The 64,950-nt window shown below is 28.8% G+C and overlaps 4 protein-coding genes and 1 pseudogene across 9 annotated transcripts; 2 read left to right on the top strand and 3 right to left on the bottom strand.

Moving 5' to 3' along the window:
* Nucleotides 1-546: 546 nt before the first annotated feature.
* LOC114170585 (cytosolic sulfotransferase 15 pseudogene) lies at nt 547-1,716 on the bottom strand (annotated as a pseudogene).
* An 18,747-nt stretch (nt 1,717-20,463) lies between these two features.
* Nucleotides 20,464-22,439, top strand: LOC114169753 (uncharacterized protein At5g39865-like). 2 transcript variants are annotated; one of them, XM_028055039.2, is made up of 2 exons: nt 20,464-20,729; nt 20,878-22,439. In XM_028055039.2, exon 2 carries the CDS (start codon nt 20,883-20,885, stop codon nt 21,678-21,680), a length of 798 nt encoding a protein of 265 aa, XP_027910840.1. In that variant the 5' UTR covers nt 20,464-20,729; nt 20,878-20,882; the 3' UTR covers nt 21,681-22,439. The 2 variants fall into 2 exon arrangements, with proteins under 2 accessions (XP_027910840.1, XP_027910841.1); XM_028055040.2 differs by having other exon boundaries at nt 20,482-20,729; nt 20,873-22,439.
* A 4,447-nt stretch (nt 22,440-26,886) lies between these two features.
* Nucleotides 26,887-32,044, bottom strand: LOC114170649 (Calcium-dependent ARF-type GTPase activating protein family). Its single transcript, XM_028056172.2, has 10 exons — nt 31,778-32,044; nt 31,627-31,684; nt 31,338-31,457; nt 30,374-30,458; nt 29,988-30,063; nt 29,604-29,767; nt 29,260-29,497; nt 28,783-28,899; nt 28,600-28,695; nt 26,887-27,475 (listed from the first exon to the last, which is right to left on the bottom strand). The coding sequence occupies exons 3-10, from the start codon at nt 31,378-31,380 to the stop codon at nt 27,194-27,196; spliced, it is 1,101 nt and encodes a 366-aa protein (XP_027911973.2). The 5' UTR covers nt 31,381-31,457; nt 31,627-31,684; nt 31,778-32,044; the 3' UTR covers nt 26,887-27,193.
* An 849-nt stretch (nt 32,045-32,893) lies between these two features.
* On the top strand, nt 32,894-37,009 carry LOC114168761 (uridine 5'-monophosphate synthase-like). 4 transcript variants are annotated; one of them, XM_028053681.2, is made up of 7 exons: nt 32,894-33,072; nt 34,308-35,127; nt 35,373-35,456; nt 35,646-35,728; nt 35,816-35,903; nt 35,985-36,239; nt 36,656-37,009. In XM_028053681.2, the coding sequence occupies exons 2-7, from the start codon at nt 34,360-34,362 to the stop codon at nt 36,782-36,784; spliced, it is 1,407 nt and encodes a 468-aa protein (XP_027909482.2). In that variant the 5' UTR covers nt 32,894-33,072; nt 34,308-34,359; the 3' UTR covers nt 36,785-37,009. The 4 variants fall into 4 exon arrangements, with proteins under 4 accessions (XP_027909482.2, XP_027909483.2, XP_027909486.2 ...); XM_028053682.2 differs by having other exon boundaries at nt 32,905-33,031; XM_028053685.2 differs by having other exon boundaries at nt 32,929-33,178.
* Nucleotides 37,010-37,498: 489 nt separating this feature from the next.
* On the bottom strand, nt 37,499-42,791 carry LOC114169668 (E3 ubiquitin-protein ligase DIS1). 2 transcript variants are annotated; one of them, XM_028054918.2, is made up of 4 exons: nt 42,568-42,791; nt 39,269-39,501; nt 38,411-38,797; nt 37,499-38,038 (listed from the first exon to the last, which is right to left on the bottom strand). In XM_028054918.2, the coding sequence occupies exons 2-4, from the start codon at nt 39,473-39,475 to the stop codon at nt 37,718-37,720; spliced, it is 915 nt and encodes a 304-aa protein (XP_027910719.1). In that variant the 5' UTR covers nt 39,476-39,501; nt 42,568-42,791; the 3' UTR covers nt 37,499-37,717. The 2 variants fall into 2 exon arrangements, with proteins under 2 accessions (XP_027910719.1, XP_027910720.1); XM_028054919.2 differs by lacking the exon at nt 42,568-42,791 and adding an exon at nt 40,673-42,498.
* Nucleotides 42,792-64,950: the final 22,159 nt, after the last annotated feature.

Below are 64,950 nucleotides of genomic sequence, written 5' to 3'. Positions count from 1 at the left end.
TTTAGCTCATTTTCTCATTCAAGAGTTTTTATCTTTGGAACCAATAGACCTACCACTCTTCAAACGTGTCTTTGGATTTAACCGGCCTACCACGCTTCAGGCGTGTTATGAATTAATATCAAATATAATCGGAGGATTAACAGTTGATATATATGATTTGATTACCCTTTCTGTTAGTAAGAACATTTGGTAATCGATTGACTAATTTTGTAAATGAATTATCCTTTAAACTTTCAATTCATATTCTTTTGTACGAGGATCAAGATAAGATAATGATAATTCATTCCAACCAATATTCTTTTCCAATTGTAACATTTGATACACACTCAGTGATATACAATCCACTTACTCATATATTTCTTTATTTTCTACAAAGATAATATCACTAGTTACTTCTTTTTGGCTTGATAAATAATTATATCAGTTAAAAACTCCAACTAGAGAATGAAGTTTGCAAAAGATAAACCTTATAGAATTCAACATAAGTAGAGACATGAAACAATAAAACCTTTATTTAACATAACATCCATTGAAATGAACATGTATGCTAACAATAACCATTTGCTTCTACAACTTATTATGAAAAACCTCAACTTTATTTAGCAAAAGGAAAAGCTACAATACGATTTGTAATAGACATTGAAACTACAATTAATAGTTTTTCCTTTGTGTAGGAGGTAACCCTAAACTAGTCAACAATTTTAAGAAATATTTTTAAATGATAAACCTAAATCACTGAGTTTTTCCGCCACAATTTTGGATAGTTTTTCAACCATTGGTGGGGAAAAATAGTTCACCCAATCTCCTTTTTCTCCTTTTCTAAAAAAGTTCTTTTTCTCAATGCGTCCTCTACCAACCACTCCAGATTTATTCACTTCCAAGTCCTTCATCTTCTCAAAACTGCAAAGCTTGATTATGCTTTCAACCTTTCCATTCTTCTCCTCTTCTTCAGTGAAAAGACAACCTAAAAACTCTCCAATTTTCCTGACATGAAAACCTGTGTTGTCCTTAAGATCCTCGTACTTCAAGAACATAACTTTGTTTGGTTTGGCCACACTTTCATTCCAAAAACCTAACATGTGACTCCACCATGGACCATAATCCACTATCCCATTACAGTACATCTCAAAAGCTTCCTCTTTTGTTACTGCAGGTAAAGAAATTGGCCTAACTTTGTTGAAGTAAGTCCATGCAGAAACAAAATTGTCAAAAGGGTTTCTACAGATGTAGATTATCTTGCAATCAGAGTCCTTGATTGAGACGGGGAGAGAAGGGAACGGAGTGTGAGTGCCAAATATTCTTGGCTCAAGAATTTGGTTTTGAATATCATGATCAACACCCCCAAAGGTAAATTCCAGAAAAGGTACAAGTTCATGAGGGTTGGAAGTGAGCAATGGATGATTCTCAAAGGATGAGAAACTTTGGTGACTGGAAATGGCAAAAGCTAAGGCTTTCATCCAGATTGTTCCTGATTTTGGAAAACTTGCAACAATAACATCATTGTCTTTTGCCTGAAAGTGTTGTTGAAAACGATGAATTGCTTCAATGTGAATTTTTGGGCACCAGAAGTTTTGGAATAGGTATAAGGGATAAGGTTGTGCCCAAGAGTTCTCTTTTTGAAGGGAGAGTGTGAGGTTTTCTCCCTCATTTTCTTGTTGCACATTTGTTGAAGCCATTGGAGTATAGCTAGAATGTGAAATAAAGTTTTGAAGTGGTTTTTGGATGAGACTTAATTGGGTCACTACCAATAGGCTTTTATAGATCAAACAATGGTTCTTGATAAAAATAAGTGTGACTAAATTGGTATTTTAAAATTGATATTTGCCCAAATTAAATTTCATATAATTTTTTTGGTAGCAAAAACCTTGATAGCTAATGTTTAGTTACCAATTTTCTTTGGTAACAAAAACCTTGGTAGCTAATGTTTAGTTACCAATTTCCTTTGGTAGCTAAAACATTAATAACTAAATTTAGAAACCAATTATAATTTTTTATTCATAATAGTGATTATTTTAGTAACCAATAATTTTTTATTTTTGTAAATTAGTCACTAAAACTAGTTGCTAATGATGCATTTTCCTGTAGTGACAATAAATCTTTTCAGATATTTGCATTTATTGCGAGAATGTAGTTCGTCTCAACAAGTAAATGAACTCTCTCAAATGCTTTTAAATTTATTTGAAACAAACAACCTATGTGCTTGCACATATATGTATGCATTCGAGCGTTTGTAAATGATGTGATGGGTGTGCTAAATTAAAAAAAATGAATTGATAAAAATAAATGATTACTAATTTCCCTTAAATGTGATATAAATTTAAATTTAAGTAGTGAAAATTTTATTAAAATGAAATTGAATTTCTTAAATGTAATGAAGAAATATTTAAAATGGAAAGATATAAAAATAAAAATAAAAATAAAAAGTTTTGGAATAAATTTCAAATTATCCTCTAAAATAATTTGTTTTATATTATTATTTAAATTAGTGTTAATATTTATTATTGTTATTATTAATATTAATTGTAATTTTAATTAATAATACTGTAGTTATTGTTATTAATATCATATTAATTGTTATCATTATTGCTTTTAGTTTTATTATTATTATATTATACATAAAAAACATATTATATATATATATATATATAATTAGATGCTAAATTGGTCATTAATTGATTAGAGACAAATTTAGAAATCAATTTCCTTTATAACAGAAACATTTGTAGATACTATTTAGTGACCGCTTTTCTTTTGTGACTAAAATCTTGATAGCTAAATTTATAAACCAATTATAATATCTTATGTATAATATTGACTATTTTAATGACCAATAATTTTTTAGTTTGTAAACTAGTCACTGAAATTGGTTGTTAAAGAAACATTTTCTTACAGTGACATTAAATTTTCCCAAATATGTGCATTTATTGCGAGAACGTAATTTAATTTCAGCAAATAAATCATCTCTCACAATGCTTTCAAATTTATTGAAACAAATTTCAAATCATTCTCTAGAATAATTTATTTTATATTATTAATTAAATTAGTGTTAATGCTCATTATGATAACATTAATTGTAATTTTAACTATTAATACTATAATTATTGTTATTAATATTATACTAATTACTATCATTATGGCTATTAAATTTAGGGTTAAATATATTTTTGATCCCTTAAGTGAAATTTGGAATTAGTGCCTGATCGAAACTTTTGACCAATTTAGTCCTTCATTTTTATAAATACGTGAATTTAGTTTTTTTAATCAAATTTTGTTAAGTTTATTAGAAGTTTCAAACGCGTTTTATGATAATATTTGAGTTAACATTTAAGCGAAAATGGGTCAAATGATGTAAACAATTCAAATACTATAATGAGATGCGCTTGAAACGTTAGATAAACTTAATAAAATCTTGTTTAAATGACTAAATCCATACATAAATTGGTCAAAAGTTTCGAAGAGGGACCAATTCCATATTCCACTACAACTTGAGGGACAAAAAACAAATTTAACCCTTAAATTTATTATGATTATATTATTTATAAGTTAAAATACTCCATTAGTTCATATTTTTGTTCAAAAATCTGAATTAGGTCCTAATATTTTTTTTAGTCTCAATTAGGTCCATATTTTTTAAAATGCGTAACAATTAGGTTCATTATGTTAGTATGGTGGTAACTATGTTAAAGATGTGTCACGTGTCAATTCCTCATTATTTTGATTTTGATTTTATTTTATTATTTTTCTTATTTTTTTTAATTATTCATGTCACGTGTCACGTCAATATTGTGTCACGTGTCAAGTCAGTAAGGAGACACGTGTCAAGTCAATGTTTGAATCTCAATTTGGTCCATATATTTGTTATTTTGATTATATTTCAGTCATTTTTTTTTAATTTTAAATTTCATCCTTTCCAAATTGAGACCAAATTTAACTTCTATATAAAGTTTATAATGATATTTTTATTAAACATTTTAATAATATTAAGTTTATTTAAATTTTTATTTTACATTAAACTTTACTTATATTTTGTTTTAAAATTTTAAAATATTTATTTTAACTTGTTACAAATTTGTTTTAAATAATTTATATACAAATGTTATAGTTGGCTTAAAAATAACAATTTTATAAATTTAAATATAAAATTTTAAAACAATTTTGTAAAAAGTTAAAATAAATATATTTAAAATTTTAAAATAAATGGACTGAGATGTAATCAAAATAACAAATATATGGATCAAATTGAGATTCAGACAATGACTTGACACGTGTCATATTGACTGACTTGACACGTGGCACAATATTGACATGACACGTGACATGAATAATTTAAAAAAAATTCAAAAAAATTGGAGCTGACACATGGCACATTCTTAACACCGTTATCACCATACTAACGGAATGGACCTAATTATTACGCATATTCAAAAATATGGACATAACACATGGCACATTCTTAACACTGTTATCACCATACTAACGAAATGGACCTAATTGTTACACATATTAAAAAATATGGACATAATTGAGACTAAAAAAAATCTTAAGACCTAATTATGATTTTTGAACAAAAACGTGGACCAATAGAGTATTTTAACCTTATTTACATTATCACTCCAACAAAAATCGCTTTAGGCAATGACACAATTGTGAGTTAAACTACAAAAACAATGAGCTAAAGTTTAGACAATAATTTTTTAGGTGTAGTCTAGGTAAGTGTAGCTATAAGTAATAGACTACGATTTTTAGTACTGCAACAATTTTAAAATTGTTGCTTAAAATTCTCATAAAAGTCCACGATTTCGATGTACATGTCTTTTCAAACTTCACATTTTCAACACTGTGAGCTCTTTTGACGTTTACGGTCTAAAATTAAAGGGAGGGAAGAAATTCAAAAACAATTTACGTTTTTTGAACTAAATTTTGCATTTTGAACTAAGTTTTGCATTTTCAAAATATATTTTCCTTTTCAAAATATTTATAAATTGTTATAAAAAAAATTATAAGAAATTATAAAAAATTTATTTTCAAAATATTTTGGATAAAACAATTTTTTTAAAAAATTATATAAAATACTTAAAAATTTTATAATTTTGTAAGACATAATTATTTACGAAGGATTGATTTATTAATTAAAATTCTTAGGAGGAAGACAAAAGAAATTGAATTTCTTAAATGTAATGAAGAAATATTTAAAATGGAAAGATATAAAAATAAACATAATAAAAAAAAATTTGAAATAAATTTCAAATCATTCTCTAAAATAATTTGTTTTATATTATTATTTAAATTATTGTTAATATTTATTATTGTTATTATTAATATTAATTGTAATTTGAATTATTAATACTGTATTTATTGTTATTAATATTATATTAATTATCATCATTATTGCTATTAGTTTTATTATTATTATATTATTTATATTATACATAAAAAGCATTATATATATATATAATTTGAATTATTAATACTGTAGTTATTGTTATTAATATTATATTAATTATCATCATTATTGCTATTAGTTTTATTATTATTATATTATTATTTATATTATACATAAAAAATATTATATATACAGAGATAAATTTAGAAATCAATTGTCTAAATAGGAATTTTGATAGATAGGATATAATGGCCGATTATTTTTGTAACTAAAATTTTGGTAATTAAATTTATAAATTAATTATAATCTTTTATGTATAATAATAATTATTTTAATGATTAATAATTTTTTGTTTTATAAACTAGTTACTGAAATTTATTGTTAATAAAATATTTTTTCAATAACACTCAACTTTTTTAAATATGTGCATTTATTGCGAGAATGTAATTTAATTTCAGCAAATAAATCATCTCTCACGATACTTTTAAATACTTTTAAATTTATTGAAACAAATTTCAAATTATTCTCTAAAACAATTTATTTTATATTATTATTTAAATTGGTGTTAATGTTCATTATTATAACATTAATTGTAATTTTAACTATTAATACTATAATTATTATTATTAACATTATACTAATTATTATCATTATTAATTTTATTTTTAATATGTTATTTATATTATACATAATAAAAAACTAGAGAATTCTATCTATCTATATATATAAAAGTGTTATGAATTAATGGTCGTCCATTGATTTATACAATTACTCATATGATTGATAATCATATTATTCATTACTCTTTATGATGTAATATTTTGTATTTACTATTTGATTTTATATCCTTTCTGGGTTACCATATTGTACCTATAAATAGGACTCGTCCTATCAATAATAAGACACACATACAAACAGAAGTTGCTCCCTACTCTCTCATTCTCTATTCTTCCTCTCCTTTGTCTCTCTTATTACCTTTATTTTATAACACGTTATCAGCACGAGGGTTATCCAACTGAGCGTGAAGGCATATTTTTTTTTTCTCCCCAAGAACAACGCTCTATATTCCTTAACCGAGGTTCTTTCTAATCTTTTTCTCATTCACAAACTTTATCTCATTTTTTTTTTTGTGTAATGATAATTGTTTGATTTATTTTTCTCTGTCATATTATTATTATTTGATTTTAATAATTTCATACATGAAATTTGATTATATTAATATTTTATGTGCTAGTTTTAAACACGCGAAACGTTGCAAAATTCTCTGTCATAATATTTTTATTATGACGATGATTATTATTAATATTATTATTTTGATGATGATGATTATTATTAATATTATTATTTTATGTGTTAGTTTTAAACACGCGAAACGTTGCAAAATTTGGATTTGTGACCCTTGATATTGTAAGGAAGAATTCCTTATATTGGATTTTAAATGTTGAAATATATTTAGATGCAATGGATATTGGGATACCATTAAATAAAGAAATAAAGCAACTAATTTGCTCATAACAAAAATATTGTGAAAAGAGACTTCACAAATATTGTGAATTTATTTCATGCCTATGCATGGCTGGCTGGACAAAGCAATAAAGCTTTTGATGAAAAATCATGAGATCCGCCTAATCTGCTCCATTCCCAGAAGTGAATGGAGCAATCAATATTATGAATTGATTTCATGCCTTCTTGTGGCTGAACAAAATAATGAGCTCTTGATGAAAAATCATGAGGCCCAACCAACTGGTTCTGCTCCATTCCCAGAAGTGAATGCAGCAACATCTGATCCATATAATCATGGACGAGGTCAAGACCATAATAATAATCGTGGTCGTAATTTTGGCCGTGGTCGTAGCCATGGTCGTGGTCGTGGTCGTGCTATTAATCATGGTCGTGGACATGGTTATAAAGGAAATTTCAAAGAGAAACTTCATCAACAGAAGTGGAACAAGAATGCGAAAAAGGAAAAAGAAAGGGGTGAAAATAATGGCAAAAAGGCTGAAAATATATGTTACCGTTGTGGTAGTAAAGGTCATTGGACCCGTGCCTGTTATACACCAAAGCATCTTGTTGAACTCTACCAAGAATCACTTAAAAAGAAGAATGTAGAAACACACTTTGCTTATGAAGATGGTGATTCTGATTATGGTCATATGGATACTACTCATCTTGATATTGGTGATTTCTTTTCTAAACCCGATGGAAGCATTGATCACCTTATTGGTGATGGGAGTGTTAGAAAATAGTTTTATTTTATGATTAATTTTTAAGACAATGTTTTATATTTAATTCATGTTGCTTTTATATGTACAAGTTTTTATGTTTTTATGAATAAAATCCTCTATTTTATTTTATTTTATTTTATTTTTTTTTTCTTTCTCTCCTCTTACAAAGTAATCTCTAATATTGATATTTATGTTTATATGAAGAATGAATATTGGCATTAACACCAATGATGAGGATCTGTGCCTTGCTGATAGTGCAACAACTCATACAATTCTCAAGAGTAATAAATTTTTCTCTACTTTGGTAATGCGAGAAGTCAATGTTAGTACTATTTCTGGTACTACAAATATAATTGAAGGCTCTGGAAGAGCTACAGTACTTCTGCCAAGAGGTACAAGATTGCATATTAAAAATGCATTTTATTCTCCTAAGTCCAATAGAAACTTATTAAGTTTCAAGGATATTCGTCTAAATGGATATCATATTGAGACAAATAATGAAGGAGATGTTGAATATCTTTATATCACTCAAATTGAGTCAAATAAAAAATGTGTATTGGAGAAATTATCAGCCTTCTCTTATGGCTTGTACTACACATATATTAATGCGATTGAGACGCATGTTATTGTAAGCCAGAAGCTTACAAATAAGAATGAATTTCTTGTTTGGCATGATCGGTTGGGTCATCCTGGATATATCATGATGCGAAAAATAGCTGAAAACTCATGTGGACATCCACTTAAAAGTCAAAAGCTTCTTCAGTCCAATGATTTCTCATGTACTGCATGTTCGCAGGGAAAATTGATAATAAGACCATCACCAGAAAAAATTAGAAATGAGTCAATCTCATTTTTAGAACGAATACAAGGTGATATTTGTGGTCCAATACACCCACCATGTGGATCATTTAGATATTTCATGGTATTAATTGATGCGTCCACTAGATGGTCACATATTTGTTTACTATCAACTCGAAATCAAGCATTTGCTAAGTTATTAGCACAATTGATCAAGTTAAGAGCCCACTTCCCAGATTATCCAATTAAGAAAATTCGTCTTGATAATGCTGGTGAATTTACATCTCATGCTTTTAATGAGTATTGTATGTCAATTGGAATTGAAGTTGAACATCCAGTAGCACATGTTCATACTCAAAATGGACTTGCAGAATCATTGATAAAACGTCTAAAATTGATTGCACGACCTTTACTTATGAAAGCTAATCTTCCAATGACTACTTGGGGATATGCAATTCTGCATGCTGCAGTATTGATTCGCATCAGACCAACAAGTTATCACAAATACTCTCCTTTACAGTTGGTTTTTGGTCAACAACCAAATATTTCTCATTTAAGAATTTTTGGGTGTGTTGTATATGTCCCAATTTCCCCACCAAAAAGGACTATGATGGGTCCTCAAAGACGTTTGGGAATATATGTTGGATATGATTCTCCATCGATAATAAAATATCTTGAACCATCAACAGGTGACTTATTTACAGCTCGATTTGCTGATAGTCATTTTGATGAATCAATTTTTCCAACATTAGGGGGAGAAAGAAAGAAACTGGAAAAAGATATTGGTTGGAATGAATTATCATTATCTCATCTTGATCCTCGTACAAAAGAGTGTGAACTAGAAGTTCAACGGATAATTCATTTACAAAAATTGGCCAACCAATTACCAGATGCTTTTACTGACACAAAAAGGGTAACTAAGTCGCATATACCCGCTGCTAATACTCCAATCAGAATTGATATTCCTGTTGGACAATCTAACATAGCAAATGAATCTCAAACACGCCTAAAGCGTGGTAGGCCTTTGGGTTCCAAAGATAAAAATCCTCGTGTGAGAAAAAGGGAAAAAAGGCAAGATGGCCTAATCGAGGGGGTAAAAGTCCCAAAAGATTCTTTTGACATAATCAATGATTCGGTTCCAGAAGAACCTCAGGTACCTGAAATTGTTGAAAATGATGAGATCTCAATAAATTATGTCATGAATCATAAAATATGGAATCGAAATAAAGTCAATATTGACGAGGTTTTTGCATATAATGTAGCAAAGGATGTCATAAGTGACAATGATGATCAAGAACCAATGACAATTGAAGATTGTCGGCAAAGAAATGATTGGCCAAAATGGAAAGATGCAATCCAAGCAGAATTAGATTCGCTTGCTAAACGAAAGGTTTTTGGACCTGTAGTTCGCACACCTGAGGGTGTAAAACCTATTGGGTACAGATGGGTTTTTGTACAAAAACGAAATGAGAATGGTGAAATTGTTAGATACAAAGCACGGTTAGTTGCTCAAGGTTTTTCACAAAGACCTGGTATTGATTTTGAGGAGACATATTCTCCAGTATTGGATGCAACAACATTTAGATATTTAATTAGCCTTGTTGCACAAGAAGGTTTGAATTTGCACCTCATGGATGTTGTTACAGCCTATTTGTATGGCTCTTTGGAAAATGATATTTATATGAAACTCCCTGAAGGATTTAATGTGCCCAACAAAGCAAATTCTAAAAAGGATTATTCAATAAAATTGAATAAGTCCCTTTATCGATTGAAACAATCAGGACGTATGTGGTATAACCGTCTAAGTGAGTACTTATTAAAGGAAGGGTATAAAAATGACCCTATTTGTCCTTGTATTTATATGAAAAGATCCGAGAATGAATTTGCCATAATTGCTGTTTATGTAGATGACATAAACATAGTTGGAACTCCTAATGAGCTCACAAAGGCAATTGATTGTTTAAAGAAAGAATTTGAGATGAAGGATCTTGGAAGGACAAAGTTTTGTTTGGGATTACAAATTGAGTATTTAAACAAAGGTGTTCTTGTACATCAAGAAGCTTATATAACGAAAGTGCTTAAAAAGTTCTATATGGACAAATCACATTCTTTTATCAATGGACACCCAAGGGGGAGTGTTATGAATTAATGGTCGTCCATTGATTTATACAATTACTCATATGATTGATAATCATATTATTCATTACTCTTTATGATGTAATATTTTGTATTTACTATTTGATTTTATATCCTTTCTGGGTTACCATATTGTACCTATAAATAGGACTCGTCCTATCAGTAATAAGACACACATACAAACAGAAGTTGCTCCCTACTCTCTCATTCTCTATTCTTCCTCTCCTTTGTCTCTCTTATTACCTTTATTTTATAACAAAAAGAAATTAATTGATAAAGGATAATTTTTGTTTTTCCATGTATAGCACAGTAAATCTTCGCATTTATGCGAAGATGCAGTTTCGTTTCAATATATCTTTGAATTTATGCCAAAATATAATTTCATTTTAGCAGAGCAAAATTTATTGAAACAAACAACTTATGCACTTGCACACCAGAGTTAAGAATAGGATCCATGATACAAACAAAGCCTAAAAGTTTATTTTTCAATTCATATTTTAGGGTAATTATTTACTCGATTAATACAAATGGTTATTGGAAATTAATAATTATATTAAACATTTTACTAATTTAGTACTATATTTTCAAACACATTAAATTGGCCTATTTTATGTATATTTTATATACCATTTTTTTTAAAATGTGTTACGATACATGTATTCCGCTTCACTTCATAAAGTAATGATATTTTTAATATATAATTAAGAAACATGTCTGAATTCTACAACCCAAACATGGACATTTTAAGACTTACAACACTTTTAATTATTACTAAAAAATATATATATTTTTTATTATATTTTTTATTTTCTTTTAACAAATATTTATAAACTTTGTTATAAAAAAAATTATAAAAAATTTATTTTACGAAATATTTTGTGTTAAACAATTTTGCAAAAAATATTATATAAAATACTTGTAAATTTAATATTTTTTTAAAAAATAAGTATTTACGAAAGATTGACCTGCCAATTAAAATATTTAGAAAAAAGACAAAAAGAAAATTCTTAAATTTCTTTTTACAAATTTACAATAAAAGTCTTATATAATATAAAATGGAGAATGCTAACCCGTGTCTTAGGACACTGATTAATGAATAATAAATGTGCTTTGATATCATATTTTTACATTGAAAACTGAAATAATTAAATACAGTGATTAAAATAGTATAAATGTACATAATAAATTTTATAAAGACAAAAATATCCTTTTAAATTTTTAGACAATAACTTACTGTTATAAAAAAGGACTTCAGAATTTTTAAGATTTTTATTAAAAAGAAAAAAAAAATCAATTAAGTCTCAAATTAACACTTTAATTATTCTTTTTTTTGTAATATTTTTAGATATTTAACATTAATTTTTTTGTTGATTTTTTTGTTAATTTATACTTTCTTATATTGTTTTTTTTAATTTAAATTTTTAATACTTTTTTGTTGATTTTTCTGTTAATTTAAACTTTTTTATACTTAATTACATTTAATTTTTAGCAATATTAAAATATAGTTATTTTATTATTTAATTAGTTTTTAACTTTTATTTTTAAACATTAAATAAAATATTAAATACACATGTACAATATTTATGAGCATTTATGTTTTTTTTTAAAAAATAAAGTTATATTAATGATTATTATGTCAGATTTTATTTTATATTATACTTATCTATATATTTTGTAGGATCTATTGTACATTAATTATTCTTAATCAGTGTCTTAAGGTAGGATTTATTGTACATTAATTATTCTTAATCAGTATCTTAAGGTACCGGTTATCAAGACCCATAAAATATTAGAAATTACTTTGAAAATTTTCCTTTTTATCAATTGAGGATGCAGGAAAAGAAAAACGATGATATTTTGCATTGTACATGAGCAAGAACGTGAGGATCTTTGACCTGTCAAAAACTTTGTGACAGAAGAAGAGTGATGATGAAGACCCTACAAAAAATGGTATCCAGAAATTCACGTGATAAGTTACCAATTATGATCTGAATTTGGGTCACTTTTCCTTTTTTAGATAAGAGGGGCATCATATTTTTCATCAAACAAACTCCATTTTCATCAAATTATGTCATGTCTGGTGCACAACACAACTGGCACCAACTTGGGAAACTTTTGCCAACCTCATAATGTTTCTGCAATTCAACACAACCACACACACATAATCGTTCCAAACCAATTTCCTTTTTAGGTTTTGTAAGTGGCAATTCATTGTTTAAAGCTTAAAATCCCACGAGGTGAAGTGAAATGAAATCCCACCACATGAAATGAAATCCCACCATTCACACTTCGTAATATAACATAACATGCTTTCACAAATCTCTCATCTTTTCACTTTTCCACTCACACGTGTGGCTGGTGAGAACCTCACAGGACAATGTTTATATAATCCTTAAATTTGGATGGCAAATTAGAATTTTATTTTATTTTCTAAACTTTGATATATTTTGATTTCAAAACTTTAAAAATGAAAGGATGTAATGTTGTTAATTCAACAATGTTAATCTTTTTTACGCGTTAAATAATGTTTTAGACTGGTATTTGACTCAAGATGTGTCGATCGGTTAAAATAACTCAAATGACTATATGAAATGTCATTTCACAAATAAAAGAATTTTGATTGTTATTGGATTAAGAGGACTATATCTATTTATTTTTAAAGTTTGGACCAAATTGTATCAAAATTTAAAAGATAAATAAATTCTAAATTCGCGCGAAATGTTTAAAAACTAAAATCATATATACTTGGTAAACATTAAAATAGATAATATTCATATCATCTTAATGCTGTCATTTTTAATTGGTTTAATGTGTTATTAATACATATGAAGATTGATTATAAATGTGGAGATATACATTAAATAGTCTATATCATAAATTATTTCAAGTTATCATCAAGAATAATAATAATTTATTTTAAGTTATTAATGATAATACCAATAAATTATATTTTTTAATTTTAAATAACATTTTTAATCTTATTTTAATATCATTTCTTTTTACATTGAAGGTAAAATGGTAATCATACTATTTATCCTATTAAAAATTATAACTTATTAAATTTTATCAATCACATCATACACAAACTTTCATCAACTTTGTACTTATATCCACTCAAATCATACCATTTTTTCCTTAATCCAAACAACCTCATCTTTACCTACAAATCAACTCAAATTAACGCAAATTCACTCCTCCAAATCCACACCTCAATCCAAACACAACATAAAAGACCCATTGTCTACAATTTAAAGCCCAATTTACATTATTTTAATTTGGAATCTTTTTCATGAATTGACTTGTCTCTTTGTTGTAAGATCGACTATTTTTTTTTTGTTTTTTTATTCCAAGAAAATGTACGTACCTCTGGGCTTAGTCGGTTAAGAATGATACATTTTATAATAGGTAAGGAGATAAATAAGTAGGCCATCAAAGAAGTGAAGAAAATGAGAAAATTAGGCCTTCTTTAAAAAAAAAAGGAGAAACGAACAAACACAATAACCTTTGTAAAAAAGGACAACATTGTCTAATGTACATATAATTCAACTCATTCTAAAAATAATGTGTCACCAAGTTGTGAGAACCCAACAAAATCTTTCGAAAAATCTTTTTTCTTTTATGTAAATCCTAACTCTCAAGAACATTCCTTCCATTTTTAAAGTTCTGACTTAGCTTTCATCCTTTTGAAGATCAAAGACTGTATAAGTGTTTTTCTTAATAAGTACTATGAAAGTTCCCGATCAAATTTTTTTTATTTAGGTAAGTCAATTTTTTCCTTCCTTTGAACGTCAATCTAATCCGTGTGCATGCAAATTCTCTTGGTTGCATATACCCAAACTGAGTTGATATCGTCTTATACATTGAATGGTGTGATCCAATCATCAATCATCAAATGGATGTTTCTTAGTATAGATAGAAGATCTTGAGTTGTGCATTGTGTAGGACGTACTAAAGCCATTATAGGAGGTCATCAAATAGGTGTGATTTGTGTTTATAATTATATGAATAAAAATTTGGGATACATGTATTCCAATTCTGGAAATATTAGACTTAATGTGTTTGTGATTTGCTAATTGGAGATATGTAGAACTGTTTGGAGGATAATTTGCTTAAGAAAAGTTTAAATGTTAGACTCGTTGGAATGCGAAAGAGGAAAGAAAGTATGTTTTGGATTGTTGAATCATGTAAATAGAAATGGTATTGAAAGGGTGGGTTATGACTGGAATTTTGCCTGTAAATAGATTACAATTGAATATATATGATGAAATGGAATCTCCATGTTAGACCTGCAACATAACAAGAATCATTTAATGTTTTTTGTTCTTTTGAGCGGATTAAGAATGAATTTTATGCCATTAATGATATATGTAATTGGTATACAGTATTTTTAGTGTGTGAGAATGCATTTAAATTGATGATTGTTAGAAAATATAGGATTTTGTGAACTTTGTTAGGATTGATATTGTGAGGTTTGAGTCCAGGTAGTATTTTCAAGGAAAAAATACTACTATTGTATGTGTGTCAAAGTGTACTGATAAGTGATTTCACGAGTGAGACTATCCTGACTCTCTTGCATAGACAAAGATATATAGGTGGTGAGAGTCAAAAGAGGTTTCACAAAACAGATAATATGATAAGAAAGATGATCATACTTAGGGAGCCATTGGTGAAGAACTTAAGATCCTGGATGTGATTATAATATGGGTAATTTGGAAGTAAGTGTGACAGGTGCAGAGTCTCACGAGTCTATTTAATACACTAGTCTTTCCTCCGGAAGCAGAGTCTTGAGTTATTTGTTGGTAGTGTTGTTAGATGATATGAGGATTGTGGATTGATTTGGAGCCAGTTGGACTGAGTCATATGTGTTGATTTATTATTTGAGTTGTTCGGTTGATAAATGTTGTTAAATTAGATAAAGTCATAACATGGGTTGAATTGGATTGTTTGAGTTAGTTTTGATCCAACACTGAGATGGAACATTTGATGAAATATTTGTTTGAGCCATGAGGGCCGATTTGAGTTTAAGATAATAAGTTTGAATTATTTTAGCTATGTTTAGAATTTGATTTTTTTTTCTTAAACACCTTTTTATAAATACATTAGCTTACCCTTTCTTATTTTATGTTTGATTGGTTTTATCTTTTTGTAATGATCCTATGATAATATGTGAGTATATAAAGGTACAAATAATTGTAATAGCACATGATCATAGAAAGGTTAGTTGAAGCCTAGGAAATAGTTAAACTAAGTAACAATGTGTTATTAATCTTGAAAAGTGTGCAAATGATCAAATTACAAAAAAAATCGTAAAATTTATTAGGATGTTACACAAGTCATCATTATCTAAGTGCCATTTATATTAATCTAATAAAAGGGACCGTATTAACTGTATTTTAAAAAATATAAAAACTTAATTAATTAAAAAATATAAAAAAATCACAAACCTAAATATAAAAGTCAAATTATTATTTTAAACTTATATTAAAAACAAAAATTTTATAACTACAAAATATATTTCATTAAATATTTATTATTGTGTAAAAAAATATAATTAATAATTATGATAAAACAATATAAGTATCACGACTTCATCCTTGTAACTTTTTACATAACCATTCATATCATCTTCAACACTATATTTTATATATATAAACTTTTATGGATCTAATATTTGTGATGTTTGAACAACCTATTTGCACATTATAACTACAATGACCTCAATCATTAATGAACTTTCTCTAATTTCTACCTTATTTCATAATTTAACTAGAAAATGTAGTCTCTAAACATTACCCAAACACACATACATGTTGTTTATATGGGGAAGATTGCTAAAACAAATTATGACAAATACGATAAATGAACACAAACCTCCATAACTCACAATCATGCAAGATTTCTATCTTTTGACCAAACATCTTTTTGTAAGGTTTGTATCAACCTCTCACCCACCTACTCTCACTCTTCTATCTCTTCTTTATCACACCTAACTTCCAAGAGGGAAAGACTGTCTTTGACTTTTTTTTTAAAAAAAAAGTAGTGCATGTGACATGTTTTACGTATTTAAAGAAAAAAAATCACAAAAAAAAAACAATTTTAAATAAAAAAATTATATCTAAGATATACTTTTTTTTTTCTATTTTATCTTTTATAGTATAATTATTAATTGATTTAAAAAATATAATTATTAACTCTTTTTTAAAAATAATTTTTATTTTAAAATATTTTGTATAAAATTGTTTATACAAAGTATTTTATTTATTATATTTGTAGTTTTATTTTTACTATTTTAATTATTTTTTTCTTAAAAATTAATTATGTAAATACATAAGTGTAAAACAACAAATTAATTAAGCTTTGCTATCATTTTATCGTACATGACATAGTGTGTGCTCAAATTATTTTTGGCTACTTATGTGGAAAAAGTAAACTCAGAAAACCGATATAAAATCGTAATCACAATACAAACTCTTTTATATTTCGATTTATTTCATTATTTCATTGTAGGGTTATTTCTTACACAAAATGTTGCTTAAAACTAAACAATGCTGTTAGACAAAAATCTGAGACCGTAACAAATCAGTGATATGGTTTATCTAAACAGCGTCGTTTTGAAAAAAAAAATTGTTTTTTATGACAGAAAATTAATGGGAAAAATATGTTAAATACTTAAGAATGGTTCTCAGAAGCAACGGTTCCGTGATTGTGGTGACAAGAAAAAGCCTAAAAGCATGCTTTTGTTGAAAAGAAGAAGAGGTTTAGCCACACAAGTCACCACTCTCCAATTTATATTCCATCATATTTATTATTATTATTATTATTATACTAATAAATTAATAAAAATATTATATTTTATATTTTATAATAAAAAAGTAATCGATACAATTACAAATAGTTATACTAATTGTTCCTTTCTATCGGAGAAGATATATAATAAATCAAGGTATTTAATAGACCAAAGAATCAGGTGAGAATTCAAATCAGAAAATACGTCTCTACATAACTGAAGTCATTGCAAGAAGCTAGAAGAATGTCTTTCTAGGACCGACGTCAATGAGGATAACTGGTTGATAGTTCAAGATTTACGAGAAGATCACTCTAAGACCGACTCTTTATAAGAAATTAGGATTGAAGAGATGTTGCACGTGAAAATAGAACTTTAGATTATATAAAGTGATTATTTTGGTTAAAAAAATATTTAAAAGAAGATACATTAATCATTATTTAGAAAAATATTCTAGTTATTATTTAGAAAAATATTTTAGATTATCTCTAAGCATTATTATAATATTTGTAATTGATTTATCTTTTATAAATAAGTATAAATAAAAATGTTACTTCCATAAACAAATTTATTTTGATTTAAGAAAGTCATTAACTAAAGTTAAAAAATATATTTTTTTTTATTTTTGATTGATGGTTATTTTACATTTTTTTTACCGAAACAATAATCATCATCCATTTTCTTACCAGATAAATGTCATATATTTTTTTCAAAAACAGGAACGTCAACACCAAATAGTTGTATAACAAAATAAAATTATATAGATCCTTGAAAATTTATTTATTCTTTATATGTGAATATTTCATCGATATTTAATATACAATATGATGTATTAGCTTTTGTTAATGCATAAATAGATAGTTTTTTTTTTTAAATTGATTTACATAAATTTTCCTAACAAAACTTATAAATTAACACAAATGAATTTACATGTTTTCCGATATTTCATTTGAATCAAAGTCGGTTACGTTCCAATGTCTCCTATGCCCATATTATCTGTCTTGTAATAATTATTATTAAAAATTAATCATATTTTCATTTTTTGAAGTTAAATAAATATCATGTGTATTAACTAACTTCTAACCCTGCCCGTGTTATTAAATATAAGATAATATTAATACTTATATGTCAATATTGAACCAAAGTTACTTGTTTTATAAAATGAAAAACTAATCATACTATGAAATGTTTATAGAAGCTAAAATTACACAAAACAAAACTTTATTGAATCTTTAAGTTGTATATGCATAATTTTTCTTTATTTTGACTGAATTTAATCTTAAACCTAACATACTTATTTAATGCATACTAAAAATAGATTGATTAATTAAAATATAATTTTAAAATATAGACATATAGATTAAAAAATTATAATAAGTTTTTAGATTGAGATCATAGAACAATAATAAAAAACTAAAGTTGTAGATAAGATTTAGATAGAAATACTTTTTCTTTTATTATCAATGTATGGATAAATATCACTGGAACAAGCCTGTGTTGTTCAATTTATTTTATTGCAATTATTATTTATCACTGTCAGGTTTTGGAAAACTCTGGAGGAATTGAGAGAAAGAAAATTAAGAAGGTGAATTAAAGAAAAAGGATACCAAATTTAAATTGTTAGATAAAACTAATTGGAAATATATAATTTATTTTTAAAATATTAAAATGTTGATTTAAATACAAAGGTAAGAGATATTGCTTCTATTATAGTATCATGAAAATTGAAATGACAAAATTACTACTCCGTGTAACGTTTAAACCATAAGATTATTATTCCACCAGAAGTAACCTACTTCAAAAATATTAATAACATAAATTTTTTTCTATTAACATTTAATACAATTTCGTATTTAAATTTAATATCAAGTTAACTGATTAATCCAATTCACCTATTAATTAAAAAAAAGCTTTAAGGATAGTTATTAAAATTTAATAAATAATTTAAATTAAAAAAAAATTGGTATAGGTGTATTTTAGTATAGGTCCTGATTGGAAGGAATTTTTGTTAGAAAGGAAAAAAGATTAAAATTTGTAATAATATGATGCACAGATAAGATACGTGTATGGAATATTACACGTATATAATACATCAATACGTTTATTTTCAAAATAATAAGATACAATATATGAATATTGAAAAATATATGAGAACTCTTAAAAATATAATAAACATATGATCATTTTTGTGTGAATCAAAATTAAAACTATATATACTAAAGTTGTCAAGATAAAAATATAAATTATTGTTATTATAGAAGTATTATTTAAAAAAAACTCTTAAATAATGATCAATTTTATTAACAAAAAATATGTTAGAGACAAATTTAGAGATTAATTATTTTGGTAGCTAAAACCTGATAGCTAATTTTAATGACCAATTTAGAAACCAATTCTAATTTTTTGGAACTAGTTTAGTTGTCAATTTGATCACTATATAATGAGTAATTATTTTGTCACTAAAATTGATTATTATTCAAATATTTACTTGTAGTGTACTACGGTTTTATAAATTAAATATATCATTGGTAGATATCAGTAAAGTATCCTAAGGTATCAGGCACGATACATGTTGGATACAGATACATGATTAGATACTTCATTGATAAGTATCGATAAAATAAAGTATCATACACGATACATGTCGAATACATATACATGACCCAAGTTGAAGTATCGATGATGGATCATAGATGAGATATAATTTGTAAGAATTTTCAAAAGAATCAACACTTTCTATTTTTTTTTTCTCAACTAATAATGAGCTAACTACAATAAATTTTAGTAATCTCTTAATTTTTTAAAATGTCTTTTCTTTTTCTATCCAGAAACTGCAAATTATAACCATTATTCAAACTGGAATTGAAGTTAGAGTCTTTTGGGAAAAATATTATTACTAAATAATTAATTAAGCATTAACCGCTGAAATTAATATTGTTTTAAATGCCTCTTTAGTTTGGTCTCTCACCATACCTAACTGCAAAAGGTAAATTAAGCACCAAACCAGCTTTTAGCACCTATCTCACGATTACTCCAAAAGCGCTTTTGGATTTTTATCTCTCTATATATCCAAACGCACCATAGATTAAAAATTATACAATTTTTTTTTCTTCAACTAAGTTTTTTTTGCTTTACAAAAAGTACAAATTCTTGGCTTCATACATTGGTCTTTCTCTAAAGTTCAAAGTTTTAAACAAAAGAAAACCCAACCTTCTCTCTCCTCACAAAAACCTTTCTCTGCAAAACCAAAAAGCAGAAAACAAAACACCTCCAACGACAACACGCAACGCACAAAACGACTAACCAACACCAAAACGCAAACACTCTCCTCAAAACGACAATCCCCACAAAACAACACAACCACCGTCCTCCACCGTCCTTCGTCTTTCCTTTTTCTCATAAGGTATCTTCATCATTCACAAATGAAAATTAAAAAAAAAAAAGAATTTTTTGTTATTATTATTATTATTGTTTTTGTTATTTAAATGTTTTAAATTCCGATGAACCTTGAAAAACTGAACCTTTCTATGTTGGGTGTTGCGAAAGAACAGTGTCGATGGCAGAGTTTGGAAACAACGCGAATACGACGTCGTCTAGATTCTCCTTCTTCAACCGATCCTTGACGACGCTTCGGAAGGAAAAGCCGTCGCAGAAGCCGCCGCAGTTGGAGCGATCGCTGACGAAGTTAGGAGGATCCCCTCGAGGCGGCGGGAGCGTCGTGAAGAGGCTCTGCACCTTCTTTGAGCCGGCGAAACCTTCATCTCCGGAACATCAACAGCGCCACCACAAGCTTAAACCCTCGAAATCCATCGAAGCATCAGAATCCTCCATCAATTCTCCGACGAAATCGATTGATTCCTCGCCGGCGATTCGGTTGCCGGGGACGGAGGATCGGATCGTGTTGTATTTCACCAGCTTGCGCGGTATTAGGAGGACCTACGAGGATTGCTACGCGGTGAGGATGATATTTCGAGGATTTAGGGTTTGGGTTGACGAGCGTGATATTTCGATGGACGCGAATTACAGAAAGGAGTTGATGAGCGTGTTGGGGGAGAATGGGAAGAGGAAGGGACAGGTGGCGCTTCCTCAGGTGTTCATCAGGGGGCGGCACGTGGGGAGTGCCGACATCATCAAGTACATGTACGAGGTGGGGGAGCTCGGGAAGGTTCTGGAAGGGTTGCCAAGGACAAAGGGTGGGTTTGTGTGCGAGAGTTGTGGAGATGTGAGGTTTGCACCTTGTGGGAATTGCAGTGGGAGTAGGAAGGTGTTTGATGAGGATGAAGGGGTGTTGAAGAGGTGTTTGGAGTGTAATGAGAATGGGTTGATAAGGTGTCCTAATTGTTGTTCTTCTTGAAGTTTGATGAAAAAGAGAAATTTGAAACCTTGTTGGTGTGTGTAGTTGTTGTTGGCATAGAACTTAGATGCAGTTCTTTACGTGTTTCTGGTGTTGTTATCTAATCAGGATTAGAGTTTTACATGGACGGTACAAGTTTTGCATTCTGGGTTTGTCATTTTGAAGCTTCAGTTTTAGGTTTTTTGGCACTTTGTCCAATCAGAATTGGAGAGGTTTGCATTGAAGATTAGATCAACGAAGACTGTTATAGTGAAGCTCCAATTTGACCTGTTTTTGGTGTTGTTATCTAATCAGAATGGAAGTTTCATGGGTGGAATAATGGATTGCATGAAGGATGTTAAACTCAGATTTTGATTGGAGGATGATGACATGAGAGCATTTGAGGAACTGTGTTTAGGTTTTGTGGTAGTTTGTTGCATATGTAGGATTCTCAAGTTTAGGCGTGTGAAGGTGTTTGGGGGGAAAGTGTTTGGTTAAGGTTATGTGGTGATGATTCAAAGCACTCTTTGAATTTTTTTTCCATGGGTGTTTTTTTTGTTATCTGTCATGAGCTGATGATGGTTTCTTTGTTCAGCTCCTTGAACTGCATTTTGTTCAAGAGTGTGATTTTTATCTTCCACACAGGAAAACAAATACCAGATGGGTTTGTATGATGTCTGTTATATTGTACTTCATTCACAGTCCTGAGGAGTTTTTTCTCCTCGACACAATGTAAATATTTAGTAATATCAAAAGGGTTTGCAAATATTCACCATTAAAGTTTGTATTTGTTTCTATATGACACTTTTTCTTAGTGCTTTGTTTCTTTGTGGTTTCTCATACATCTTTCTCTAATCTTTATAATGCATTTTTTCTATGTGTAGGATGCTTTTTATCATGTGATCTTTCATGGTTTTTTATTGTTATTTTAATAAAATCTTCATATATGATATCTAGCATCAACTTATTTAAAGCTTTAATATTCAATCAAGTTATTTTTCACATTCAACAAATTGAATTGGGATCCTCCCCCACATCACAATTTTGAAGGCTTTGTCTTCTTTTCAAGGCACCCTTTGGGTTTCCAATGAGAATCCTCTCCTATTGAATATGATTTTAACTTTGGGCAACTACAAAACTAGAGAAAGATTCATGGGAATGGATTCTAGTGTTTGTTTGCATTGTTTTTTGGGTCAAAACTTCCATCTTTAACAAAGAGGGAAAAAAAAGTTTGTAGGATTAGTACAAGACAAGGAAACAAAGCTAGACCATTCATTCTTGAAGACAAAGTAATGGAGAAAGGAAAAGATTCTTGCTTTGGTTATTTTAAGAACTGCAAGCATCAATGCATATTAATTTTAATAATGAATCCGTGACGGTACACCAAAAATAGTTTTGGTGTGGGAAAGTTAAAACCTAAAACTTTATTATACATAATGTTTAAACTCATTAGTAGATTGATTTTTAATGAGTTGCATTAAGAGTCTCCCTAAGGCCTAAGGTTTAATTAGGGTGATGATACTCAGATATGTCATTTTCAGCAAAAGATTATTAACACGGTTAACAGTATTAATATTTAAAATGATTTACAAAATTAAGTATTGATATTTATATCAAAATTTAATGATAAAAGTCAAAAATTAAGTTAACAGTTTTAGTAATTTTTTGTCTGAATAAAATTTCAATTAAGACACTTTTTCAAAAGTCGGAACTAGATTGACACATTTTTAAAAACGGATATCAAACTGACATATATAAATGAAAATGGATATCATTTTAAACCTCTGCTTAAAGTATTTGTAAAATAGGAAAAAAATTAAAGTTTTTTTATGAGTTAAATTAGTTTAAGAACAATTTTTTTATGCAATAGCAGAATGAATTACACTAAATTTATGCGGTTGGCACTTGAACTTGGTGCTTCTACTGTTCCTTTAACTTGCACAACAACCAAATCTAAATGTCAAAGTGTAAGTTATACAACAAACAAATTCAGAAATAAAAAAAAAAATAATAAGAAAACAATAAAATATTTTTACTTTTATTTTTTCTTCTTCATGTTGGTGCGTTTTATATTACATTTAGAATTCAAAAATTAAAATGTTTTTGGTATAAAAATGAAAAAGGATAAAATTGAGTTTTAAGATGAAACTTCTAAAATTAAATCAATCAAACAAATAGGAATTAACTTCTCAAAGGAGAACTGCATCCTCCTTTTCAACATATGCCTTCGAAATAGGAATTTATAAAAGTAAAAACTCAAAATCGACTTAAACCAACAAAACTAAGATAATAAGAAATGACTTGAACCAACCAAAACTTAATTTACACCATCAAAGTCCAAAAGAAAATGATTTTTAAAATTTTTGCTTAGCCAAAATGAAGCTTGCTTGATTAACGTGCAAAACATTAAGCCAAAAAGTTCATAAATTTTAGTGTTTGAGTGAGGGCGTAGCAAAGTTATTAGCTTGAGTGTTGGATAAGAAAATATATTAAAACTTGATTGAAATTTATAACACACAAAAATTTATATATTATAGTGAGGTAAACTGTAAATTATAATATTGTTATAGTGAATAATGTCATGTAAATTGATATTAGTTCACATTTTAGAGTGTGCTTGAGAGGGCATTGAAAAATTGATTTTAGAAGAATTAATTATCTGAATACCGAAACTAATAATATTAACTTCTGTGAAATTTTTAGTTCAAAATTAAAAACATGATTTTATGTTGAAAAAATAATTACACATGTGATGTTTTATATGTTATTTTTAAATGAATGTTATTTTTATATGTGATGTTTTATTTTAATAGAGGCTTATGTAGTATATTTGTCTAAAGTCATGAAGTTTGATTTTTAAATCGGGATAAACAACAAATACACTTAAACCAACATCATAATCATTGGCATGATAAACACCATGATTAAGATCAATGAGCAAAAACTATCACCAACACCAACATGAACACCCGGTAAATTTTCAAAAATTTTCAAAATTTTTGGCTCACTTTAGGTACAAATTCCATGAATAGTTTAGTGGTATATTTTATGATGAATTTGTGAAATTGAATGATTCTAATGTTAAATAAAACTAAATTGATTTACATGAGTTACGAGATAAATCTTATTTTGATACCGAATGATGAAATCTTATATAGATATAATTTAGGTTTGAAAAATCATGCTATGACTTTTATGACTCTCATCTTTTATTTTCTAATTTGATTTGTGAATCATTGATTCTTAAAAAAAAAATTGTAATACATTAATCAATAATTAACACTAAATAAGTCAGAAAATAAAAGATAAAAGTCAAAAAATAGAATTCATAGTATCATTTTCGTTTAGGTTCAATAACAAATCATAGCTATAATAAATAAACATAATCAAAAGAAAAATAGACAACTTTAAAGTATAATTTGTTATTTCTTATAATTCTTTATAACATTTTTATTTTTTCATTTTTAATCCAAGTATTTATCATAACAAAATTTTGGAAAAAAAAAATATAGTTAACCTATTTTTTAAACATTTTGCGCATATTTCTCCATCATCAAAAATGTTCAACAACAAAGATATATACTCTTAATACAGAAAATAATTGGTTGACAAATTTAAATACTAATTTATTTTATTAAATATTAAGATCTAGAGTTTTTTTAGAGAGCTTCACCGTAAACAATTATAGAAAACAAGTTTTTCTGTGTGTAATTTTTTAAATTGTAATTTTCATATTTATAAATTTTTTTAATCAATAAAAAATGACCCTTTTCTAAAAATATTTAAAAAAGAAATTGTCCTAATATATTTTCAATTTATTAATATTAAAAATGTTGAAGTGATGATTCATTTCCGTCAAACGTAAGTTTTTCAAAATGCCAAATTTTCCATCGAACATTCAATTTGCATTAAAATCGTGTTTTGATATCAAAACTTAACTATATTGATAACACACTTTTCATTATACTTTTTTTTAAGCGTGTGAAGGGAAATGGTGTAACATTTTTTTTAATGTTTAATTATATTTTATAAGTAAGTTTTCATTTAACTTTATACTTTTTTAACTCGCATATTTTAACGATTTGTCAGATATATAAAAGCTGGTTAATAAATCATAAAAGCATTTTATAAAGTCATTTTATTTGTTTATATTTTTTCAACAGGTCAATACGTTTGTGATGTTAAAATATAGAAAAATAACTTGAATAATAAATGTGTAGTTATTGGTTGAGTTAAATATATACATATTTCCTGTATTTTGATGTGAATTTGAAGTTCTATATTTTTGTTTCTAAAATTTAAAATTATAAAAATAAATGTATATAGTCTTCTTTTTTATGATTATATTATTTTTTATCTTAAAATTTGAAAATAGAATTACATTAAAATATGAAGCATAGAAAAAATTCAATTTTGTATCAAAATTTAAAAACTAAAAACATTAAATATTCATTATTTATGCTACACATAATTGATAAACCATGTTTTCAAAATTAAATTAAGTACTTAACACAGTTCCCGTTTATTTTATTTTGTTTTAAACAATTTTGTTTTCTATTGAAGTTGTCCGTTCTTAAATATAATTCTGTTTCTTTTCATTTTTTAATTTAAAAATTAAGAAATTATTAATGATTCTTTTGTTAATGACATCTTTATCCTTACATGATTTTTACAGACTTTTTACAACTTTTATATTTTCTAAAAGTATATTCAGCATGTATTAAGACACTTTTAATTGTACACTCAGCAAATATTATACAAAAATATAATTCAAACATAATTTCCAAACATATGCTTAGATTAATTTTTAATCATTCTGCATTTATGATTTCAGAATATCTTATATCATTATGGAATAACCATTCTAAACAGTCTAAAATAAAAGTACTATTTAATTAAAATTATTTTTAAAATACAATTTATTTCACACCTTGTAGTAGTTTTCTCTTGAATCAAAATTAAGAATGTGACAATATTGCATTAAATTTTATTTTCTTAAATACATATCAGAATGAAATTTAAGTTATTTACGTCGTTTTGACAAGTTCACTTCATATATCAGCCTGATTGTTTAATGAATTGTTTAGTAAATCCAAAAAAATTAACGTCATGGCTTAAAAGTCTTATATCAATTTATTTTTAAAATTTAAAAATTAAAATATATTAAAATTTAAGATAGAAAAGAATTCTAACTTCACAAAGTGCTAAAAATATAAGAATTTGCATGGATCAGAAAACAAAAGTCTTAAGAGTTATCAATGTTATCACAATAAATCATAATTAGCAAATTAAGGAAACTTCTTAAGATGCTAATACAGCAACAAAGGTCTTCTTATCTCAGTATGTGATGATGAATCAGAGACATTGAACTCTGTGAAAAGACAGAAACTTTGATAGTGAAGTAATGGCATCATGTCATGGAATAATGTACAACAGAGAAGGAGACAGGAGAATCTACACACATACAAATTCCTATGATTTGTGCTCTCTAAAACCAGTTTCAAGATGAGTTTTGATCCTTAACTTTTATCCAGCTATTGAGTAAGAGGAACACACTCAAGCTCAAGCTCAAGTTCACCTCTCTCAATGTTCTGAAGTCTCACTGAGATCTCCTGTTTGATCTTGCCTTCATCAAGGGATATGATACCATCTCTAACAAGGGTGTTGTCCTTGCTTGCCACAAATTTACCAAGTTGCATGGACTCATTGATGTTGGATTTCTCATAGGCCTTTGCAGCTATAACTAGAGGTTGAATGTCTATTTCAGCCTCTCCCATGAAATCATCAGTTGAAAATGTATCCTTGTCATACACAAGCTGCACATACATACATACAACACACCAACATGCAGCAACATTGTCAGAAGTAGAAAGAAAACCACAATGGTTTCTGATGTAAATGTAATGCATGGATGGTGACATGACATGACATGACATGACAGCAAGATAAGTAGAGTGATAGACATCAGATATGTAGAATTTTGAAAGAGAAAACTTGAACTGGTGTCAAATGAAAGTTGTATAGTTACCCTGATTTAAGAATGTTAAAAGAAAGAATGAAAATTACCAAGAAAGGATATATGAACAAGAAAGAAAGAAAAGAAGAATGCTAGTCACACAAAATTTGATCATACATTAGAATCTGACTAATTTTCATGTGAATTAGCCTAACAAAATTTTAATAGGTTCATTCTTGGTAGGTGATATGCAGCAAATCATTTAAACTGAATGTAAGAAAATGGTTCAGTTCATAGTAATATAAGGTTCTTAATTATTAGTTTCAAGTATAGAATTATAAGGCAGTCATTTTCGTCTCCCTCCTCCACCTTTGTTCCTCTTTTGAGACATCACAGTATTTTTTTAAAATTGGAATTTGACTGTAAACATGGACACGAAAATTTGTCTGTATTCTAAACTTTGATACATTTTGGTCTTCAAATTTTACAAATAAATGACTATAGTCCTTCTAACTCAATAACGTTATTTTTCTAGACTTATTAAACGACGTTCTAAGCTGACATTTAAGTTGGGTCATATCAAATGGTAAACGCCAACCTAAAACGCGTTTGACACATAAAAAAGAATTAGGAAGATTATATCTATTTATTTTTAAAGTTAGGGAACCAAATTATATTAAAGTTTATAATAGGGACAAATTCCAACTTCCCATCTAACTTTAAGAACTAAAAACATATTTAAATCTTGTAGTAATCCTTTGAAGCTTTGTTCCAAGTTCAAGGGGAAATGAGAAAGAACGGATATTTTGCAGGAACTAAACTGATCAGTTACAAAAATAAGTGTATCTGAAGCCTCAAGATATACTCTGCATTGATTAGATTGTTACTGTTTCACTAGTACAAGTATGATTATGGTACAAAGGACACAAACACAAACAGCAACCATTTATGATTAGCAGAAAGTGAGAAAATAAAAGAACTTACCACTTTTAGAGGAGGAATGTTCTCGGGAATTGAAAGCATTAGACTTTCATTCCACACTGGATTCAAATTGTTCTTTATGACTCGTGTTTTTACTGACTGCAACAACAAATATAACAAGTATTTCACAATTTTTTTCTCCTTTCCATCTATATTTTAAACAAGCTCACAGATAAAGATGCTCACTTGGTGTCCCAAAGAAAGGATGACATAAGGGTCACTAGTCATCACGTCTCGAACAGCTAGGTGAGTGCCTCTAACCACATTAACCTTAATCAACCCAACAAATTCAACCATACCTGCCTATAACAGTAAATGGGAGCAACAAGATTAAGTATTTAGAAAAAGAGAAGTTCCAACATTTCAGAAACTATCATTTTCCTTTTCTCTTTTCAGAACAAGACACAGAAAAGTATTCTTCATATTTTAATAATTCTTGATTCTCATATGGTTCTGAAGTTAAGAGCACATAAGGTAAATATGTGTTAAAACCCAATGTTGCAGTTCCCAAAAACTGAATCTTGTATAGGATGTACTTTTTATCATATGACAGACTAACAAACATAAATTGAGAGAAATAGTGTTTTATCAGAACAGTTTTTCCTCTCATATATACATTAATAATACAAGCATATTTAGATTCTTCTTTTCAGGAAATATTACCAATGATGTACTTTTCTTTGACTTGTGCTCAGAATCTTTTCTTCCCCAACTATTTCGGAATGCATTCCCAATTCGACTTCTGCCTGGAAATCTTTCAGATGGTTTTTTGTCTATAATAGAATGATAGTATGAAGAGCTGCACTGAGCAAGTGATACACTTCTTCCTTGAGATGATGGGACAATGGGGCCTGCCCCATTGTCATCACACCCCATAAACTGTTGCAGCTCATATTTTCTCCTGAAAAAGGAAAATCAAATGGGCCATTTCTGAATAAGAATGGTGTAATTCCTCAAAAAAAAAAAAACAGAGAAAAAAAGAAGAAAACTTTCTTCATTTCAGTTACCGAATATATTCAGAGCGCTCTTCAATGGAAGAATGTGGTTTTGGTTTTCTCATGTTACTTGGGATGCAAGCTTCATACTTCTTGTTTAATAGTGTATTTCCTCCTAATTTTGCTAATGCATCAACTTGTTCATCTGTCCATTCATCTAGCTTCAATGATAGAACCTATAATAGTTTCAAACAATGTTAGAATTTCATTTTGCAGTGTTGCAGCTATGCATGCACAATGGAACCCCCCTCTCATGTTTCTAAGAGAGCTGCAAATAATGAATATGCAATTTTAACATAACTATGTATGCATATTATGTTCATTGTGAATCCCAACCTCATAAAGATAAATGAATGTTACTGAGAAGTTATTTTAAAAGCTTTGTTAGAAACATACCTTTGATATGTGGACTCCTAGACTTCTATGTATGCCAGAACACTTGATGCAAATAAATACTCCAAGACTCGAAGATCTGATGTTTAACAAATTCATCACACAGAAACAAGTACGAATAGTATAATGAGCTAATAATTTTATGATATGACTAACTTTTCACTGAACTATGAATACACCATTGCATTGTCTAAGCTTATAAGCTCCAAATCATTTGGTACATATGTTCTAATTTTTTGAGCCTATTCATTTGAAATAGTTCTGCAAATCCACCATATTTCTGATTGGTGCACAATTCTTGTTTTTCTTTGGAAAGACACTGAAGCAACACTAGTTCAAGATCAACACCAGGAGACTACATTCCTATGAAAGGTCAGGCAAATACTTACACCCATTTTGGCTCTGGAGTTCCGCAATCAGCACAAAACTTGTTCCCACCATGATGCATCAGATTTGTTAGCCTTCTCTGGGGACCTAGTGATTGGTAAATTATAATGAAGAGGAATAAGATAAAAGCATAACTAATCAAGTAAAGAGGCATGAGGGGTTAAGTTTCATTAATTTAAGCTGAACTAATCTTCTTTTGTCAGAAATTCTCTGATCATATTAAGTAATTCATGATTCTGCATTATATTGTCAGAAATTCTGCAGTTATGTAATTCACTATATGCATTTGTTAGGAACTCAGAAATCTTTCACTCAATCCCACAGAAACATCAAAATCACTTGTTGTAAGGTTTGATCCTAATGAAACTTGAAAGTTTTTAAGGATGGACTTAGTCTCGATGGTCAAGAAGAACCAATATAAAAACAACTTATCATTCTCACCATCATTGTCACCACTACCATCATCTCATTATTATTTTATTGTCATCATCACCACCACCATCAACATCATTATCGCTATCACCTCTTTTTTATCATTGTCACAATCATCATTAGCTAATGTTTAGCTTGTTCTTATCTTATCATTCTCTAAATCCTTGAATCATATTATATCTAATCACCAATGATTACTTAGACTACTTAACATCTTTTTGTGTTCAAAACCCTCTGGTATCTTATGTTTATTTGCAAGAAGACATGTTTTGAAAAAATACCTGTCTCCATGCTTTGTTTAGGTGTAATGACATGGTACAAATCATAACATCTTAAGTATCTGCTATATCCTCAGAAAATCAGAATGATTCAACATGTGGTCGTCGTGAAAGATTTTTCCCAACACGGGGGAAAGAGAAAATTAAACGAAATGATTCAATGGAGCTGATAAATCTATTCTTCTGGTGCACAAAATCAATCATTCTATTATTGTGTTTCGCTGGGTGAGGAAGAAAAAAGGGATTAAAAACTTACATATTACTTCTTTTGTATCAGAATTTTCATCCTGCATAGACATATCTGGCCTTCAATATTTGAAACCCAAAGGAAAATGTGCTGCTACAATCTGTCACCAGCCATATGGCAGTTTTTTCTCTGCATGCAAATTCATGGCATAGCACATATTAAATCTGTTCAGGTTCAACATAGGATGTGCAAACCCAAATGAATAAACATAAATGGTGGCAAAGAGATCACAAATTGCAATGCCATAGCCATTGAGGGAATAAAAAGAGAGAACTATTGAATATAAATTCTTACATACCAGAATGTATCTTTCCGCTCTTAAATTTTCAGCATTAAGAAGAAGCTAAGGACAATTCCTGCATCGCAACAAACCAAAATGGGTTCAAAAACAAATGGCTAAATCAAACATATGTCTCATATTCAATTGATGGGGTTGTGAAATAACACACCCTCGAGTCTGAAAATGTATGTTCAAAAGGGTCTTTGAGAAAATTGGTTTTTGACGACCATTGAAGGTGAAAGCTTGAAACTTTGAGAAATGTGCATTGAATAGGAAAAGAAAAAAACTTGAAAACTCAATTTGCTAGCCAAATGTGATGGTTTTTGGGGTTGCAACAAATCAAAGATTTCAGGGGAAACAAGACAGATCAGAATTATCTTTTTTTCTAACAAACTTTATAATTCTTGACAAATATGTAAATTCTATAGGAATAACATGTCAACAACGTGGAATTTGCTATAGATACTAGGTAATGAAGCTTCTTCTTTTTTGTTCTTTTCTATAAATTAACATCTAATTAACTTTTTTCACACACCAACTACAGAACATGAATATGACATGGCGTGTATCTTCACCATTTATAATATTGCAAGATAAAAAATTCATATTTCTATTTTACTTGTAATTATATTTTTAAATTACAAAAAATATTAAAAGAAATTTTATATATATATATATATATATATATATATATATATATATATATATATGTGGAATATGGATATGCTGAATTGATACCAATAATCAGTTCTTGAGAAAACTAAAGTTAAATCAACCATCACATTAATCAATTTTTAAAAAAATATTAATATCAAAGTGGCTCAATCAAATTATATTTGTTTTTATTTAGAAGTTTCTTTATTATAAAAATTTTAATATCAAGAGGGTGATATTTTAATAATTAAAAACTTACAAAGTAATTCATTAAAATACATAAATATAAATTATAGAGATTTTGTTTAATAAAATAATTATACAATATTTATATATAAAAATATTCACATTTAGATACTAAATGAGTTAATATTATAAAACTAATTATAATTATCAATTTCACTTAAAAATAAACAATATTAATTTGAACTTCTAATTTTTGTATGCGTCATTCATAATAATCAAACATAGTAAAGATACTAGTATGTATGATTAAAGTTTGATTCTTTATATGATGTGATTAAGGATGTTAATAAATTGAACCAAATCAATAACGAATCCTATTCTCGCAACACTGAAAAAAAAAAAATCGAACTTTGAAACAAAATATCAGAATTATGGTCCATAAGTAGTAACACATATCATCATAAATCATTGAACTATGAAAGTTGGAAATTGTGTGTCATTTTGGTGCTTTGATTGTCTCGTAGTATTAACATCTGCAACAACACTACCCACCCAATGAAAGTGGTGCAACCCAAAACCAAATGTAAAACCACACACAAACACACACCAATTTCTCTCTTCTCAGTGAGTTCTATCTTTTGAAGGATTAGACTCAAATGTTGCAATTTATATCATGTTTTTTGAGTTGCTGCATTTCACTGGGTTTGGTTGAATCATTATTGTTGATAAGGTCATTGAAGTTTCAGGAGCTTTTAAGGGATTAGAGGACATTGAACCTTTGAATGTCGTTGATTGATTCTGTATAAAATTTTTGTTTTGTGGAATCTGGGTTGCTGCATTTCAAGCTTATTGAATTGATTTTTTTTCTCGAATAGTGTAGATGTTTAAATTGAGTTTTTGTTTTTTTGGGTAGTGGGATTTTAGATTCATGGAATTATGCTTCCTTGTGATTGTGTTAAACCAAACAGGGATTAGGTTTAGGAGAAGGAGTTGGTCTTTCATAACGTAACAAACACAACTACAATTTTCTGTATTGCCTTTGAAGAAGGAAACTTTGGGAACAAAAAAATGTAATTGCATCTCAGTGATTGGGGGATATTCTTTTTTCTTTTAGATTTGTTTGAAATGTTATACGACTTTTTTTTTTTTTTTCATTTTTGGTTGTTTTGTAATTCAAGTGTATTTTAAAGGTTGGTTACATTTCTTAAATCTTGGTTTTAGTCTAAAAACAAATTTGGTGTGCTTCTGTTATTGCATAGAACTGGATTCCAGGGAAAGATAACTGAAATAGTTTCCCCTCTTTCTTGATTGAGATATGGTTTTGGCAGCTTTTTTAGTAACTAGTAAACCGCTTTGTGGTTTCTTTCACAAGATGGTTTTGAGGGAAAGCGAGTTATGATTCATATAGTCACATTATGACATATATAGGTTCTATGTTTATGGTTCATGTATAAGTTATACCTCACAATAACTGGGCATATAAACTTTCTTACCACCTTAGGCATAGCAGAATGTGAATCAGGTAGGTTAGGTTCTGTCTGTCTAGGGCACAAGACATGGATGCAGATTCGTGATCTTCAGTGTAAGGTTGTCATGCACTAGTTGTGAAAGTTTCATCTAAATTCCTTGTGTTGGTCACTAACACTTTAAGTAATTAGCTTAGTTCTTGAGTTATTCTGTTTTTTATATGTTCTGTGAGAATTGTCTGCTTCTGTGATATAATCTATGATGTGTGAGCTGTAAGGAATATTATGATTAAATCTATGCTAGTGTTAACCTAAGGTAAACGATTCTGATCATGTACTTGTGTATGTCTATAAAAAAAATTAATTTATGATGTTGATTACTGAATTATGCAGGTTATCCCTAAGGTCTAAAACAAACCTTGAAGCACACTGAGAAAGGAGAAAAATGGAGTCTCTAATTCTTCAGCTCCATGAAATATCAGCTGTGAAATTTGGTAATTTCAAGCTCAAATCTGGCATATCCTCACCAATCTACATAGATCTCCGCCTTGTTATATCTTACCCTTCTGTCCTCCGGAGTGTTTCTCAAACCCTCATTTCTTCTGTCTCTTCCACTCCATTTGACCTTGTCTGTGGTGTCCCTTACACTGCTCTTCCCATTGCCACCTGTATCTCCGTTACTCAGAACATCCCCATGGTCATGCGCCGCAAGGAAATAAAAGACTATGGCACTTCTAAAGCCATTGAAGGTGATTTCAAGCAAGGTCAAAGTTGTTTGATAATTGAGGATCTAGTTACAAGTGGCACATCAGTTTTGGAAACTGCTGCACCACTGCGTGCTGCAGGGTTGAAGGTTAGTGATGCTGTTGTTTTGATTGATAGAGAGCAAGGCGGGAGAGAGAATCTTGAGAATAATGGAATCAAGCTGCATGCAATTCTTAAGTTGACTGAAATGGTGAAAATTTTGAGGGAAAAAGGAAAACTTAATGAGCACATGCTAGAGGTTGTTATGAGATTCTTAGAAGAGAATCAGAAGATTGCTGCTTTGGCAACAAGAACTAAGTTCAACGCCTTTCCATTATTGCAAAGGGCTAAATTGTCCAAGAATCCGACAGCAAAGAGGTTGTTTGAGATAATGGCTGAGAAGGAGAGTAATTTGTGTTTGGCTGCAGATGTTGCAACTGCTGCTGAATTACTTGAAATCGCAGACAAGGTAAAGAACTTGGCAATTGTCCAAAATGGAAAAATGTTTAAACTAGTCCATCGCATTTTGTTTGATCTTGTATTAGCCGTAAAAGTTTTAAAGATGGTTCTTAATTTAGAAAGTGGTCAAGAACTCTTTTAAGAGTCCTATTCTCTGGATTATGATCATCATCAGTGAAAGAGTAAACTTATGGTTAGAAGTTTAGTCCTGGCAAATAAATTACTCAAACTAATTTGCCTGTTCTTTCCTGTCAGGTTGGGCCTGAGATATGCTTGCTGAAGACACATGTGGATATTTTTCCAGATTTCACTCCTGATTTTGGTTCTAAGCTTCGCTCGGTACAGTGCTTGTAAACATTTATAGATGGAAGTAGATTTGTCAATATTTACTGAAATTAGAGTCCGAAGTCATGACTTTGACCTATTATAAGAGTGTTATATGTATGAGTTTCACATTTAGTGAGTTTTCAGGAATCTTGTATACTTCTGGTTCAGTTGTTTCTACTTATGCTTGTTTTTCTGTTGAAGATTGCAGAAAAACATAACTTCTTAATATTTGAGGATCGTAAGTTTGCTGACATTGGTAACACAGTGACCATGCAGTATGAAGGGTAAGATCCATTTTGGATTCCTTTTCAGTATTATTTTTTCTGTTTCTGCTTTTAATATGACTTATATATATGATCTGATATCTGCAGAGGGATCTTCCATATATTGGATTGGGCTGACATAGTAAATGCTCACATTATATCTGGTCCTGGAATTGTGGAAGGACTGAAGTTGAAGGTCTATGCTCTAGTCTTAACGTTGTCTTGACTTTTGCCACACCAAAATACTAGCCTAACATGTCGCATGAATCATACTCAGGGTTTGCCTCGTGGAAGGGGTCTTTTGCTGCTTGCTGAAATGAGTTCAAGTGGTAACCTTGCCAAGGGAGATTACACCACTGCTGCAGTGAAAATTGCTGAGGATCATTCTGATTTTGTTATTGGCTTCATCTCAGTGAATCCAGCATCATGGCCTGGAGCACCTGTAAATCCCTCTTTCATTCATGCAACGCCTGGAGTTCAAATGGTGACTGGTGGTGATGCTTTAGGGCAGCAATATAACACACCATATTCTGTAAGTTTATGCATGTAATGTGTATCTTTCAGTCATTTGCACAAGTTAACGACATGAAAGGTGAAAGATCGGGAATGGTTTATGAACAGTGTTATATAACATGCATAAAGTACTTTACTTTTAACATGGTTGATCTTACATTCTTTTCCTTGGTTTAGAATGGATCTTTGCAGTGACTTTACTAATGACTTCTTAGCCCTTCAATATAATATTTTTAAAGTCGATATTCAAAAGAACAAATGGTGAGATCATGACATTTGACCATGTCCAAGTTTTTTTTCCACTTTAGAGGGTTTGATATTGTCTTATGCTCCTTTGTGTTGCAAAGATTGTACTCTGAAATCAGTGCTTCATAGTTGCATACTCTTCTTTCATTTGAGCTTATTGCTTCTTGATAACCAAATGGTTTTTTCCAGGTTGTCTGTGATAGGGGTAGTGACATTATCATAGTGGGTCGTGGCATCATCAAGGCCAAAAATCCGAGTCATGCAGCTCGTGAATACCGTCTTCAAGGATGGAATGCATATTTGGCCAAGTGCAGCTGAAGCCTGTATTCTCAGACTAATATGATGATGCCAAGTGCATAGTTAGGAAGAAGAGTCCTACTTATTCATAAGATGTATTTCATTTCACTTTAGTGTTATAGGTAACAGCTAAAGCTGAATGCAGCACTGGAGTTTTGTCTAAACATTTTTGTCTATTTTTCTCCATTATTATAACATTATGTTAATAAAAGAGATAGAATCAAAAAAATAATATTGGTTGATAAATATTACAGTACGAATAACATTTCTCAACCTAGAAACTCGTGATGAAATTTGAGGAGTAGGATTATTAGAGTTTGACGAAACAGTTATTCAATTTGATGCAGCAAGCCTACCAAAACCATGATGATATATTGAAGTCGGATGCAAGACTGGATCATTAATCTTGTCTTCACAGTCAAGCATTGTGCCATCTATTAATGATTAATCATTTTGTAAATAACTAAACACCAACTAATGACAACAACTGAAACTAGAAAGATTGCGCATATCATTGTGCCATATTTGTCAATTTGCTTCATTGCAAACAATAAGGTATGAAACAAATTGACAAATATGGCAACTACGAATTAACAAAACGCATTACTTGGTTCTGTGCCAAGCAGTAAAACAAAATCTAAACAGTATTTTTTATGTTCTTATCGCTATGGACATTTTCCCAAGTGCTCTCAATTGACATTCATAGAGCAAATAGAATATAGAGACAGAGACACAGAAAATTAAGGTTCTGCATATCTATATTATCATAATGATGCGATGTACAACTTCTTGTTCATGTACTTGATGTGAGGATAAGCAAAGAGAGTTTGCCTCCTAAGTTGCAAAAGACAATTACATGACCAGAAGGTACATATCACTACAAGAAACGACTTTGCACTACAAACTATTGGCCTAAATATCATTGCTAGTTGAAGGACATCACCTCCTATTCATTCATTGTTCCTTCCAAATCCTACCAGTAACCCTTAGCTTCAATTCCTTCCTGTCACCGCCAGAAAAGAAAAGGGCCATATTTCTCTGAATGATGAGACCATCAAAACTGTCACGAACCTTGCGGTGGCTGTCCCTGATGCTTCTTGGTACACCCTGCCAAATCATCTTCCTCCCATTTCCACCTACCTCTAAACTGTAGCTATAATTCTTTGCTTCATTATCATCACCCATGAACCGCAAAAAGGCTATGTAGACAGGAGCCATTCCAAGCTGAAAAGCTTCAAAATGTAGACAAAAATACTGACCAAAGCAGCTGAAGACCTAGAAACCAATGAGAAATGCATTAGTAAGCTAAAATCCAATTTCTGTCTAGAAAGAAATTAGAAGAGAATGCATATAATTTTGTCATTGGACAGACACCTAGGGAGGTATAGATGCAAAAGGGTAAGTCCCTTGAGGATACAAATCTAAATAACAATCCCGTAGCTTCAATATGTTCCAGTATTTGCAGTATTGGGTTTTTCTTTTTTAAGCAAATGAAGAAAGTTACAAGGTTTGCTAGACAAACACAAGTATATCCAAACATGCCCCAAATTTACACACATTCTGCATACCAAATATATGGTTCGACACTATTAGTGAATTTACAGAATCAATGGAATGCAGGTAGAACAAGGTTCAGAAAAGTAATACCGTCAACATCCATGTGGCATTTTCAACTTCATGTGGATTTGACTTGACATAGCGATGGTTGAAAGTGCTACCATTGTGCATGTCCACTTTGTGGTCATCTTTCAGATGAGCCACCAGGAAGGGTATATCACCCATAATAGAGCATTCTGAACCAGCATATGGACAGTTGTAAGGTCTATATGCACATTGTGATTCATGCTTTAGCTTGCTGTAATATGGATATATACCAATGCACCCAAAACCTTGATATTTACATGGAAGTTCCAAAGATGCAGCCACTTTCTCCAGTGCCAGGCATCTGATATTCCCAAGCTCATGCCTACAAGTAGGGCACCGATTATGGACCCTGGGTTTGCAGCCAGAGCATAGTGTGTGGCCATTTGAACACTGAAATAGTGACAGAGGAAAACAGGTCAACTAAATTTCAAAAGAAAATTTATTTAAAACCATCAATGAGGCAATAATTATATAAAAAGTTACATTTAGAAAATTTGACTGAGTTCCTGCTAGAAAAAACATCTAGCATTCTCAGAATAGATCAGTTAGGTGAGCAAGGGAATAGTTACTTTTAAAGGAGGAAATCAGCCCCCTTAAACTCAGTTTTTTGTTCATGGCACGCCAAAAGGAGCCATTATTTTAGTTAACTAATAGAGTGAGAATTCCCTTTCTATTTTTGCTCAATCCTGTTAATAAGCAGTAACACCATTCCATGGACCCAGTATCGGATGATTATGCTTTGTCAATGTGATTAATTTATCAAATTCCAATTTGAACATCTCAGTATTATTAGTTACAATTGCATATTTTCTCACAAGATCCGAAAACAAATCAACAATAAGCCATCAATATATAAACAACCTGATGGATTGGAGGGTACATGGCATTCAAGCATACAGGGCACTCTAAAAGCTCACGAACACTGCTTGAAACAGTACCATTAGGTTTTAGTGCAGTTTGTGCAGGATCATTTACTAATTCACCAACATCTGTTGACTCTTCATTTTGAGGAGGATCAACATCAACTTTGCTCCGTATATCATCAAAGAATAAATTACTTGTTGCCATGCTAGCAAAAGCAATCACCAGCTGCCCTGTGGGTGGGAAATAATCATTATAATCAATCACAAAGGCAATAACTAAACTCTGCATAGTATTTTTTTTATTTTACTTCCACCAAACAGTTAAAATAGACTAACTAGTTAAGCTTATTGAGTCACAAGTCTATAGTTTATCCAAACAACAGAAGGAAAAACCAAACCCGCTTTATCCCCTGATGTTGACTATAGGCGGATCAAACAACATAATATTATATTTTGAATAACATCTATAGCCAAAGAACTAACAACCATTTCATGAATCTTTCTTGGGTGAAGCTATCATCCTCCCCTGATGGTCCATTGATAGATGCATCAGGGCATCCATCAAACCCAGTTTTAAAACAAATTTAGAAACTTAATGGCTTATGAAAGAAAACAGAACACATCAACCAGCAAAAAAGCATATACATTTGTCATTGAAAACATTCGGAGAATTGATTAGTTCTCAAATTCACATTTATATCAAGCAACTGAGAATTCTTATCCTGCAAAATGAAATCACCCTATCATAATATGAACAAGTTGCCCAAAGATAAACAATTATCAAATGCATTCCACCAGACAAAAAATTACTCATTAACATTTCAAAAGCTGAAAAGTTAACAAAATAGTTTAAAAAGATTCTTCTAGTTAGTTATTTATGGATGCAGATCCTTATTCACGCTACCCTAATCATGTATGAAAATATCATCGCTAGATGTTAGAGTCAACTACATGGATAAAATAAGGCCATTGTGTTTTATAAACATCCAAATTTTCAGCAAGCAATTTAAATAAAGATCTTTATTGATTGCTATGCATAATGTGTTTTATAAAATAAGGCCAACTACATGTATGAAAATATCATCGCTAGATGTTAGAGTCAACTACATGGATAAAATAAGGCCATTGTGTTTTATAAACATCCAAAGTTTCAGCAAGCAATTTAAATAAAGATCTTTATTGATTGCTTTGCATAATGTCTTGTCTGATCTTCGAACTCCATTATCATCCACTTATGTACAAGTTTACATTGAGAGAGAAAGAACCAATGAAATAAAAATTGAACATGGAAACCCTAACAAATCCTGATTAACAGGACAGACATATGAAAGGTTTTCAAACCTAGTTCAGGTCTAATTTATATGAATATTAGAGAAAACAAAGTATGAAAAAAATTACGTACAGAACACATGTTGTGACTCAAGGCCTGAGTGGTCCGCACAACCCTTTCTAAGATTGTGGCACCCAAATTGAGTCAAAGCATCTTGTATCAAGCCATATATAAACCTTTTTCATTACAAGATTTAAACATGTAATACAGCTATATTAGGTTGTCCTCTGCTCATAGGACAAGGAACAAGAGGAACCCCAAATTTGTCAGAGAAATTACTGAAAGATGAGCATATTGGCAGAATTGACAATATAAAAGAAGCCTCCAATACATGTATCAGGGCTCAATATCAATTGATCAAAAGAAATGACAGTGAATTTATGCACTGATTTAAAAATGAAAATTTGATGCATAGCTGTGCTAGATCAGCTATGACTAGGCACAAATAAATAAGCCCACGAAAATCCAGAAAAAGAAAAGCAAAAAGAAAGTTAATTAACAAGGCCAGGTCATAGGTGGAACTTTGTAGGCTTGGGTTGTTGAACTGGCTTCATAGTCAAAAGATGCCAATTATAAACTGACAAAACACAATTAACCTATTAAAAATTGTCCCCTTCATAAGCATTAGCTTTCTAAGATGAACGTTTATTTAATATACCAATCCAAATTTTGTATCTATCTTCTTGTCCATTGATGAAAGAAATCACATTGAGACATCCTAACAAACTCAATCTCAGATACTACACCCGCGCACCCTGTAAAAAATGCCTACCTCATACCAATCCAAATTTTGTATCTATCTTCTTGTCCATTGATCAAAGAAATCACATTGAGACATCCTAAAAACTCAATCTCAGATACTACACCCGCGCACCCTGTAAAAAGTGCCTACCTCCCTGGCATCCTGCCTCCTTGGCATCGAAGTGTGATATACAGTCTAATAACCTAACACTCAGTAAACAAAATAAAAACTACAAACACCATGTATTCTAACCAAAATATGATTACCCTCCAAGTGATTCCAATCTCTTATGAAAGATAGTTCTACAGATAATGTAGAACGTTGGAAATTCTATCCAATCACAGATAATGTCTATGCATACACACACACACACATGATCTCCCACAAATACAAAGAGTTGTGTGCATCCCTCAGGTTCCCCATTATTTTACACTTTAAAAGGGTAATTTAACGAATCTAACTTCTCCCATGATCGACCAATGAGTAACTTGTGTTTGATCCGATAAAGCATTTTGGATAGCCTTGAGCTTAGCCCAAGTTAAATCCAAAAAGGAAACAGTTTATTAGCTTTTTGCGGTTGCATTAGAAGGAAGAAAGTTTTCCTCTGAAACATAGTGCATTAGGAAGCAAAAAAAAATGCAATGTTGCAGCCATGAAATAGTACTTGACCATCATCAGAATTCCGAACCAAACCACTAGTAATCAAACTAGAATAACTTCATCAAAAATAACACACAACTAGACTCGGCTTCCAACAATGTCGCTGGTGTTTTCCCATGAAAACCATCACACGCACATCAAACCTTACATACTAAAGAATAAAAAAGGGTTAGTTGCAAAGCCAAGGACAACAACAACACATGCATGAACAAAAGAAAATCCGAGACACTTATTTTTGAAAGATTCACAATTTCACATATTCCAAGACACCCTCTTGAGCAAGCAGAAGAAGGTAGCAACCTCGACAATCCGAAAAGCAAATCAAACACAAACCTTAAACATAGCAAACTGTTCCACCCATTAAATACAATCAAAACCCTAACCTCTACCAACAAATTCACAATATTTCAAACCAAACCTACCACAGATCTACAACCAACACAAACAAAAATCCCAAAAGAAACACAATCCCAAAAAAAAAAAACCTTAACTCCACCCCCAAACAAATATACAATAATAATAGAACCCCAGAAGTGGACAAACTAAAATCAAGTTGTAGAGAGACCTGGAATAATGGATTGATCAAAAGGGCATTAGAGAATAAGAAAATGAATGAAATCGGCGATGGAGAGCTAAAGGTTTTGGCTTTGGTGGGTTTTGTAACAAACAGTGGTAAATGAAAAACAAAAATACAATGCGCGTCTGCAAGTTGATCAAGATATTCAAATTAAAGAGAGAGGAGAGCGTAGGTGAGGATGAAGAGAGAGAGACAGAAAGTTGTGGGAAAAATACAAAATGGAAGAAAGAAAAGGTTTAAGAAAAAGTAGGACCCACAAGTTCCTTGATTTCCTCACTTACCTTTTCTTTGTGTTTTTATGTTTGAATTCTAAAAGGGTTAAATATGTTTTTGGTCCCTCTAATTTTAGTGAATTTTGGAATTAGTCCCTCATCAAAATTTTATATCAATTTAGTCCTTCATCTTTCAAAATGCGTGAATTTAGTCCTTTTAACCAAATTTTATTAAGTTTATTTGACGTTTCAAACACATTTCATGATAGTATTTAAGTTAACATTGAAACAAAAATGTATCAAACAGTGTAAATAATTTAAATACTATCATGAAATGCGCTTGAAACATCAGATAAACTTAACAAAATTTGGTTACAAGGATTAGATTCATGGCATTTTGAAAGATGAAGGATTAAATTGGTCAAAAGTTTTAATGAGGGACTAATTCCAAATTTCGCTGAAACTTGAGGGACTAAAAACATATTTAACCCATTCTAAAATAGTGGTTGAAGCTTTCACTCTTCATCTTTTTCACACCTATTTTCTTTCCCAATAATGAATAAGTACATGATTCAATTTACCTAAATATATATATAAAAAAAAATCAATTAGGTTTATAATACAAAATTCATTAAATAATTAGTCAAGGTTAGTTTTTTTTTATAACAAATAAGTCTTCTGGTTAATAAATTTCTTTGAACTAAAGAAGTATATTAAATTGAGATTTGAAAATAGTATTTTGATATAAAAGAATTTTATTGATAAGTGTTATCTGTTTATAGTTTAAATTAAATAAAATGATTTCTATACATTTTTAAATAATACTATTATTTTCTTTCTGTAATTTGAATTTTAGTGATGTTTAAATAATAAGAAGACCATATTTAAATAAAAAATAATAATATATTCTTCGATCATTTGATAACTAATGGGCCATGACTTTACATCTATATAATAATTATCTTTATCTAACATTTATTATTAAGTTTCAACAATAAATTGAAAGTTATAAGAAATATTAAGAATGTTCTATTATTCCATTATAATTTCATCACAATAGCATTACCGTAAACATTTTTATTATTGATTTAATCACCCACTTTTTAAAATGTTCATTTTAATTAGAAAAGATAGAATTCAACTAAAACGAACATTAACTTCTTCATAAGCTCATTTATATCATTTTGATTAAGTTTTGAGAAACACTTAGAAAATAACTCTTAACTTTTCTCTCAACCTCCATTACCTTCTTCTAATCCTTACCTTTTTTTTTCTCTTCTTCTTGATTAGGAAATGTCATGAGATAAATCGTGGATAACTCTTCAAATTGAACTACCAATTGAAATCGCGAGTAAGATGAGTTTCCATTCTACCTCTTCTTCTAGAGTAAAGCTCTGACTTCTTCTATGTTGCTTTGGGTGTTCGAAGTTGCATGTAATCTAATTCCCTCCTAAATTTAGTTCTTGCATGTCAATATTCTTGTGTTGTCCTCGTATCTTCAATTCGATCTTATTGTAGGTGTGGATAGTTTCAAAAGATAGAAGTGGTAAGAAGGTATCAAGAACCTAGGGTTTCCTGTTGTGGTAAGGGAAACTAATTTAATTGGTGAGATTGTTTAAATTTCTGGTATGAAATTGCATGATTAAATGTTATACACTATGTTTTGTGTTTGATATTATAAATAAACAATATTAGGGCACTACATGTGGAGTTTGGGACTTCATCATGAAGTTTTGTTTAGTGTTGGAACGTCACTATTGAGTTACAAGTCTATACTGCTGAGCTCGAGCTACAAGTCTACACCACTAAGCTCGAGCTGCACAAAACCTCAAATAGAGGTTACTTTCACGAACGACATTAAGCAATACCACCTACCACTGAGCACAGGCTCAACAAAGAGCCCCTGGATGTTGGTGCAACATAGAGCTCTTGATGCTCTGGCACTAAATGCGTATTATGACGTTGCATGGTGACTTTGTGACTTTTTCATTTTATGCATGACTTATTGAGATTTTTTTGGCTCTTTTCATGTTTTGAATCACTAAGGGATCTAGGTTGAGGGGGTTTTAAGGGTTTATGCTTGTATAAGTTAGTAGTATTCAATATTATGATGAATATTGATTACTTCCAAGCTATGATGCACAGATACGATATGTGTATCGGATACGACACATATCCGATACGTCAATATGTTTATTTTTTAAATAATAGGATACGATACGTGATAGATACGTGATATATGAATAATAAAATATGTATAATAATTCTTACAAACATAATAAATATATGATTGTTAATGTGTGAATCCAAATTTTCTAATTAGAGACCAATTATTTTGGTAGTCAAAACCTTGTAGCTAATGTTAGTGACCAATTTAAAAATCAATTAATCATTGAAACTATTTTAACTATCAATTTAAAGACCGATTATAATTTTGTGGATCTATTTTAGTTGTCAATTTGGTCATCAAATAGTGACTAATTATTTTTTGTCACTAAAATGGGTCACTATTCAAAGATTTTATTGTAGTGTACTACTACTTTATAAATTAGATACGTCCTTGATAAGTATCCTAAAGTGTCAGATACAATACGTGTCGGATACGGATACGTGACCCAAGTTGAAGTATCGGTGCATCATAGCTTCCAAGAGTAACGATATGTGTGTGGTTGTCATTGAGTATTCTTTGAACGTATATATGAAAAGTTGATGGCCTAGAAATTGTATAATTATCCATGTACCTTATGATTAAAAGAGTGATTTGAACTATTAAGAAAATATGTTATTATGTTAGAAAATCATGAATGGTTGAGGATTAAGGAAAATGTAATTGTATGTTATGGGTGATGATTGAGTTATATGAGAAATGTGATGGAAATATTGAATCATTATGTCATAGAAAATGTAAATGAAGGGTAAACTTTAGGGAAAGGATTTTAGTGTGATAAATGCATAAATTATTTGTATGATTGTTTGGTGTGTATGGCTATAATCTTCCTAAGGAAGAAGAGTATAGTTTGATAAGATTATTGAGATGCTATTGTTAAGGAAACTCCTTGAAGTTATCCTTATACTCTACAAGAATCATAGAGAATATGGTTTAGGTAGTGAAGAGTGCATGAGGTTCTTATAACTGGTTTAGGAATTGTGGATTCCTTATCAATTAAGTTATAGTGAACTAATGCTATGGAGAGGTTTTTGAACTAGTCAATTCTAGGTCAATCTTAATTGATCATATTATGAAATGTGGAAATTTTGATTGGGAAGTTACCATAGGTGCACAACTCCTAATGTCCAAACAATTGCATGAATCTGGATATTAAGTCTAGTAATATATTAGTTTTGTGTCTATAAATGTGTGATTATATAAATATATGATAGAATGAAAATTGAATGTTTAATTATAAAAATATTAATTTTAATATGATTGGGCTTAATTATTAATGTTAACTTACCTTTCTCTAGTTTGTGTTATGTATTTCTTTTCTTTTGTAATAATCATTATAGGTTCAGATAGAGGAAACCAATAGAAGTAACAAAATATATGAAAATGAGATATGTTTTTATTTATTTTAAGGTGAATATAGTTAATATGAAATAGTAGTATCATAATCTCATCATATTTTGAAAAAAAAAAAAACTAAATAGCCATGGAACGTAATTATAAATACTTGATTATTCTATACAATAATATTGTTATCGTTATATCATCATGTAATTGCATTCTTCTGCATAGATAAGTTTTTCTCACTATCAACTTTATAAGTACCGGAAAAAGTAAATATATCTATTTTCTCGGATCGTTACAAGTTTGGCATTGAATCAAAGTTCATAAATAACTATAATTTTGTCAGATTTAAAAACAAAAATAGTCAATAAGGGTTTATCTAAACTTATAGAGGAGAAAATAAACTATAAATATATCCAGAGAACTCAGTACTTGATTTTTACCGAATCACCCCCAAATCACATAAATAAAATATCAAATAAATTTATTACATTTGCGACAAACAAGTAGATAGGCTGAGAATAAAGTCAATTTTAATTTTCATCCACCATCAAAATGAGAAGAATTCATCTTAATAAAGAAAAATAAACTCATATATTCCGTAGTCAAAACATCATAAAATTGAATATATATATATATATATATATATATATATATATATATATATATGAATTTTTAAATATATATTTATTCCATCTCTATCTCATTTTAAATTATTAAAATACTTTTAATTTAATTAATATTATATTTTAATATAACTTTTGCACTTATTACAAGTTTAACAGTCCAACAGAAACAAAAATGGGATCCATGGCCCCTCAATGATTAAGTCTGCATGTATGACAAATGTTACAAGCTCTCTCACACTCACAACAAGGTTTTATTTTATTAAGAGAATAAATAAAGATATTTGATTTTTTGAATATTTAAAGGATTAAGCTTCATGTTATTTTATTAAATTAAATAATAATATAATCTAATTCTCCTTTTTTTCACTGTTAGAAATATTTTATTAACTTTAGTCTTTTTTATTTCATCTATAATTTGAAACAATATTAAAAATTATAATATATTTTTACCTTTTTAATAACGTATTTAATATTTTTATTAGATTAGTTTGATGATTTTTATGATTTAAGAATGAACTACTTGTCATTTGAAATACTATCCTTGACTCAATAATTAACAAATTAAAGATCTCATAAATTTTGTTTTAGGAAAATCTATGAACCTGAGTTTTTGTCTCATTTTTTATTTCATAAAATCATACTAGACATATTCTAATACTTTGTCTTATGCTCTTAGATTAACAAAGTTTTACAAGCCATACAAACAAAGAGTTTCGCTTGACATGTTCTTGATAAACCTTGGAGAAGACAAATTACATTTGAGGAAATAATTATTGCACAAATTAGTGATGAGTAGAAAATAAGACATGCAATAAATGCATATAAAGATTTTGTGTTTAAGTTTATCTTAACTTAGATGAGAGGTTACACCAAAGCTCATTAATTAAAGAAGACAAAGTCTTAATCTTTTGACAAAACTATATATCACAAGACTAATCAAAGTGTTCACAAACAAAGTGGCAAGACAACAAACTTAGGTTCTTTCTTACAATATTTGTTTACTTGAATGAGAACAAAACCAAAAAATTCTTTTACCATTAACTAATGACATGTCTTTTTTTTTTATCAACAATAAAAAATTATATAAAATAAAGAAGCACTTGGGGTGCTCTAATCATTTTATGCATAAAAAAGCAAAGATCAAAACTGTAGAAAACTAAAAGATAATGTAACACTTATAACCTACCATAAAGAGGATATATCATTCTATCATAACTATTCTACAAGCAAAACAAAGTAGATTTTTAAAGACAATAGAGACAAATATATGTTGAGGATTCTACAAGCTTAAGGAAAATAGTCACCATCTCACCCAACTTTGTGACAAAGTTTCTCTTTTATTTTCTATGCATGATCCATAAGCCCACACTTTGTGTACTGCAAAAAAGAATCTCTAGGTTGTGTAGCTTGAGCCTATATGACATATTAGATGAGCACAAATAAAGAGTTGTGTATGGGTGTAACTTTAAAAGAGAAGTATACCTCAAAGAACTTAGCAGGAAAGAGCACATGATGTGTGTGAAAAAGAATGCACCTCAAACAGCTAAAAAAATATCACCCTAACTATCCTCATATTCCAAAGTTGTCCAAATAGGTTGTACACACATCGGGTTACATGGAATACCTTCGAGTATAGTGTTAAAAACATAATTATTTAATATTTCCCTAAACCAATTGTCTCATTAAAAATTGAACTCGTGACCTTGACTTTGATTATAATTATTGGATTGAGCGCTTACCACTAAGCCAAAAACTATAGTTAATAGTCAGGGTACAAATTTTTTTTTATATAAGATTGTAACAACCAAAGTGTCATTTGATTGTGACTTGCCCCACCTAGCATCCATCATGAGAAAATTTATGCATCTTACGACAATTTAATTAATATTGAGTCACATAATGGTAATTTAAAAATATTTAAAGTGAAATTACAACAATTTTAAAAATGTATAAATTATTCACATTTTAACAACGGTTGCTCATAACTATCTACATTTTTTAACACATTGCTTAAAACAAATAGGCAACATTTTTGTTATGTTCTCTAGGTTAATAAAACTCACTAGATAACCAACAACAAAAAACTATGGCTTATTCCAATTTTGGACAATAATTTTTCAGTTGTTGCCATCTAAGTATTGCCTAATTTATAAGTGTGAAGAACATTTATAGTGTATAGTATAATTGAGAAGGAAATAATAAAAAGAAAGTGTCACAAATTCCATTGTTTTACCCACATTTTTTACGGACAACAATTAAAACAATATTGTTTAAATAATCAAATATTTATAAAATGTGGTCTTAGTAATTTTGAACCTTTTATATATATATATATATATATATATATATATATATATATGTATGTATGTATGTATGGTATTTTTTTTATGTTTATGCAATATAAATGTAAACTATTTTGGTATAATCTAAAATAAAAAATAATGTAATTTTCTTTTAATTAGAAGAAGATATGAAGAAGACATAACTTTATTTTTGTATTTAATTTCATTTAAAGAGGTGTTACAAACTCATCTTTATTATGTTCTTTACTATTGAGTTTTTTTTTATTCAAGCATAAATAACCTCATTATCATTTATATTTTCTATAGCATTTAGTTTTATTTAATGAGGTGTTGTTAACCTCCTTTCTATTTATTCTTTATTTATTTTATTTGGCGAGGTACCATAACCTCATTTTTATTTATATTTATGTTAATCGGTAAAATGTTTTTAACCTCATTTGTTATTTATTTATCTTTATTATTTTAATTTATTTTATTCAGTAAGACGTCAATAATATCATTGAGATTTATATTTATTATAATATTTATTTTATTGAATGAGTTCTTAACCTCGGTTTTCTATTGTCTTTATTATTTAAGATTTATTTTATTTAGTGAGATGTTTATAACCTCATTCTTATTTATATCTATTTGCATTTTTATTATAGCTAGTGTAACCTCATTTGTTTCTATTATTTGTCCTTATTTTTTTTTTAATTTATACACTTTATAATTTATTATGTTTAAACTTCTGTTGTGCTTTAATATTAATCTTTGTCATGTAATCTAATAAGTAGATTTTCTTTACTATATGTGTTGTTACACAATTAAATTAATATTAAGTTTAATAAATATTAATAACATTTACATTAACTTAACCTAACCATTAAGTAGGTTTATCCATTTAATTTTGTTAAATTTGTTATTATAATATTTGTTTAGCTCAACCTACTAACCAAATGTATTTATCTCTGTCATTTAACCGACTCTATTTTTAACACCTAATTACCAACATTTTGTTGGGCCCAGAATATCTATCGTAGAGATTTATGAACTATTTTGAAAAAAAAAATAGTCATTTCAATAAAGTTGGTGCACAAGGACTATAGTGCACCCATCTAAATCGATTTTAATCATTAACTTTGATACCGCTTGTTAATTTTATATAGGAAGTTTCACTATGGAGACATACTAATGAGACCTCAGTTCAACTAAATAAGACATTGACACCACTTTCAACCAAAAACCTTAAGAAAATGGATTTATGAGTCTTCATCTTATATAATACTCTACTTTCTCATTTTTATCTAATGTGAGACTTAAGCCTGCACTTGGATTCTTACCATATATATATATATATATATATATATAATATTTGATCAAATTAAGTCCTTTTATTGCACATATAGTTTAGACGATAATGAATATATTATAGTAATAATAAAGGAAGGTTTAAAATTTTCTTCCCTAAGTTATAGTATTATATTGTTAATAAATAAAATATTAAACTTAGTGTATCCAATAGGGCTATATAAACAGATAGATAGGTGTGTGATGCAAAAGAGAAATCGACTTCAAATATGCAAAATAAATAATAGCACAAGAAAGACATGAGAGAAGGGAAAATGGTATATAATTAGTAGTTTATTGATATCTCTTAAAACGCATTGACCTTTCTTTTGTGGTATATCATATTTAATGAATAAAAAATATTCAAGTGTAAATTATTTTGACGGATTAGAATATGAAGAGCTCTGATCTTAGAATTAGATAGAAACGAACTTGGTGTGGTGAATGAAAGTGGAAGAAGATAAATTATAAATATAGAAAATATAGTTTAAGGAGATTGAACATTAATTGTGTGAAAAATTAAGAATTTGGATTTTTTGTTGGTTTTTTGTGTGTTATTCTTCTATTGTGTATTTATAATATACTGAATATAATTAATTTTAACTTTTTAAAATATATTAAAAAATTAACACATTATATTTTTAATGCTCAGTCAAGTCAAGGACAATACCAAAAAAATTAGTAAAAAATCTGAACTCAAAAAATTAATCAAACTTTTATTTTCAAAAAAAAAAAAATCAATCTTAAATTCAAAAGTTTTGATTCAACCTCATTGAAAAATAATTAAGAAGTTCGAGGATCAATAAATTGGACAATGTGCATGATGTCATTTATAAATTGGGTTGGTCAAGCCCTTATTAATTACAGAATGGGCGTGATTTCATTTATTTAAGGTTACGAAAGATAAATAAATTTATTTTCATGTATTGATTAAATTTATCTTTGGTGGATATTGTATTGTATGGATTAGATTTATTTGATATCATTGAAATTTATCTTAAAATTTTTAAAATTTTTATATATATTAATTGATATAAATGTGAATATAAGTAATATTTTATTTTTTAAATTGAATATAGGTTCTGGATATAGTCTTTGTATTTTAAATTATTGAAATATGTTTTATTTTTTATGTCATCTAAAACGTTTCTAACAATTTTTCTTTAGTATTTTAGTTTTATAATTAATTTTTAAAACATACATATGATCATTTTACTAATTTATGTAATTATTTTTATCTTTGTCAAATCTTTATTTAATATATTTTTTATATTTATATAATTATAGTTTTTTTTCTTAATATTTGAATTAGAGAAAAAAAATGGAATATTTAACAATATCATTTTTCTCATAAAAATTATTTAATTAATATTTAGAATAGAAGCGAGAATGGACATTTTTCAACCGATGCAACAATTTCATACATATTAAAAAGGATTTTTTTTGGTTCAAAGATAATATAAGATAATTAAACTCGTAAGTTCCCTAATCCATTTATGTTTGTTTAATCTACCACAATAATTAACAAATTAGTATGAGCCAGTGATGAATGTTTGACTTTGGTCCAATATTAAGCATAACATTGTTTTTTTATTTTTTTCCTTTCATTAGCTGAACTGTTTTGGTTACAATGATTGGGCTCAATTTAGACATGCTCTCATGGCCTAGGAGTTTGTTTTTTTGGGCTGTCACGTTTAGAGATAAAACTTTTGGAGACTTTTTTTTGCAACTGTTTGGGCCCGGTTTTATATTTTGCAATTTCACATTATTATATCTTTATATCAATTGGGTTTCCTTTAAAATCAATTTAGGTTTAGTCCATGAGTAGGTTTTCTTTTTTATTCGCAGGGCCAGTTTCAGTCCAAGCATAATTTACATCAACATGACCCAATTCCTTTATTGACAAAATAAATAAAAATAAAAACAAAGTTAGTTTACATGTTTTTTAAATAATCTTTGGATATCTATAGGTTTTTATTTTCTTAAAAAAAGGCATGATTATTTTTTAAAAAGTAATCAAAATATGTATTTTTAAAGACATGACTACTCAAACGATTGTCTACGTAACTTAGTGCTTAATATCTTGCTTTTTTTAATAAATAATCAAATTATGCTTTTTTAACAACTAACGATACTTAAAAAGTTGAATTTAGCACATAATCGAGTTTAAAGTTCCGTTTATCCCAATCAAACAAATCTTAATGAAAACAATGACCTTTAAGACAGATGAAGCTCAAGAAAACTACGATTAAGTAATGAGTACATAAAAAGGCACACATCACATGCAATGATACATTGTGTTTTCAGTTACCTTTTATATATAAGTTATAGATACATTCTAAATGCAATATGAACAACAGAAGATTCTTCAAGTTAATTATAATTATGTGCTACACCAACTTTGTTGACGTTGATTCTTGAAAAAACTAGAATTGTTTGAAACTAGAAAAGGTCAATTTTTCATTATTATTTAAAAAAGACAGTGTCTGGGACAACAATGCATTGATGCTTTTGTTTAATGCCAATTTTGTCTTGTTAGAGTTAGAACACAATATACAAAGCAGAGAGCTATGATAAAGTTTTCGCCAATAGAAGTAAGAAGTGAATACACAGAAACAGTTTGGTAAATATAAAATACATTGTTGCCATTTCACTTCTCTCAATCAACATCTAAACCACAGAATTCAGGAACCTCATGCCAATCATGAAGGAGACTGTGATTTTTTTATTTTGTTTTTCTATCCGCAAAAACAAATATATTAATAGGGTAATTGGGTTACCCTAACCCATATACAACAAGATCAACATCATAAAAAAAATACAATATAATAAAACATTCTTTGGTTGTCTTTCCTACTACAAAAGGAAAATCCAACACAATACAATAAATGTTTATTTTTTGGCTATGGTACTCTTTCATTACAGTACAGCAAGATTCTTGATTCCTTTGTTTCCGTAGTGTCTTTACGATGTGTTGCACTGTGTTTGGTGACCCGTGATTGTTGGTTTCTCTCAGAATTGTATCCTACAAAAAGGTTAGCTACCAAAATCCATACATATAATATTCCTACTTTCTATTAAGACAATTTTCAAAATTTAGAAGTATGCATATACTAATATCGGATTGAACTAAGCATTAATTTACATATTAGAGACTCACTTTGTTAACTGTGAATTGAATTAATTGCATTGTGATAATTAGTGCATTAAAGGACATTCATACATTAATCTATTTGAGAGTGTAATATATCATTATTTCAAGTTTTGTTAATCTCGCAACCTATCCTATTCATGCCTACATGCATTATGTTTATTGATGTATTTTGATTCATAACTACGTCCACAAATTACATATAATAAATAGATGTCATGATTAATTAAATCTAATAATGTAGAGTTTTATAATCATTTTAAATCCAAACATGTGACTAATGATTCGTGCTTTTAATTTTGTAAAATATACTATAAAAGGATGAAAGTTTAAGCATTACAGTTTCATCTTTTCATACAGGATTTTCAAAATTACAAACATAATTCATTAGTCACATAAATGATGGATTCAATTAATTATTAATTCCTACATGATTAAATTTAACAGATCATGAAATCTAACCAATTTATATATATTAATACATGTAACAATGAATAATAATACATCTAACAACTAAATAAATGGTAATATAAAAAATTATTAAATCGATTAAAATGGTTATCAAATTTAACTAATGTATGTAGCCGGAAAGGATAGGTTGCAAGAACAACAAAACATAAAATAAGAACATATTACACTCTCAAATTAATTCACACATGTATGAAACTCAATGTACTGACTACACAAAATAACCTTAATCAATTCACAATACTAAACAAAATGAGTTTCCCATATATATACGAACCAATGTTAGAAAAATATATTTGGTGAATAGTGTGGTGATATTTCTGTATACCATGACATAAATATTTCTGTATACATAAATATAAATAAATAAGAAAGAACAGTGGTTTATTAGAAAACAAATTGAAATAAATATACAAGATCAATAATTTGCAGAAAATATTTATACACAATCTTGAAAGTTTGAAACAAATAAAGAATGTTTAGAATGTAAAAAAGGTTTACTTACTCAAAATGAAATATATATATATATATATATATATATATATATATATATATATATATATATATATATATATATATTGGATGAAGAATTGTAAAATAATTGTTATCAAGAAGATATAATTGTTATGGCTACTGCAATCCAATAATATTGAACATTGAGATACATGAAATGCAAGTATTTTATATATGCTGCTAATGAAATGTGCATTTGATCTTTCACAGGAAAAACATTACATATTATACAAAAATCTCATTAGTTTATTAGGTTAGTGTCAAGACACTGCAACAGATAATAATGAAATGTTTATTTATATTTATTAAGTTTTAATTCATTAAATAAGTTATGCTAAATGATATTTGTTTAATTTTGTTTAGTATCTTTTACTGAAAGAGGTTTATATACATTTCCTACTTAATATTTGTTGCAGTGAACTAAATGCTAACCTGATGAGTTTTTTTTACATTATGTATTGTTCTTGCTGTGAAAGATCGAATATTCACTTAATTAGCAGCATATTTTTTTTAGATATAATATTTATTATATAGGCAATCACATATATTAATCAGATAATTTTAAATTTAACTATGTAAAAAATTTATAATCACTTGAATCCAAACATATAACTAATGGCTTGTGCTTAGTTTTATAAAATATATTATGAAAGGATGAAACTTTAAGTATTATATCGATTATAATAGATTTTCATCCTTTCACACTAGGATTTCAAATACTACAAAAACAATCCATTACTTAAATTTGATTCATAATAAAATCTAATCATTGAAAACAAAAATTAAAAAGAATAGTTGTCTATTAAAAAAAATTGAAACAAATAGACAATATTAGGCAAGAATTTGCAGAAGATTTATGTGCTTTCTGTGCAAAATGGTTCAACATGGTGAATGAAAGAATGTGAGTGAGAGTACACAAATTATTATACATTTTTGCAGCCTCTCAACACAAACAATAGAATAGAAATTGAGAAAAGAGAAGAACATAATATATAAATCAGATCCATAAAGTTTTTTCACACATACATTGGTAAAACAGTGTGTATGAAAGTGTTTACTTACTCAGAAAAAAAACATTCACCTCTCTGCATCTTCAAAGCACATGAAATGAGAGTGAAAAAAAGAAAAACCTAACGGAGGCGCCGAGAAGAGTGTGATCTTTCAGCTATTTAGGTCTAACATATATATACACAAATATTGGGACCTAGTGGTTGGAAAAATTTATTGTATTTAATTATTTTTATATAAAAAAACACGTGTAAGTTAATCTTTAAAGAATAAAATAAACAAACTACAGAGTAATAATTTTACCTCAGTTATATTTCATATCCGGTCATATATTAATTTAGGAAATAATGATAAATAGTGTGGAACATTGTAGAAAAACAAACATTTAGGATCTACTAAATATTATTGACTTTTGAAGGTCAGCTCTATCTAAGCAGTACTAACTAAGCCTAAACTAATTCATTAATAATTTCTAACTTTATTTTTGAGTTAAACAGTTTAGATTAGGCGAGCCAATAATAATAGCATTTTATTAAATTTAGTTAATTTTGAGTAGATTAAAAAATGATAAATAATTTCTTTTATATTAATTTAGTCTGTGTAAGTTTATCCACATTAACGAAATTAATTTAAACGAAGGAAATGAAAACGTGATAAAAAATTGTATATGAATAAAAAAAATAAATACATATCATAAATACATATCAAATTACAGTTTGAATATAAAATTTTTAATTTCACTAGTTTTATTTAAATTTTATTAATAATAAATATGATTACATATTTCAATTTTAATAATTATCACATACCTTTATTACAAAAATTACATTTACTTACAATATATTTTATTTAATATAATAATTTCATTTACAAATATATTTTCATATTTCAACCCAACTGCACACGATAATCTCTATCGGTACGATCTATGTTCAACTATAAAAAATAAGTAAATGATAATATCTTCGTTCTTCAATAATATTTGGTATTAATAAGTATTTTTTTATCTATACCAATTGTAAATAATTTATATTTAAAGTATAATAAACTATTATTACATATTATTTTTACGGTTCTCTTTAATTTCAAGTAATTTAGAAGTTGGGGTTTGATATAGTTAATTTTTTTTTTCATTATTCCACTCTTAAGATATCTTATAAGATAAAATTGTGACCGGAAACATTTTAAAATGGATAATTAATGTTTTAGATACATGGTGATAGACAACAATCTTATCAACCAACTTAGAAATGGAATATTATAATTTTTTGTATTCAATTATTTATTTACTTAAAAATATCATATACACTAACAATTATAATTTTTAAAAGAAATATATAGGTAAGAAAATAGTAGAATTGTTTTTTTTTTTTGTAAAAATAAATATATATTATAAAAGAAACATTAGGAGGGTCAAACGCTTGTACAAATATCTATTATATACACAAAAATATTGATGGAAAGAAAGTGAATCCTAAGATAAATCCACCAGTCATAATAAAGATATGTGTTCTTTCTTCATGTATCCTCGTGATTTCTTCCTACACCAAGGTATCATAAATTTCAAGCATTTTACTGAAAAAACTTTGGATTAAGTGATTAGGGAACTTTTGATATTAAACAATTCAAAATTTAAAAATTTTGGTGTTATATTACGAATTAGACAATCTCATATTATTTATTTCTAAAATTATTTAATGTACTAATTGTGCAGTTTAAATTATATTTTGAATAATGTATTATGAATTACACAATCTAAAATGTATTTAAAATAATATTTTGTAGACGGTGTAATTAAAAAAACAATTTTTAATAATAAACTTAAGGTTGATAAATCCAAAATGTTAAATTCTAAATCCTAAATCCTATAATTTCACATGTAATACAAGTTTTTAGGTTAAGAAGCGAGCATGTAATATGAAATTAAGTGTTTTTATTTTTTTCTCATTTCATATTTATAACTATGTCTTTGAATCGGTAATGTTTTGTGAACTTGTAGAAGAGGTTTGTTCTTTGTTGTAATAGTTTCTATTTGTTTTTTTTGTGTGGTTATCCTATTTTGTATGACTATGATGTCATATTTTTCTATCTCTTTGTACTAGTTATGTATCTTTTGTAGAAAGGGTTAGAACACATTTGACAATGAAAAACTTTGTTTGGAATCATTTTCTTTAAATTATAAGTGTTTTACAATCGGAAAGTATACAAAAATATGATGGATCAATAGACTAGAAGGAAAAACTAATAAAAAAGGAACTCTTTCAAAAGTATCTCACTTGAATAATGGAGGTGTAAGAAGAAAAAGTAGAAGATATCCTTTATATATATATATATATATATATATAAATCTAAAATACATGAGTTTAGTATGAAATCATAGCTTTCCGTGTAAAAATATTGTTATATCCCGATGGGTTAGCTTGACACGACGACCTAGGCGGATTGATCCAACCTGACGACCAAGCCTGACTGATACGATCCGACGACCCAAATGGGTTAGGCAAGCCGAAAAACCCTTACGGGCTAGGCCGCCTGCCAATCTTGACATGCCTGATCGGCCTAATGGCTCATACAGGCCAGTCGTGCTCGTCAAGTTCATCAATCTCGTCTGACTCGACCTATCAAAGTCGTTGGCTCGACTTGGCCCCATTAGGTATAAAGGCCTGCCTAGCCCATCTGCGTCGTTGGATCGGTTTGTTCATCGAGTCGGTCTGTCCAGTTTGTGTCATTGAGCCGACACGACCCAGCTAGGTCTTTGGACCGGCTCGACCCAACTAGGTCGCTGGGCTGGTCAGGCTTTTTGGGTGTGGGCTAGTCAGGCACGACGACCGAGCCGAATAAGTTGCGCCCATACGGGTCGTTGGGCCTATCCGACACGTCTGGATCATTGTGCCTGACCGACATTTCTAGGTCGTTGTGCCCGTCCTGGTCACTGAGCTTGTCCGGTCCATCTTGATCTTCGACCCCGTCCAACCTTGTGGGTCGTCGGGCCCGCCCGACCCAACTCATTTGTGTCGTCGGGCAGCCTAGTCAATTTAGGTCATCAGATTTGCTCGACCTGTGTGGGTTGTCTGCCTTTACAACCTGTCTTGGTTGTCAAGCTTGTCCGACCTGCTTGGGTTATCGAGGTCATTTTGGTCGTTAGGCCCGTTAAGCCCCCTTTGTGTTGTCGATTTAGTCTGGTCCATCTAGGTTGTTGGGCTTTCCCGACCCATATGGGTCGTTGAGCCCACGCGACATGTTTGGGTCCTGACCCTTTTGTGTCCTCAGGTTAATTCGGTATGTCTGGGTTGTCGAGCTTATCCGACCTGTCTGGATTGTCAAGCTCGTCTAGCCCGTTTGGATCGTCAAGCTCGTTCGACCCGTCTGGATCCTTGAGTCCAGTTGAGTCGTCGGGCCAACTCGACCCATTTATATCGTCGGGCCAACCTGGTCTCTTTAGATCATCTGACCAGCCTGGCCCGTTAGGCTTGTCCGATCTATTTAGATTATCCAGGTTGACCGGCCCAACAATCTCCCTTCTATACCTATTTTCCTCTTGCGCTCAACCTTCTTTTGTAATGGTTTTGTCATAAAAATATTGATGAGATAATTTCCATTGAACCAATCATGGCTCCACACTACTTTCCATTCCCATTTATTAAGTGATACCCCATACCTAACAACTTGGCTAAGAATTTTTCTTTAGGTAGGATATTTCCGTTCTACCTATCCTTCTAAAATCTGAATTTATTTCCATTACTTACTTATCAATTTATACTTTTATCAAACCACCCTTGACAACTCCATCGGTTGATTTCTTTAGATCTCTCTAACATACCGATTCACTATTATGATTCAATATTCTCCAATCACATTGTAAAGTTTAATATGACTTTGACATTGTTAGTTTCAATTCAATGGTCCATAATTTATATTGTTTTTAAATAAATTCTAATATATTTTCATATCTAAGTAAAGATAACTAATCATAATTAATTATAGAATTTATAATTAGTTATATGTATTCCAAATATTTCTATAATAATACATTTTGTTTAGATAAAAAAACATCTATGTAATATAATATGCGGTTAAATAAACTAGACATCGAGAAAGTAGGGAAAAAAAAATACTAAATAAGGTAAAAACTGATTGAAAGATGCTATTATGGTGTAAATCGCTTGACATTATTTAATACATTAATGTCTTCATGCAATCCTAATGAAGTTTTTTCTTTCTTTTGCGAGGTTCGTAACGTAAGGGAGTTATTATTGTAAATAACGTTAAAAAAACAAGTATTTATTTTAAATTAAATAATTGCACAATGTTATTGTAAATAAAATAAGGCATGATGTTGTTTTTGTTGAGAATATTACTTAATATCTTTTTTATTTAAATTAATTTTTAGAAAATATTTCAGTTTTAGAGATATGTGTCAGTTTTAAAAATTTGTTATTATTTTAGATTAGGAGTGATATATTCTAAATATTTTATACTTGATTTTTGTTATATTTTGCTCTATATATAGAGTATATCAATAAAATACAAAAATATGTTCCTCCGTATAACATATCACATATATCTCTCATATTTTCAAAAACCTTAAAAATCCCAACAGATTTGTATTACAAATTATTAACAATAATAAAAATATAGCTAAGAAAATAACAGAACTAGTTAATAATATTGATACCCCGGGAATTTATGTGCACATATATAGAGAAAGAGAGATAGATAAATAGAGAGATTTAATTAATAACATATTGATCATAATAATATCAGCATGACAAATATATATTATGAACATAATAATAAAAATAATGACATTGAAATTTAATATGCCACAGGTTTATTAATTATTGTATACTTGTTAAATTTTCAAATTGTTAATTAATTAATATTGGTAATAAACAAATATTGCTGGTTATTAGACTCTTTCTCAATTAAATTAAACGTTACTTCTATAATTTATCGTCGCGATATTATATTAATATTATACCTAAATCACTGGTTTCTTTCAATTGAATGACGGTTCCTCAACTGCTGTTTTGAAAATATTTAGAATACTATGAGGTAAAGAAAAATAGTCTCCGACTAATCTCTTTTATAATTAGGTTTATACTTTAAAACCTAAATACATTACATTTCATTACACGGATAAAAAATTAAGATTGTTAGCAAAATCATATTTTGACCATCGTAAACATTGAAGTTTGAAACATCATTTATCTAAGACAGAGAAAAGTAATGTATTCAAACATCATTGAAGTGTGTGATACGATCCAATGAATTTACTGATACAACCTGTATTCAAATATGCATTTACTTTACTCACGAAAAGTTCCATTTGAACATGCAAGTAGTTTAAAATGTGAAACAGATTAACATGAACGCATTAATGTACACAAATATCCATTTACTTTGGTAATCAAAGTTTCATTTCAACATGCAAGTGGTTTAAAATGTTAAATAGATTAACGTGAACACATTAATGTAATGCTGAAGTTACAAACACAAGACTATGGTAAACTGCGATATTACTGCTTTAAGAGAAATTTTCTGAAAATAAAAAGCCAAATTTAAAGCATCTGTCAGAAGGAATTGAATTACACTGGCCAAACTTTGTCGTTTCCAATAATGAACTCAGCCTTCGATGCTTGGATTAAAGTTTTACCAATGCATGTATTTGCTCTGACATAGTTTTATGAATCCCAATTAACGTTTTTGCTGCCACCAACCCTCGCCATGCATCACGGCTAACCGGAGGACCACCTTAAGAAATGTCTTACTATGAATTTGTCGTTTTTTTTTCATAATGTATTTCAATTAAACGAGATAAAGAGAAAGACTATGAATCTGTAACGTTGAAGTGTAACCAACCCTCGTCATGCATCAGGAGTCCACCGATGATGCTACCAATGCATGTGCTTGATCTGAGACAGTATCAGGAATCCACCGATGATTCTACCAATCATCGTTTTGATCTGAGACAGTGTAAGGAATCCACCGATGAAGCTGCCAATTAACGTTTCAGCTATGCATGCGAAGAGGAGCATTCATAAAAACTTCTTATCTCTGCAATCTGCATGTTTGCCATATGTACAAGGATTCAACGTTCTACCAATCAAAATCTCTTCAGCTGAGAAACACCAAAATTATTACTTCTCTTCCCAAACATTTTCTTTAACAAATATTAGTATAATTATTTCTTCAAGAGTGTAGATAAAAAAGTAATTAACACATCAGAACATTTATTGTTTGCATTATTGAAAATTTAAGTAATTGGAGAGAGATGGAGCTGCATCGTGTGAATAAAGACAGAAGAAAGACTACACCTAAGTATTCTTTAAAGTGTTGGATTCGTAGATTTGTTTTTTCACTTAAATAACATATTTTATATTTCTTTTTCAACAATATATTATATATTGTGTCAATTATTTCCACGTCTAAAATTTAAGTTTAAGAGAGAATGCTGAAAACCGATCCAAGAAGATATTAATTGAAAAACCAATCGAATTTCAATTTGTGAGGAATTGAATTTTGAGATGGGTTTTAATATTTTTCTTTTTGTTCTTTATTTAAAAATAAAGAATGAAGGAACATTTTTAAGAAAATAATTAAACAAATAATTGGTTTGAAATATGTGAATAATCCTTAATAGTATGTGCCTAATTTTGTCTAAACATCTTTCATCTGTTTCCAATGTCTTAAAGAACAATGTTGTATTTTTACAAAAGCCTTTGTTACTAAAATATTGTATTCAAGAAGTTTAGTAGTACATTCTTGTTAGTGTACTATCGTAAAAAAGATAACATTTTTCTATAATTCTTCATGTCTGTAACTTAGGTGATTTTTCAACAATTGATCATTTACTAAATGTCAGATTAACTGCTTTATGCAAACAACGGTAGTAGATATTGTAACCGTTTGGATTGCTCATTATGGTAACTGTTTAGATATGTCTTCTAAAGTAAAGTATGTAAGTATATAATTTATGGATGTAAAGGGTTAGGACTTTTGGAAAAAGTTATAGTATGAGTTTATTATAAGTGTCATAATTTGTTTTGTAGATATTGTAAACTTACTCTATAGTTTAATGATGTATTAGAAGGAGATTAAGACTTACAACTTATCATTTGCGATACATGAAAATTTGTTTATGAATATCTAATTTTAAAAATATTATAAACACTAAAAAAATATTTTAATAGTAATTTAGATAATTAATTAATTTATAAGTATTAATAAATAAACTCTTCAAGTATCATATTATTTTAATTACGTTAATTGTATTTTTTTTTCTATCATTACATTATTACGAATATTGAATTTAGTATGAAACATATATTTGACTAAATTGATAATTTTTTATTAAGTCAAATTTTATTTATATTATACTAATTTTATGAAGTTGTTCATATATTTATACCTATTTAAAAAAACTATGATTTTATATATATTTTCACACTTCAATAAAAAAATTAAATAATGATAGAATTTTTACAACCACATCCTCGTATTCGGATATATATATATATATATATATATATATATATATATATATATATATATATATATATATATATATATATATATATATATATATATTATATTTAACGTAAAATGCTCACACCTTGTCTCCTTCGTCTTTCTTTCCTTTCTATATGTCATCGTATTCTCAAAATTGCTGCCGCCCGACGTTATTTTCTGAGACCGTAAGTTTTAGGGTTTCATAGAATAGGTTTTCACAATTTAGGTTAAATTTATTTCTTAGTAGGTGGTTAGCTATATATATCTCTGTTTGAAAAATCTGGTTTATGGTTTATGTACTTGTAATGCATATTTTATAATGCATATTCTGAATATATTTTTACATATTAGAGCTATTTATGAATTTTCTTTTTCATTTCCCGGTAAGTGTTTATATTCATGTTTCAAGATATATATCTAATTACACTAACAAAACACTTTGTTTATTCATATGATAAAAGAAAGTAAAATAGTTTATCTATATCAGAAATGTAATACTTAAATTATTTAGACTTTATACAACCAGAAAACTGTGTGGCAGAGAGATGTTATTCACAAATAATATTTTCTATTATTTCATCTTCTAAACCATTTGATTTTGCAAACAGGTAAGAAGAGATGTTATTCACAAATAATATTTTCTATTATTTCATCTTCTAAACCATTTGATTTTGCAAACAGGTAAGAAGAAATGAAGAAATGCATGGAAGTATATTATTTCAATGCATAAAAAATCAAGGGATGTTGCTGTAAATCAAATGAACGATTCCATCTCTTTCACAGCAAAAACATTACGGTACCACCAGGTTAGCATATAAAAACTCCTGCAACACATAAATGTTGTGTTTCTCTGCATTCATTTGACACTGCTATGTTATTATTATTTTCAGAGGCAGGTATGGCGACAAGTTCAGTGAACTTGGTGGATGTTAGTAAAGCTGGTGGTGGGTGAGTATCTTTGTTTCTTATTGCAAACATCAGCATTCATTTATTCATCTTTGTTTCTAATACTTTTCTACTCTCATTTTTTCAGGAAGCTTGCATGGAATTCAAGTCAAAAGCCAATAGAGTGATTATGTATTTTTATGTATTCTTTTTGTTTTCCGTTTCATTTCAACATGTAATCAGATCATTTTATCACTTTTATTATATTTATTATGTTTATTATGTTCATCGTTAATAATGATATTTGCTTTCATACTCTGTATTTTTATTTTGCTGGGACGGAAGTTTTAAACCTTTCTTCACTATTACTATAATATATATTCAGTATCATTTAAAAGTAAATGTGTAATAATGAGATTTTGACCATCGTAAACATTATTCACCTTTCAAACATCATTATCTAATATACACAGAAAAGTAAAATGCATGGTTGGAAAAAGAAAAGGAAAACGTTGAAATGTGTGGCATATGGATATCCAATGAATCTACTGATACAACCAATTCAAAACATGCATTAATGTATCATTGGGATGCTGAAGTAGGTTAGAAAACACAAGTAACTGCTGCATTAATTAGGTTTTATAGAGAAAAACAAGTCAATGGAATGTAAATAACTTCTTACGTGGTTTAATGGAAATCAATGCATGTATATTATGAACCCCAACTAACATTTTTGCTGCCATTAATTTAATTCAATGAAACGAGAGAAAGAGAAAGAGTGTGAATCTGTAACTTTTTATGATATCTGGTTGAACGATATTTCTTGAGAAATTAAAAAAAGAATGAAGAAAAG

This window comes from Vigna unguiculata, chromosome 11 (genome assembly GCF_037176805.1).
Source record: "Vigna unguiculata cultivar grain cowpea cultivar isolate G323 ecotype 2 chromosome 11, ASM3717680v1, whole genome shotgun sequence".
NCBI lineage: Eukaryota > Viridiplantae > Streptophyta > Magnoliopsida > Fabales > Fabaceae > Vigna > Vigna unguiculata.
The sequence above is the reverse complement of the archived record's forward strand: the minus strand, read 5'-3'. Positions and strand labels throughout refer to the sequence as shown.

Excerpts from the sequence above, each read along its gene's own strand:
- LOC114169753 (XM_028055039.2), top strand. The coding sequence starts at position 20,883 with ATGGCAGAGTTTGGAAACAACGCGAATACGACGTCGTCTAGATTCTCC.
- LOC114170649 (XM_028056172.2), bottom strand. The coding sequence starts at position 31,380 with ATGTCTATGCAGGATGAAAATTCTGATACAAAAGAAGTAATAT. Across the intron at positions 30,064-30,373 it reads ACTCCAGAGCCAAAATGGGT|ATCTTCGAGTCTTGGAGTAT; the intron begins GTAAGTATTTGC and ends GTTAAACATCAG. Across the intron at positions 28,696-28,782 it reads TCCTTTCTTTGGGACACCAA|TCAGTAAAAACACGAGTCAT; the intron begins GTGAGCATCTTT and ends TTGTTGTTGCAG.
- LOC114168761 (XM_028053681.2), top strand. The coding sequence starts at position 34,360 with ATGGAGTCTCTAATTCTTCAGCTCCATGAAATATCAGCTGTGAAATTT. Across the intron at positions 35,457-35,645 it reads TTGGTTCTAAGCTTCGCTCG|ATTGCAGAAAAACATAACTT; the intron begins GTACAGTGCTTG and ends TTTCTGTTGAAG. Across the intron at positions 35,904-35,984 it reads TGGAAGGACTGAAGTTGAAG|GGTTTGCCTCGTGGAAGGGG; the intron begins GTCTATGCTCTA and ends AATCATACTCAG.
- LOC114169668 (XM_028054918.2), bottom strand. The coding sequence starts at position 39,475 with ATGGCAACAAGTAATTTATTCTTTGATGATATACGGAGCAAAGTTGAT. Across the intron at positions 38,798-39,268 it reads TGTACCCTCCAATCCATCAG|TGTTCAAATGGCCACACACT; the intron begins GTTGTTTATATA and ends TCACTATTTCAG. Across the intron at positions 38,039-38,410 it reads ATGCCACATGGATGTTGACG|GTCTTCAGCTGCTTTGGTCA; the intron begins GTATTACTTTTC and ends ATTGGTTTCTAG.